Source organism: Haematobia irritans, chromosome 4, assembly GCF_050003625.1.
Source record: "Haematobia irritans isolate KBUSLIRL chromosome 4, ASM5000362v1, whole genome shotgun sequence".
NCBI classification, from domain to species: Eukaryota; Metazoa; Arthropoda; class Insecta; order Diptera; family Muscidae; genus Haematobia; species Haematobia irritans.
The window spans coordinates 182,713,571-182,785,659 of NC_134400.1; positions in this window are offsets into that span (position 1 = coordinate 182,713,571).

Genomic DNA, 72,089 nt, shown 5'->3' on the forward strand with positions numbered 1-72,089 from the left:
AAGTTTGCAAGTTTGTCGGTCCCTAGTGGATCCACGGGCTGACCTGTAGGCGTTGAAAGTTGGTCACCTCAGGGGTATGCAATTTTTGTTTAGCTGTGAAATCCGCAATAATGAATTCCGATTTCCGATGATTTTTTCTTTGCTGGATAGAACTTATAAATCCCTCAAAAAATTTTAATATTTTAACACAGTGGGTCTGCATATTGAACCTACAAGGTTCGCTTTTGGAGGATCGTTGTTTTGTTTTCTTAACAGCATACCCTACTACTACGTATCTTAGAAGAAACAATTGTGTCCCTATGTGCTTTAGGTTAAAAGTTGTAGACTCCACAATTTGGAATTTCGAAAAAAATACAGAATTTTGACCATTTTTTTCTGTCGTAACATTTTTAAACCCTCCACCATAGGATGGGGGTATATTAACTTTGTCATTCCGTTTGTAACACATCGAAATATTGGTCTAAGACCCCATAAAGTATATATATTCTCGGTCGTGGTGAAATTCTGAGTCGATCTGAGCATGTCCGTCCGTCCGTCTTTTGAAATCACGCTAACTTCCGAACGAAACAAGCTATCGACTTGAAACTTGGCACAAATAGTTGTTATCGATGTAGGTCGGATGGTATTGCAAATGGGCCATATCGGTTCACTTTTATGTATAGCCCCCATATAAATGGACCCCCAAATTTGGATTGCAGACCCTCTAAGAGCAGCAAATTTCATCCGATCTTGCTGAAATTTGGTACATGCTGTTAGTATAAGGTCTCTAACAACCATGCAAAAATTGGTCCTCATCGGTCCATAAGTCTATATAGCCCCCATATAAACCGATCCCCCGATTTGGCTTCCGGAGCCTCTAAGAGAAGCAAATTTCATCCGATCCCGCTGAAATTTGGTACATGGTGTTAGTATATGGTCTCTAACAACCATACCAAAATTAGTCCACATCGGAACATAATTATACATAGCCCCCATATAAACCGATCCCCCGTTTTGGCTTGTGGGGCCTCTAAGAGAAGCAAATTTCATCCCATCCGGCTGAAATTTGGTACATGGTGTTAGTATATGGTCTCTAACAACCATGCAAAAATTGGTCCACATCGGTCCATAATTATATACAGCCCCCATATAAACCGATCCACCGATTTGGCTTGCGGAGCCTCTAAGAGAAGCAAATTTCATCCGATCCGGCTGAAATTTGGTACATGGTGTTAGTATATGGTCTCTAATGGTCACGCAAAAATTGGTCCACATCGGTCCATAATTATATATAGCCCCGATACAAATCGATCACCAGATTTGACCTCCGGAGCCTTTTGGAAGACCAAAATTCATCTGATTGAGTTGAAATTTGGTACGTGGTGTAAGTAACTAACAACCATGCACGAATTGGTCCATATCGGTCCATAATTATATACAGCACCCATATAAATCGATCCCCAGATTTGACCTCCGGAACCTCTTGGAGGATCAAAATTCATCCGATCCCGTTGAAATTTGGTACGTGGTGTAAGTATATGGTCTCTAATAACCATGCCCGAATTTGTCCATATCGGTCCATAATTATATAGCCCCTATATAAACCGATCCCCAGATTTGACCTCCGGTGCCTTTTGGAGAAGCAAAATTCATCCAATCCGTTTGAAATTTAGTACGTGGTGTTATTATATGGTCCCTAACGACCATGCCAAAATTGGTCCATATCGGTCTATAGTTATATATAGCCGATCCCCAATCACACAAAAATTGGTCCATATCGATCCATAATCATGGTTGCCACTCGAGCCAAAAATAATCTATCAAAATTTTATTTCTATAGAAAATTTTGTTCTATTGAAAATTTTGTCAACATTTTATTCCTATAGAAAATTAGAAGACGGTGTTAGGAAGTTTTAAGATACATTGCCATCGGCAAGTGTTACCGCAACCCAAGTAAATTAATTGTGGATGACCGTCTTTAGTAGAAGTTTCTACGCAATCCATGGTGGAGGGTACATAGGCTTCGGCCTGGCCGTAAAAATTTTCTATAGAAAAGAAATTTTGACAAAATTTTCTATAGAAATAATATTTTAACAAAATTTTCTATAGAAATAAAATTTTGACAAAATTTTCTATAGAAATAAAATTTTGACAAAATTTTCTATAGAAATAAAATTTTGACAAAATTTTCTATAGAAATAAAATTTTGACAAAATTAACAAAGAATTAAAATATTGACAACATACTCTATAGAACTAAAATTTTGACAACATTTTCTGTAGAAATAAAATTTTGACAAAATTATCTATAGAAATAAAATTTTGACAAAATTTTCTACAGAAATAAAATTTTGACAAAATTTTCTAAAGAAATAAATTGTTTGCATAAATTTTCTATGGAAAAAATTTTGATAAAATTTTCTATTTATGGAAAAAATTTTGATAAAATGTTCTATTGAAATACATTTCTACAAAGAAATAAAATTTTGACAAAATTTTCTATAGAAATACAATTTTGTAAAAATGTTCTATAGAAATAAAATTTTGCAAAAATTTTCTATAGAAATAAAATTTTGCAAAAATTTTCTATAGAAATAAAATATTGCAAAAATTTTCTATAGAAATAAAATTTTGCAAAAAATTTCTATAGAATAGAATTTAGCAAAAATTATACTTGTTTCAATTAATATTTTACTCAAATTTAAAAAAAAAAATATTCATATAAAAATTTAATAGATTCAATTACTCATTACATAAATTAATTGTATCAATTAAAATTAAATTTAATGACAGGGAAACTCAGGGTAGATCTGTCCGTCTCTAAAAATCCCGTTAACTTTATACTTCAATTTTTTACTTTTTTGTATCATGAATGGAGGAAAAATTCCCATAGCCCCAAGAAAAATGGACCATATCAGATAGATTTTTTATAGTCGATACTTTGTCTTACCCCCAATAGCGTCCATATAGCGTCTTTGGCTTTTATCTTCTTGTAAAAAAGAAATTTTTCAGACCATATCTACATACGAGTATAGTATGCGAAAGCAGTCACCATTGTGTCATTGTTAAATGCTCTACCACAGTAAAAGCCACTTGCCATTGTATAGGTCGGTCATATGAAAAAATCTCCCCAACCACGGACAAACAAACAGCAAAAAGAAGATGATAATTCGCCAAAGACTGGTGTGATGCTGGTACCTTGGAATGGCGGTAATAAATGCGTTCACTTTATATGGCTATGGCGCACTTGTGCCGCTAAAATATGTAGAGCAACTTTGCATGGGTGCTATGTTCGTTTTACGCTATCCTTTTGTGGCTTCAGTAAAAATTAAATTTTAAATGCTTCCCATAGTTGGTCAGAAGTTTTTCACATTACTCAAATTGTAGCTGGCCCACAAGACTTTCGAGCTCCAAATCCAAGAGGATGATTTCTTTGTGGCCCAAGTGTTCCAGCAGTAGTTTCGGTTTCTTTGTCTCTCTCTCTCTCTCGCATCATCATTGCCCCTCGAGACATTTGTGGTGGGTGCATATTTGTCGAAAACAAAGACTTGGAAATATTTTTACATACAATGAGCATTGATGGTGGTGGTGAGCATGCGCAGCAGTCTTTTTTTTTTTTGTATTTTATTACGAATGTCGTGTGCAAATGTATTCAACAGGTGTTTAAGGCAGATTTGAAACTAAGATTTTTCAAATGCAACCTAACTGCAACGAATTGTATCTCAGTCAAGCTAAGAAAGAGGGAAGACAGACCAGACCGACTTAATGGTGATTAACACCAGCGATAAATACTCTTCAAGAATGTCTTTGAATGTTTACTCAAGCAGTTAGATGGAGCAGGAAAAAGCTACATCGCAAGCGAAGGATGCTGTTGATGATATACAAAGCGGGTGTATCGGGGGAGAGAAGGCCACAGACATGTAGGCAGGTGGTCACATCTTAGACCATGTTAGATAGCAGTGGTTCATTTATTTCCCCTCCCCCTTTCCATAACCAAGCTTAGTGATACGGAAGACTTACCGTTTGTCGTTTATTTGGCGGCAGTTTTGTCATGCCAAGCAAGAGCCAAGAGCCTGCTTTGTTTCTTGGAGCCACAGCAAGATTATAGCTGAATGTTAATCTGGTTGATCGGTCCAACTCCAACGGTCGGTGTTTGTTTCTTCTATGGTGGCTGTGATTCTTTTGCAGCATGGAGGCGTCTCAATGATGTGTCAGCATTTTGTCAAAGTGGGAGTTTGATGTGGATGTTTTTCCAACCCAGCATTTAAGGTGAAATAAATCACTGGCTTTTAACATTTCCAAAAAGAGATTGTCACCCCAAACAGATGTACATCCATTTGCCGGCAACCGGTAAGGTTCATGTGGGTTGGTGACCAGACAGCTATAGGCTTATTAACAACAAGAATCATTTACATGTTGTAGCTCTGTTAATATTGTGGAGATATTTGACGCCATATGGCAGCTTGAAGGGGAAAAAATTAAAATAAAATTGATAGAGTTATTAATGAAATCTTGGGGCAATTAGTAACAACCCAGCAAAAAAAAGCGTCGCCACAAAAAAGTGGCGCAGAAGCGATGAACATGGGCTTGTCATAGGAACATATACCAAATTTGACATTGATCTTTATGACCTTGAAGTACTTCCATATTTTAAAATTCAAGTCACTCGGATGAAAATTGCGGTTTCCATGCCCGCAAAAACTCAAACCGTGTAACTGCTCTACATGGGGATCATACCAAAACATGGTCCTAAACTAGCACAGCCTTTTACGAACTCAAGCTATCTATAGATTTCAAATTTAAGGAAATTTGGATAAAAGTATTAGTGTCAAACCGGAGGATTGATTTGAATCGAAACATGGACCAATAAAGCCCAGCCTGCAGACAAAATATGAGTCGGTTCAAAATTTCAGTGTGGTGGCTTAATTATTGAAGAATGTAGAGTGATTAGCAAAGAAAGACGGACATCGTTTAAACATCAAATTCACGACAAAATCCACGTTCACGAAAATATCAAGTTCATGGCAAAATTCACGTTCACAATAAAATTCTCCTTCAGGATAAAAATCACACTCAATGTAAAATACAGCACACAAAAAATAATCACACTCACGAAAAAATTCACGTTCTCGATTAAATTCATTTTCACCGAATCCAATTACCTTCATGGTTTTGACCACGCTTAGAGTTCAATAGCCTTCATTAGAGTTCGATGGTTCATTGGTGAACAATATTTAAATTTTGATATTTTGTTAATGGTCCCATCATGAGTCATGAGATTGGTAGTAAAGGGTGATACAGTCAAAATTTGGTCAATATAAACTTGACGTATTTCTTTCAATTTTGCATTTAAAAAACCTGAACACCCCTCATTTTGAAGGTGTGTGTGTGTGTAGAATGTTGCTCCTATTTTGATTTTGGAATTCACTCTTCAGTTGTCAAAATGCCGTCCAAGCAAGAAGAGCAGCGTATCAAAATTTTGCTCGCGCATCGCGAAAATCCGAGCTACTCGCACGCAAAGCTGGCAAAATCGCTAAATGTTGCCAAATCAAGCGTTAGAAATGTAATTAAAGTGTTTGGGGAACGTTTGTCGACAGCCAGGAAGTCTGGATCGGGGTGAAATCGAAAACCGGAAGCCGCTGAGACGACAAAGAGAGTTGCCGGTAGTTTCAAGCGAAACCCTAACCTCTCTCTCCGAGATGCCGCAAATAGGCTGGGTGTATCGTCTACAACCGTGCATCGAGCCAAAAAACGAACCGGACTATCGACTTACAAGAAGGTAGTGACTCCAAATCGCGATGATAAACAAAATACGACGGCCAAAGCGCGATCCCGGAGGCTGTACACGACGATGCTGACGAAGTTTGACTGCGTGGTAATGGACGACGAAACTTTCGTCAAAGCCAACTACAAGCAGCTTCTGGGACAGGAGTTTTATACGGCAAAAGGAAGGGGAAAGGTAGCAGATATTTTCAAGCACATAAAACTGTCAAAGTTCGCAAACAAATATCTGGTTTGGCAAGCCATCTGTACCTGTGGCTTGAAAAGCAGCATTTTCATAGCTTCCGGAACTGTCAACCAAGAAATTTACGTGAAAGAGTGTTTGAATAAACGTCTGCTGCCTTTCCTGAAGAAACACGGTTGTTCCGTACTGTTTTGGCCGGATTTGGCATCTTCCCATTACGGTAAAAAGGTCATGGAGTGGTACGCCGTCAAGAACGTGCAGTTGGTTCCCAAGGACAAGAACCCACCCAACACGCCAGAGCTCCGCCCAATTGAGAAATACTGGGCTATTGTCAAGCGGAACCTAAAGAAGACCAAAAAACTGCTAAGGACGAGCAGCAGTTCAAGGCAAACTGGCTTTCTACGGCGAAGAAGGTGGACAAGGTGGCTGTACAAAATCTGATGGCAGGTGTCAAGCGTGAGGCCCGGCAATTCGGATTTGGAAAAGCGAAAGCCTAACTGAATATTTTTCCTGAATTTTTTACTAATTGAACTTGAAAAAGAAATTTAATTTGATTTTTTAAATAAACGATTTCACCGATTTACACGCGTTTTCCCTTGACCAAATTTTGACCGTATCACCCTTTAGTTCAAAGACATGCGACTTTAACGGAAGGACACAAATTTACAAAGTTTGTATCCTAAATTTAATGAAAACAAGTAAGGAAAGTCTTAAGTCGGGCGGGGCCGACTATATTATACCCTGCACCACTTTGTAGATCTCAATTTTCGATACCATATCACATCCGTCAAATGTGTTGAGGGCTATATATAAAGGTTTGTCCCAAATACATACATTTAAATATCACTCGATCTGGACAGAATTTGATAGACTTCTACAAAATCCCAAGCAATTTTAAGGAAACTTCGCAAAAGTTTATTTATGATTTATCGCTCGATATATATGTTATGTATTAGAAGTTTAGGAAAACTAGAGTCATTTTTACAACATTTTTACAACAAGGAAAATGTTGGTATTTTGACCATTTTTGTCAAAATCAGAAAAACATATATGTGGGAGCTATATCTAAATCTGAACCGATTTCAACCAAATTTGGCACGCATAGCTGCAATGCTAATTCTACTCCTTGTGCAAAATTTCAACTAAATCGGAATTAAAAATTGGCCTCTATGTTCATATGAGTGTAAATTGGGCGAAAGCTATATATGGGAGCTATATCTAAATCTGAACCGATTTCAATAAAATTTGACACACACGACTATAGTACTAATTGATCTTCTTGCGCAAAATTTCAACCAAATTGGGGTAAAACTCTGGTTTCTGGGACCGTATTAGACCATATCGGGGGAAAGATATATATGGGAGCTATATCTAAATCTGAACCGTTTTCTTCCAAAATCAATAGGGTTCTATTCTGACCCAAAACACCTACTTGTGCCAAATTTGAAGTCGATTGGACTAAAACTGCGACCTAGACTTTGATTACAAAAATGTGTTCACGGACAGACGGACATCGCTATATCGACTCAGGAGCCCACCCTGAGCATTTTTGCCAAAGACACCATGTGTCTATCTCGTCTACTTCTGGGTGTTGCAAACATATGCACTAACTTATAATACCCTGTTCCACAGTGTGGCGCATGGTATAGAAATTTTTGAAACAAAGATTATAAATTTTATTAATTAGAAGCTCATTATTTTAAGGAAATTTGTCCTTAATATTCTATAAATTGCGCATCCTTACATTTAGGTTGCATACTCGTTATTATCACGTAATTATTTCTTTCAGTGAACCTTGGCTCAAAAAGTTTTATCATCAAATGTTGAACGCTCACTTTTGAAAAATAGAACCATTCTCGTATATAGACAGATATATTGTGACATTTTTAAAATGCAACATTTAATCATGACACAATTTTTTTGCTTTTAGCGAATTTTTGTGGACAATAATAAAAACCATATGGTCACCCTCTGATAAACAATCCCCCAACATATCTTCATTTCATTTCCCATAATCTGGCCAAATGGAGGCACACCATATAACCACCAAAATGCCTTAAATGAAATTGCGTGCAAATGTTGCTCCTATTGTTGGTGTCACAAATGTTACATGGCTGACTGTTTGCTGTTAATGTCCAATGTTGTAAAATTATCTGTTTTTCGCCACTCAGATTAATGTCTGATGTTGCAGTCCCATGGGAGCAATGAAAAGGTGTTCTTAACGAACAAAACAAAACAAAAACACACAAAATAATCGACAATCATTTAAATAAAATTGATTTCCTATTAAATTGTCAAACGCACCTATTTAACGCTCTTTCAAAACTGAAATCAAATCAGAAAAACACCACACACCGGCTGCAATAAATGCTGCCAATGTTCCCGGGAATCAGAGAAACATTCGGACAAAAACAAAACCGACCCAACCAACCCACTCACTTATATTTCCAGGGAACAACGAATACCAGAAAATGTAAAATGTCTTAGGCCAAGCAACACCAGCTCCTAAACGGGGCCCACCGTCATCATCAACATGATCGAATCTGTGAAATATTTGGCGCGTGGGTTGGTCAACTGGCAGACAGAGCCCAAAAACCGATCACCCCATACAGATTGCAAAGGACACCACTCACCAACTCTCTCACTCCTTGGAATGCTTAAGCTTATTTGGGAAAAGAAAAACGAGGCAAGATAAGACAAACAAACCATTGCACAGACTTTTTATTATGAAGTTGCTAAATGTTGATGGCAGGAGGCTTAGGAGGTAATCCCGACACATTTGGCCTGAGGCAACCCCCACGGTGCGTGATATTCAAAGCGAAATTTAAGGGAATGAATGAAATAAAATCCAAATCTCTAAAGACAACCGCACTTAATACCAAATGTTTCGTTGAACTCGAATTACATATGGATTTTGAGCAAATACGTTCGATTTCTTGGACTCCTGATAGCACAAAACTCGCATTTTTTTAACATAAGACTATAATGACAGGGTTGCAATTATTTATTAAAGTTTTTTGTTAAATATTTCACTACAAAAAATGTCAAAATTTCCTACAGAAGTGAAATTTTGACAAAATGTCCTACAGCAATGAAATTTTTTCAAAATTTCCTATTGAAATGCAATTTTGTCACAATTTCCTATAGAAATGAAATTTTGACAAAATTTCATATAGAAATGAAATTTTGGCAAAACTTCCTATAGAAATGAAATTTTGACAAAATTTCCTATAGAAATGAGTTTTTGAAAAAAAATCCTATAGAAATGAAATTTTGACAAAATTTCCATTAGAAATGAAATTTTGACAAAATTTCCTATAAAAATCAAATTTTGTCAAAATTTACTATAAAAATTAAATTTTGAAAAAATTTACAATAAAAATTAAATTTTGTCAAAATTTCCTATAGAAATGAAATTTTGACAAAATTTTCTATGAAAATGAAATTTTGACAAAATTTCCTATAAAAATGAAATTTTGACAAAATATACTATAGAAATGAAATTTTGACAAATTTTCCTATAAAAATAAAATTTTGAGAAAATTTCCGATAGAAATGAAATTTTGACAAAATTTCCTATAGAAATGAAATTTTGACAAAATTTCCTATAGAAATGAAATTTTGACAAAATTTGCTATAAAATCAAATTTTGAAACAATTTACTATAAAAATTAAATTTTGAAAAATTTACTATAAAAATGAAATTTTGTCAAAATTTCCTATAGAAATGAACTTTTGACAAAATTTCCTCCAAAAATTAAATTTTAGCAAAATTACCTATAAAATTAAAATTTGACAAAATTTCCTATAAAATGAAATTTTGAGAAAATTTCATATAGAGATAAAATTGTGACAAGATTTCTTATAGGGATGAAATTTTGACAAAATGTCCTATAGAGATGAAATTTTGACAAAGTTTCCTAAAGAAATGAAATTTTGGCAAAATTTCCTATAGAAATTAAATTTTGAGAAATTTTTCTATAAAAATAAAATGTTGTCAAACTTTCCTATAGAAACTAAATTTTAATAAAATTTCTTATAGAAATGAAATTTTGACAAAATTTCTTATAGAAATGAAATTTTGACAAAATTTACTATAGAAATTAAATTTTGACAAAATTTACTATAGAAACGAAATTTTGACAAAATTTACTATAGAAATGAAATCTTGACAAAATTCCCTATAAAAATTAAATTTTGACAAAGTTTCCTATAAAAATTAATTTTTGAAAAAATTTACTATTGAAATGAAATTTTGACAAAATTTCCTATAAAAATCAAATTTTGAAAAAAATTCCTATAGAAATGAAATTTTGACAAAATTTCCTATAAAAATGAAATTTTGACAAAATTTACTATAGAAATTAAATTTTCACAAAGTTCCTATAAAAATGAAATTTTGACAAAATTTCCTATAAAAATTAATTTTTGACAAAATTTACTATAGAAATGAAATTTTGACAAAATTTACTATAGAAATGAAATTTTGACAAAATTTACTATAGAAATGAAATTTTGACAAAATTTCCTATAAAAATGAAATTTTGAGAAAATTTCCGATAACAATAAAATTTTGACAAAATTTCCCATAGAAATGAAATTTTGCTAAAATTTCCTACAGAAATGAAATTTTGACAAAATTGCCTATAAAAATGAAATTTTGACAAAATTTCTTATAAAAATGAAATTTTGACAAAATTTACTATAGAAATTAAATTTTGACAAAATTTCCTATAAAAATGAAATTTTGACAAAATTTCCTATTAAAATTGATTTTTGGCAAAATTTACTATAGAAATGAAATTTTGACAAAATTTGCTATAGAAATGAAATTTTGACAAAATTTACTATAGAAATGAAATTTTGACAAAATTTCCTATAAAAATGAAATTTTGAGAAAATTTCCGATAACAATAAAATTTTCCCATAGAAATGAAATCTTGCTAAAATTTCCTACAGAAATGAAATTTTGACAAAATTGCCTATAAAAATGAAATTTTGACAAAATTTCTTATAAAAATGAAATTTTGACAAAATTTACTATAGAAATTAAATTTTGACAAAATTTCCTATAAAAATGAAATTTTAACAAAATTTCCTATTAAAATTGATTTTTGGCAAAATTTACTATAGAAATGAAATTTTGACAAAATTTGCTATAGAAATGAAATGTTGACAAAATTTACTATAGAAATGAAATTTTGACAAAGTTTACTACAGAAATGAAATTTTGACAAAATTCCCTATAAAAATGAAATTTTGACAAAATTTCCTATAAAAATTAATTTTTGACAAAATTTACTATAGACATGAAATTTTGACAAAATTTACTATAGAAATGAAATTTGGACAAAATTTCCCATAAAAATCAAATTTTGAAAAAATTTCCTATAAAAATTAAATTTTGACAAAATTTCCTATAAAAATGAAATTTTGGCAAAATTTCCTATAAAAATTAAATTTTGACAAAATTTCCTATAAAAATTAAATTTTGACAAAATTTCATATAGAGATAAAATGTTGACAAGATTTCTTAAAGAGATGAAATTTTGACAAAATTTATTATAGAAATGAATTTTGACAAAATTTCTTACAGAAATGAATTTTGACAAAATTTCTTACAGAGTTGAAATTATGACAAAATTTTGACAATGTTTCCTATAAAAATGAAATTTTGAGAAAATTTCCTATAGAAATGAAATTTTGAGAAAATTTCCTATAGAAATGAAATTTTGAGAAAATTTCCTATAGAAATGAAATTTTGAGAAAATTTCCTATAGAAATGAAATTTTGACAAAATTTCCTTAGAAATGAAAATTTCCTATAGAAATGAAATTTTGACAAAATTTTCTATAGAAATGAAATTTTGACAAAATTTTCTATAGAAATGAAATTTTGACAAAATTTCCTATAGAAATGAAATTTTGACAAAATTTCCTTAGAAATGAAAAAATTCCTACAGAAATTAAATTTTGACAAAATTTTCTATAGAAATGAAATTTTGACCTTAGGGCATACACTGGTAGTAAAAAAAATTTTAATGAAATTTTCTTTGTGTGGATATATTTTTAAGGTGCCAATTGGTTACTTCCATTATTTTACTTGCAGCATAATCTCTAGGTCTCTCTTTCTAAACACATATATGTTTATAGGCTAGTTCCAAATTAATATATGTTTGCATCTGAGCATATTATATTTACAAACATTTTATGTCCCAAACATAATATGTTCTAACATATTAACATATATGTCCCAAACATGTTATGCTAGTTTATGAACATTATATGCTTGCACTTAAAAATATTGTGTTAAAAAATTTGAGTTCCAAACATATATTTTTCACACCCAAACATATGCAAAACAGTATTTTTCGTCCGTGTGTAGAAATGAAATTTCCCCTAAATTTCTTATAGAAATGAAATTTTTAAAAAAATTTCCTGTAGGAATGAAATTTTGAAAAAATTTCCTGTAGGAATGAAATTTTGAAAAAATTTCCTGTAGGAATGAAATTTTTAAAACATTTTCTGTAGTCATGAAATTTTGACAAAATTTCCTATAGAAATGAAATTTTGACAAAATTTAAAAAAAAAATTCCTATAGAAATGAAATTTCCCCAAAATTTTCTATAGAAATGAAATTTCCCCAAAATTTCCTATAGAAATGAAATTTCCCCAAAATTTTCTATAGAAATGAAATTTCCCCAAAATTTCCTATAGAAATGAAATTTCCCCAAAATTTCCTATAAAAATGAAATTTCCCCAAAATTTCCTATAGAAATAAAATTTCCTATAGAAATGAAATTTTGACAAAATTTCCTATAGAAATGAGATTGTGACAAAATTTCCTATAGAAGTGAAATTGTGACAAAATTTCCAAAAAAATAAAATTTTGTCAAAAAAGCATTTTTCCAATTTAGATTTTTAAACATTTCGCTGTATTCTGATACCATCTATATTAATATCATAAAAAGCATTTAATGGCAACTCTTATTCCAACACAAATCTCTCAACATCTTTCATAACATCTGCAGTATTTAGGTGTTTTTTTACGCTCGTTTGCATGGACTTTTCTTCTGTTTGATTGTTAGCTTACAGCAAATGTTCGATTACTGAGAGTGTTTAAGCACAGCAGGAGTTTTCATACTTTTAACGCCAAATCAGAACTAAGCTCCATGGAAAATCTGCGGATAGCTGAAAAAGCCGGGTGCGCCTTAGACACAGACGGAGACCATAAGACCCACAAACACAATAGAGGTCGAAGAAAAAATTGCTATAAGCTCATGTTTAGCATCGAAAACAACTAGGAAGCAAATCTTTCTCTGTCCTGAATATATCCAGTGGTCTCTAATCCAATCTAATGGTATCAAAAACTGTGATCATTCAATAACATGGTAAAATAAGAAAAGTTGAGACACTGGAAGAAAAATTTGCCAAATTATTAGCATGCTTTGAATGTGAAGACATAGGTGATCTTTCATGGTAACCTTCCATCAACTCACACCTACAGCCAATATCGATTTTCTCGTTAAAAGTCGAATATTCGAAATGCTGATTTTCGAACTTTGTAACCCTAGCTCACACCTACAGGGCTGACCATGGCAAATAGGACCACCAATCTACTTCTTGAGACAGTTTTTAATAATCCATGGGCTGTAGTGGTAAGGAGAAGTTAGTCAACGATTATTCGAATTTTTTAACAGCCCACATTTCAAATTTCATCAAATTTTGAAAAAATCGACTACAGACTTTAGCTTTTATTGAAAAATATTTGGTGCGACTTTAGTCTTTTTGAGAAATTGTCTGCTCAACAAGATCAACATATGTGATTCCATTTTGATCGCTTTCAGGAGTCGAGGAGCCGATTTTGTTAGATTAGTCGATTTGACTCGAGTAAAAAGCCGACTAGTCGATTTGACTCATGTCAAAAGTTGACTAGCCGAATTTGAAGCGACTTATAAGAAAAAAACACATTTTCGACAATTTCGATAAAACGGCGATTAGAGGAAAATTCGATTTTCGACTTTCTTATCCCTAACGTGGGCCAAGTGTTGCGACTCAAACGGCAAAATTTGGTTTTTCGCCACTTTCGATAAAAAGGCAAATTGGTCGAAAATTCGATTCCTGACTTTCTTGTCCCTACCGTGGGCAAAGTGTTGCGACAAAAGATGTAAAATTTTAGATTTTTCGATTTTTTCAATAAAAAAACTATCATATCAAAAACTATCAATTTTCGACTTTCTTATCCCTACCGTGTGCCAAGTGCAGCCAACAAAAGCTAACAAGTAAAATTTTTGACATTTTGGATAATAAGTCCATTAGTCGAAAATTTGATTTTCTACTTTGTTATCCCCACCGTTAGCCAAATGTAGCGATTCAATAGGAAATATTTTTCAACTTTTCGATAAAAAATCAATTAGTCTATATTTCGATTTTCGATTATCTTATCCCGAATTTTAATCAAAAAGGTCTATAAGTTTTTTTCTAGTTGGTTGCTACATGCGGAAAAAACTTGTATTTGTCGACTTCTTCGATTTTTGACTATAACTATATATTGAACTATATTGAATAGCCAATTTTCAAAATATTTTTATACCCTCCACCATAGGATGGGGGTATATTAACTTTGTCATTCCGTTTGTAACACATCGAAATATTGCTCTAAGACCCCATAAAGTATATATATTCTGGGTCGTGGTGAAATTCTGAGTCGATCTGAGCATGTCCGTCCGTCCGTCCGTCTGTTGAAATCACGCTAACTTCCGAACGAAACAAGCAATCGACTTGAAACTTGGCACAAGTAGTTGTTATTGATGTAGGTCGGATGGTATTGCCAATGGGCCATATCGGTCCACTTTTACGTATAGCCCCCATATAAACGGACCCCCAAATTTGGCTTACGATTGCTCTAAGAGAAGCAAATTTCATCCGATCCGGCTGAAATTTGGTGCATGGTGTTAGTATATGGTCTCTAACAACCATGCAAAAATTGGTCCATATCGGTCTATAATTACATATAGCCCCCATATAAACCGATCCCCCGATTTGGCTTGCGAAGCCTCTAAGAGAACCAAATTTCATCCGATCCGGCTGAAATTTTGTACATGGTGTTAGTATATGGTCTTTAACAACCATGCAAAAATTGGTCCATATCGGTCCATAATTACATATAGCCCCCATATAAACCGATCCCCCCATTTGGCTTGCGGAGCCTCTAAGAGAACCAAATTTCATCCGATCCGGCTGAAATTTGGTACATGGTGTTGGTATATGTTCTCTAATGACCATGCAAAAATTGGTCCACATCGGTCCATAATTATATATAGCCCCCATATAAACCGATCCCCAGATTTGACCTCCGGAGCCTCTTAAAGGAGCAAAAGTCATCCGATCCGATTGAGATTTGGTACGTGGTGTTAGTATATGGTCTCTAATAACCATGTAAGAATTGGTCCATATCGGTCCATAATTATATATAGCCCCCATATAAACCGATCCCCAGATTTGACCTCCGGAGCCTCTTAGAGGAGCAAAAGTCATCCGATCCGATTGAAATTTGGTACGTGGTGTTGGTATATTGTCTCTAGCAACCATGCCAAAAGTGGTCCATATCGGTCCATAATTATATATAGCTCCCATATGAGCCGATCCCCAGATTTGACCTCCGGAGCCTCTTAGAGGAGCAAAAGTCATCCGATCCGATTGAAATTTGGTACGTGGTGTTAGTATATTGTCTCTAGCAACCATGCAAAAATTGGTCCACATCGGCCCATAATTATATATAGCCCCCATATGAGCCGATCCCCAGATTTGTCCTCCGGAGCCTCTTGGAGGAGCTAAATTCATCCGATCCGGTTGAAATTTGGAACATGGTGTTAGAATGTGGTCTCTAACAAACACGCAAGAATTGGTCCATATCGGTCCATAATTATATATAGCCTCCATATAAACCGTTCCCCAGATTTATTCTCCGGAGCCTCTTGGAGGAGCAAAATTCATCCGATCCGGTTGAAATTTGCAACGTGGTGTTAGTATAAGGCCGCTTATAACCATGCCATAATTGGTCCATACCGGTCTATAGTTATATATAGCCGATCCCCAACCCAAGTAATTCGATTGTGGGTGACAGTCTTCATTAGAAGTTTCTACGCAATCCATGGTGGAGGGTACATAGCTTCGGCCTGGCCGAACTTACGGCCGTATATAAAGGGTGATTCTTTTGAGGTTAGGATTTTCATGCATTAGTATTTGACAGATCACGTGGGATTTCAGACATGGTGTCAAAGAGAAAGATGCTCAGTATGCTTTGACATTTCATCATGAATAGACTTACTAACGAGCAACGCTTGCAAATCATTGAATTTTATTACCAAAATCAGTGTTCGGTTCGAAATGTGTTTCGCGCTTTACGTCCGATTTATGGTCTACATAATCGACCAAGTGAGCAAACAATTAATGCGATTGTGACCAAGTTTCGCAGTTTACTTTATTCGCAGTTTACTTTATTGGACATTAAACCAACCACACGAATGCGTACAGTGCGTACAGAAGAGAATATTGCGTCTGTTTCTGAGAGTGTTGCTGAAGACCGTGAAATGTCGATTCGTCGCCGTTCGCAGCAATTGGGTTTGTGTTATTGGACCACATGGAAGATTTTACGCAAAGATCTTGGTGTAAAACCGTATAAAATACAGCTCGTGCAAGAACTGAAGCCGAACGATCTGCCACAACGTCGAATTTTCAGTGAATGGGCCCTAGAAAAGTTGGCAGAAAATCCGCTTTTTTATCGACAAATTTTGTTCAGCGATGAGGCTCATTTCTGGTTGAATGGCTACGTAAATAAGCAAAATTGCCGCATTTGGAGTGAAGAGCAACCAGAAGCCGTTCAAGAACTGCCCATGCATCCCGAAAAATGCACTGTTTGGTGTGGTTTGTACGCTGGTGGAATCATTGGACCGTATTTTTTCAAAGATGCTGTTGGACGCAACGTTACGGTGAATGGCGATCGCTATCGTTCGATGCTAACAAACTTTTTGTTGCCAAAAATGGAAGAACTGAACTTGGTTGACATGTGGTTTCAACAAGATGGCGCTACATGCCACACAGCTCGCGATTCTATGGCCATTTTGAGGGAAAACTTCGGAGAACAATTCATCTCAAGAAATGGACCGGTAAGTTGGCCACGAAGATCATGCGATTTGACGCCTTTAGACTATTTTTTGTGGGGCTACGTCAAGTCTAAAGTCTACAGAAATAAGCCAGCAACTATTCCAGCTTTGGAAGACAACATTTCCGAAGAAATTCGGGCTATTCCGGCCGAAATGCTCGAAAAAGTTGCCCAAAATTGGACTTTCCGAATGGACCACCTAAGACGCAGCCGCGGTCAACATTTAAATGAAATTATCTTCAAAAAGTAAATGTCATGGACCAATCTAACGTTTCAAATAAAGAACCGATGAGATTTTGCAAATTTTATGCGTTTTTTTTTTTAAAAAAGTTATCAAGCTCTTAACAAATCACCCTTTACTTGTTTTATTTAATATATACCACGTATGGACTTACATACAATTTAGAAGACAGTGTTAGGAGGTTTAAGATACCTTGTCATCGGCAAGCGTTAGTGTGTAAATATAACCATAGCGATAGGCGGTAGGCGAAACATTTATGCCGCAACGTCAAATACAATAAGCTTGACGGCGAATAATTCCCTTTTTCACGTTTCCTAGCGTTTTTGTTGTCAGTACAGCTCGCTTTGACAATATTAAACAATGAAGTTGTATAAAAACATACAATGGCTTCTTATTTGTTGAGTTATTTCAAGAAAAAACAATCTGCACGTGTCCAGGCAACAGCAATTCCTAGTGGTGAGTTAAAAAAAATTGATAAGCGATGGCAACACTATACCAGTTTTCGCCAAGGAGTTAGAATAAGTTTTAATTTAGCGACACGCCGCTAGCCGTCACGGTATTCCTTCGCGGATTTTGGGCTTCCCATAAGAAATACACGTAGATAAGTGTTCGCCTACCGCCTATCGCTATGGTTATATTTACACACTTACCGCACCTTAAGTAATTCGATTGTGGATGGCTATGTTTAGAAGAAGTTTCTACGCAATCCATGGTGGAGGGTACATAAGCTTCGGCCTGGCCGTATGTACTTGTTTTTTATTCGGTAGGCTAAGTGTTTGCCCTCGTAAAAAGATTTTAAAGGATTTTTGTCAATTACCAAACAAATTCTATACTATATTTTCTCACTATGTAATGCTCAATGTGGCGAAAACAATTCCAGTCAGATTGCTATTTTCTGGTGATTAGTTTTTCTCTTTGGGGCCATAACAACCAAAAATCTCGACAAATTGGAGCAATCAATGGCTAAATGTTTTCTACTATTAGTCGTCTGTTAAGGAATTGAGATTGTCTTAGACCAAATGGATGTGGCAAAAACAACAAAAAAATGAACGAGGTTTGAGGAAAAACTCAGACTCCTTTAATAGCTGTTAAATTTAGCAGCTTCTTGTCGTTATCTCTATGGGACGGGACCAAATGTCTGGCTGATTTTTTGGTTGGCATAAAACAGTCTTTCTTTTTTTGTTAATTCCTTACAGGCCATAGGCGGATTGGAAAAATCATTCCTTGTTTTATTAGCGGCATATTTTCAAATTACATTTTCAAGCCTTAAATGGCTTGTAAAGTTGAGATGTCGGGCAACAACCGAATGCATGGAAAAACAGCTTTATGTTTTGTCTCAAACACCAGATATCCATTTATTGCAGTTTAGAGTATTTTGGATCCCGTGGTCGATAGACAGTGGGTTTTTTGGCCAAAAAAAATATTGACTGTATTGAGACTTGGTGTTAGTTTGAGCTATAACCAAATCACTGTTTAAGGAAAACTCCACATCGATTTTCACTTTTGTGTGTTTTTTTATTTATTATTTGCTACAGTGTGTAATAATTTTTTTTAACCAATTAATGGCAAATTACCTTTAAGCGTTTTCATATCTACTCCCAAAAATGGTATTAGAGTATATTGCGTTACATATTGGTATCGACTTGCTGTCGTAATATGCAAGCACATTGAATTAAAAAAGTGGAAATTTGAGTCAATTTCTAATTTTTTAGTGAAATTTCGGAAATTTTTGTTTGTATAAAAGGCTTTCGAACAAGATGTGTTATTTTTAATTGCCCGATATTTTGGTAGTTATAACTCTTTAAAACATATAGGAATGAAATACAAAAGGAACAGAAAAATTGAAAATCGACTAATCTACTTTATGCCCAAAAAAGCCGACTTTTAAGAAAATCATATCAAGTCGACTGGACGAACTTCTATGTTACACAAAATCAAATAAGCGGCTTTTACGCTATAATCAAAAAGTAGATTTTGCATTGAAAATGGAAAGACGAAACTCAACTATTCCAAATTAGTTAAACTTTTGAAAAAGGCAAAAAGTCATACTACTCCCTAGGATACACGCTTCAACAATACAGAAATTTCGAAAATTTCACTCCAAAAATGTTCGCATCTGAAGTTCGAACGAAACTCCGAGAAAGAATTTTTTAGAAGCATCTCCATCCCCAACATGTGACTGCAGGCAAAAAAATTATTTTTTTTCTCGAAATTCTCGAAATTTTAGACCGACGCAATTTCGTTATAAAAGTCGCAAACTATGTTCCTTGGGGGGACAAACGTGTGCAGAGAATGAAGCCGACACATTTTTGTCGGCGGCGGCTGGCACTAGATTTTTGCCTCCCGCGGCGGCGGCTTTACGGCTAAGCCGATATAAATTTGTCCATTCTGCGGCCGACAATTATCCATTATAAAATCAATTTTAAGTTATTCGAATGGGTTTGAGATTAGTTGTACAACCAATCTTACAATCAAATTTACAATACATTTAAATTTTCTGAGCTAATTTTTGCAAATTTATTACAGCAGCGTGAAATTGATTAATTGTGGGTGGAAGGTTCAAAATTTTGGATAAAATACGACAATTAGAAATATATTTTTCTGATTTAAATCGATATGTTTAATTAATTGGCGGCTAAATTTGAGTCACGGTGAGTCGACATATTCGGCGGCGGCGTCGACTGGCCACAAATGAGCGGCGGCGACTGAAATCGGCGGTGCGACTTGGCGGCTTCACTCTCTGAACGTGTGTATGGCGCTGTTTATTGTCTGATGTGGTATTGGACTAACTGACATTCTTTTTAACTACCCAGTAAAAAATTTGGAAATTGTTCCAAAGGCACAACTTTAAAAGTACTTCTAAAATTGTCCTCCCACAGATATTCACAGGAAATTCTTCTAATTCAATTTTTTTAACTAGCCCTTTTCACATTTTTATACCCTGCTCCACACTGTGGAACAGGGTATTATAAGCAAGTGCATATGTTTGCAACACCCAGAAGGAGACGAGATAGACACATGGTGTCTTTGGCAAAAATGCTAAGGGTGGGCTCCTGAGTCGATATAGCGATGTCCGTCTGTCCGTGAACACATTTTTGTAATCAAAGTCTAGGTCACAGTTTTGGTCCAATCGACTTCAAATTTGGCACAAGTACGTGTTTTGGCTCAGAATAGATCCCCATTGATTTTGGAAGACATCGGTTCAGATTTAGATATAGCTCCCATATATATTTCGCCCGATATGGACTTATATGGCCCCAGAAGCCAGAGTTTTACCCTAATTTATTTAAAATTTTGCACAAGAAGAACAATTAGTACTATAGTCAAGCGTGCCAAATTTTATTGAAATCGGTTCAGATTTAAATATAGCTCCCATATATATCTTTCGCCCGATATGGACTAATACGGTCCCAGAAGCCAGAGTTTTACCCCAATTTGGTTGAAATTTTGCACAGGGAGTAGAATTAGCATTGTAGCTATGCGTGCGAAATTTGGTTGAAATCGGTTCAGATTTAGATATAGCTCCCTATATAGCTTTCGCCCGATTTAAACTCATATGACCACAGAGGCTAATTTTTTGCTCCGATTTAGTTGAAATTTTGCACAGGGAGTAGAATTAGCATGGTAGCTATGCGTGCAAAATTTGGTTGAAATCGGTTCAGATTTAGATATAGCTCCAATATATAGCTTTCGGCCGATTTACACTCATATGATCACAGAAGCCAATTGTTTGCTCCGATTTAGTTGAAATTTTGAAACTTTTTGAAACCCTCAGAAATGACACCAGCATTACTGAGGTGGGATAATCCACCGCTGAAAAACGTTTTGGTGTTCGGTCGAACCAGGAATCGAACCCACAACCTTGTATATGCAAGGAGGGCATGCTAACCATACACCGAAAGAATTTTCTTCGTAAAAAGAACGAAAAATTTCGTTAAAAGTACGAAATTTGTCATTGTTTTACAACCAAAGAAACTTTTCATTAAAAGTACGAAATATTTCGTACTTTTTACGAAGAAAAGTTCTTCCAAAATTTTCGTAGTTTGTAAGAAAAAAATTCGTACTTTTTATGAAGAATCTTCGTACTTTTTATGAAAAATATTCGTACTTTTTATGAAACAATTTCGTTCTTTTTATGAAAATGTTTCGTACTTTTTATGAAAAATTTTCGTAGTTTTTATGAAAAATGTTCGTACTTTTTATGAAAAACTTTCGTACTTTTTTCTGAAAAATGTTCGAACTTTTAGAAAAAAATTTATAGTCGAAAGTGCATTTGGTTGTAGTTGCAAGTGTGAAAAATGACATCACTTCTTTACATCTTAAGTTTTTGAATAATTTTTAGTTTTATTGCTTCACTTTTATTCATAGCGCGCTATCACCCAAATGAGAAGTAGCATAGACTTGCATAAAAAAATAGAATAAAGGAATGCACTCAAGCACATTATAAAAGACAATTTAATGCCGCGAACGGAAATTTTACAACTTCAATGAAACTTCTTCGTTATTTCAAAGAAAATGTTTCGTACTTTTTATGAAGAAATTTTAACGCAGAATGTTTCGTAAAATATTCGTAAAAACTTCTTCACAAAATTCATGAAATGTGAAGAAAGTTTCGTTAAAAGTACGAACTTTTTACGAAGAAAAGTTAATGTAGAATGTTTCGTAGAAGTTTCGTATATTCGTAAAATTTTCTTCGTAAAATTTACGAAAATGAATGAAAATTTCGTTATTTTAATGAAGAATTCAGGAAGAATAGTTAATGAAGAATTCTTCTTAAAATTAACGAAGAGAATTCTTTCGGTGTAGCACAGCGGTGGCTCCCTAATCTAATCTAGCAAAATTGCGAATTTTTGAAAATATTTGAGGTCAAACGTTTTAGACAAGCGTTAGGATGCATTAAATGTCATTAAAATTATAAAAAATATTTTTTTGCAAAATATCATAAAATTTTGTTATTCACACCCAAAACACTGAATTCGAATCACACCATAAGAAGTGATGCAAATTCAGTGTAACGGCTGTTGAGATGGTGAACATCCGTCTTATAACAACCACACACTAAAAAAAAGTTTACTTGGATTCAAAGATTTTGACCTTCTCTTAAGGATTTTGGTATTGATTCCGAGCCAAAGATGCGGCTTCTTTAAAATAAAACAAGTATATACGGCCGTAAGTTCGGCCAAGCCGAATCTTATGTACCCTCCACCATGGATTGCGTAGAAACTTCAACGAAAGAATGTCATCCACAATCGAATTACTTGGGTTGTGGTATCTTAAAACTTCTTAACATCGTTTTCTAAATTGTGATTTAGTCTATACGTGCACTGAAAAAAATATTGTCGTGATGTCAAAGATTTCGTGTCTTTAAAATACGAATGCAAATTTTGCTTAGCATAGAAGACGCATTTCTCTAATATAAAGTTTTTTCCCTTGTCCAAAAGTCGACAAACTTTTCAATGAAGTCGTATTGTCCTTATAATTAAGCGATTTGAATTAAAAGTGGGTATCATAACATGAAAGAAAAAATGTTTGGGCTAAGGTCAACTTGACTTTAATAATTCAGAAAAATTCTTTAAATTTGATGAAATTGTCTTTAAATTAGTTGTCTTTTTGTATCTTGACTGCAAAGCAAAAAATCGTTCAAATATAGGACATGTTTTTCAAAACTTTATTTTAAAGAAGTTTTTACTTGAAACATAGCATAATTTCTACTGAAAGTCAAGTCTTAATTTGGAAAATAAAGTTGTCGTTAACTCGTTTTTAAAGGACTTTGATAGCATAAAAAAAAAGATGAGAAAACGAAAAATTAAAATTTGCTTCCTAGAAGCAAGTACACAAAACCAAAATTTAAAAGAGAATTGTGTCTTAAAAGTATCCTTACTTGTATTCTCCGCTTCTTTGGCTCGGAATCAATACCAAATTTTTAAAAGTAAAGACAAAATCTTTGGAACCGGGCATGCTTTTTTTTCAGTGTGGTAGAGAGCCAGAAATATGGGGGGTCGCTTATATGGGGGCTATATACAGTTATGAACTTGATTTGGACAAATTTTTGTGTGATTGGGGATCGATTTATCTGAGGGCTATATATAACTATAGACCGATATGGAGCTAGTTAGGCATGGTTGTTATCGGCCATATACTAGCACAATGTACCAAATTTCAACTCACTCGGATGAGTGTCCAAAACCAAATCTCGGGATGGGTTTATATGGGGGCTATATATGATTATGGACTGATATGGACAACTTTTGGCATGGCTGTTAAATATCATATACTACCACAACGTACCAAATTTCAACCAGATCGGATGAATTTTGTTTCTCCAAAAGGCACCGGAGGTCAAATCTGGGGATCGGCTTATATGGGAGCTATATATAATTATGGACTGATATGAACCAATTCCTGCATGTTTATTGGATACCATAAACTGACATCACGTACCAAATTTCAACCGAATCGGATGAATTTTGCTCTTCCAAGGAGCTCCGGAGGTCAAATCTGGGGATCGGTTTATATGGGGGCTTAATATAATTATGAACTGATTTCGACCAATTTTTGCATGGGTGTTTGAGGCCATATATTAACACCACGTACCAAATTTCAACTGAATCAGATACATTTTGGTCTTCCAAGAGGCTCCGGAGGTCAAATCTGGTGATCGGTTTATATGGGGGCTATATATAATTATGGACCGATGTTGACTATTTTTTGCATGGTCATTAGAGACCATATACTAACACCATGTACCAAATTTCAGCCGGATCGGATGAAATTTGCTTCTCTTAGAGGCTCCGCAAGCCAAATCGGGGGATCGGTTTATATGGGGGCTATATATAATTATTGACCGATGTGGACCAATTTTTGCATAGTCGTTAGAGATCATATGCTGACACCACGTATAAAATTTCAGCTGGATCGGATGAAATTTGCTTCTCTTAGAGGCTCCGCAAGCCAAATCGGGGGATCGGTTTATATGGGGGCTATATATAATTATTGACCGATGTGGACCAATTTTTGCATAGTCGTTAGAGATCATATGCTGACACCACGTACAAAATTTCAGCTGGATGGGATGAGATTTGCTTCTCTTAGGGGCCTCGCAAGCCAAATCGGGGGATCGTTTTATATGGGGGCTATATATAATTATGGACCGATGTGGACCAATTTGTGCATGGTTGTTAGAGATCATATGCTGACACCATGTACCAAATTTCAGCTGGATCGGATGAAATGTGCTTCTCTTAGAGTCCTCACAAACCCAATTTTGGGATCCGTTTATATGGGGGCTATACGTAAAAGTGGACCGATAGGCCCATTTGCAACACCATACGACCAACATCAATAACAACTAAGTTTGAAGTCGATAGCTTGTTTCGTTCGGAAGTTAGCGCGATTTCAACAGACGGACGGACGGGCATACTTAGATCGACTCAGAATTTCACCACGACCCACAATATAAAAGGTGGTTAAAATTTCAAGGGCCGATGTTGATTTTGAATAAAACACAAACTATTTAGGAAATTATTGTAATTTTATTTTATTATGATACATCGGTATTACTCAATTATGTATGGAACAAAATATCGGCCAAATGGGAGCCGCGACCTCGGTGGCACACCTTCATCCGATGGTCCAAATTTTCGATGACGCTGAGGCATAATTGAGGTTCTATGCCGTTAATGTGCCGAATTATCTCCTCCTTTAGCTCTTGAATTGTTGCTGGCTTATCGGCGTACACCTTTTCTTTCGAATAACCCCAAAGAAAAAAGTCCAACGGTGTCAAATCACATGATCTTGGCGGCCAATTGACATCGCCATTACGTGAGACAACACGGCCATTGAATTTGTTGCGCAAAAGAGCCATTGTTTCGTTAGCTGTGTGGCAAGTGGCACCGTCCTGCTGAAACCACATATCGTCCACATCCATATCTTCCAATTCGGGCCATAAAAGGTTCGTTATCATCTCACAATAACGAACACCATTCACAGTAACTGCCTGACCGGCCTCATTTTGGAAAAATACGACCCGATGATGCCGCCAGCCCATAAACCGCACCAAAAAGTCACTCTTTGTGGGTGCATTGGTTTTTCGACAATCACTCTTGGATTCTCATTCGCCCAAATGCGGCAATTCTGTTTATTGACGAATCCACTGAGGTGAAAATGTGCCTCATCACTGAAGATGGGTTTCTTCGAAAATTGATCATCCACTGTTGCCATTTCTTGGAACCATTTAACACGTTGTTGGATTGTGTATCTCTCTATGGTTCAAATTGAGTAAGTCTGAAATAGAGAAATGTCAAATAAAATTCGGAAAAAACGACAAGGGTTTAGGTGTGGTTCACATTCAACATCGGCCCTTACAATTTAACCACCCTTTATATACTTTATGGCCACTATGAGAAGCATATTTTTATCCGATCTGGCTGAAATTTGGTACATGATGTTGGATGTTGGTTGGTCTCTAACAACTATGCAAATATTGGTCCATATCGGTTCATAATTATATATAGCCCCCATATAAACCGATCCACAGATTCGAACTCCGGAGCATCTTGGAAGAGCAAATTTCATCCGATCCGGTTCGAATTCGTTACATGGTGTTAGTATATGGTATCTAACAACCATGCAAAAATTGTTCCATATCGGTCCATCATTACATATAGCTCTCATATAAATCGATCCGTAGATTTGACCTCCGGAACCTCTTGGAGGAGCAAAATTCATCCCATTCGGTTGAAATTTGGTACATTGCGCTAGTATATGGCCGCTAGCAGCCATGCAAAAATTGGTCCATATCGGTCTATAGTTATATATAGCCGACCGCAAATCGCACAAAAATTGGTCTATATCACCAAAAATAATCTACCAAAATTTTATTGCTATAGAACATTTTGTCAAAATTTTATTTCTGTAGAAAAATTTTGTCAAACTGAATTATACTCGTATATGTATTTTTTTTTTTTAATATTCCGTATGGACTAACTTACAGTTTAGAAGACGGTGTTAAGAAGTTCTAAGATACCTTGCCATCGGCAAGTGTTACCGCAACCCAAATAATTCGACTGTGGATGACAGTCTTTAGTAGAACTTTCTACGCAATCCATGGTGGAGGGAACATACGATTCGGCCTGGCCGAACTTACGGCCGTATATACTCGTTGAAAATATTTTTTATAACTTTTTTTTTGTATACTTAATTTTTTTAGGTATACTTTAATGTTACTACAGCTTTCAAAATTATAATAAATAATTAACTAAGTTTTGTTAGATTTTTTTTGTCTGACCCTTTTTTGCACGAGTAACAGGTTGGCTGATATTTAAGTCCCCGGTCTAACAAAGAAAAACACATTTTTTTTGTCAAAAGTCGTTTTTATTATTCAACATAGTTCCCTTCAAGAGCGATACAACGATTGTAACGACCTTTCAATTTTTTTGATACCATTTTGGTAGTACTCCTTCGCTTTTGCCTCAAAATAAGCCACAGTTTCGGCGATCACCTCTTCATTGCAGGCAAATTTTTTCCCTGCGAGCATCCTTTTGAGGTCTGAGAACAAGAAAAAGTCGATTGGGGGCCAGATCTGGAGAATACGGTGGGTGGTGAAGCAATTCGAAGCCCAATTCATGAATTTTTTGCTATCGTTCTCAATGACTTGCGGTACGGTGCGTTGTCTTGGTGGAACAACACTTTTTTCTTCTTCATATGGGGCCGTTTTGCCGCGATTTCGACCTTCATACGCTCCAATAACACCATATAATATTCACTGTTGATGATTTTTCCCTTCTCAAGATAATCGATAAAAACTATTCCATGCGCATCCCAAAAAACAGAGGCCATTATTTTGCCAGCGGACTTTTGAGTCGGAGACGCTTCACCGGTCGCTGTCCACTCAGCCGACTGTCGATTGGATTCAGGAGTGTAGTGATGAAGCCATGTTTCATCCATTGTCACATATGGACGGAAAAACTCGGGTGTATTACGAGTTAACAGCTGCAAACACCGCTCAGAATCATCAACACGTTGTTATTTTTGGTCAAATGTGAGCTCGCGCGGCACCCATTTTGCACAGAGCTTCCGCATATCCCAATATTGATGAATGATATAACCAACACATTCCTTTGATATCTTTAAGGCCTCTGCTATCTCGATCAACTTCATTTTACGGCCATTCAAAATCATTTTGTGGATTTTTTTGATGTTTTCGTCGGTAACCACCTCTTTCGGACGTCCACTGCGTTCACCGTCCTCCGCCCTCCGTGCTCATTTCACCACGCTTGAATTTTGCATACCAATCAATTATTGTTGATTTCCCTGAGGCAGAGTCCGGAAACTCATTATCAAGCCAAGTTTTTGCTTCCACCGTATTTTTGCCCTTCAGAAAACAGTTTTTTTATCAAAACACGAAATTCCTTTTTTTCCATTTTTTCACAATAACAAAAGTTGTTTCACAAAAGACGCTCTATCTCACAAACTAATTGACTTACAGACGTCAAATTTTGACACGAATCATTTGAAGGTTGGTACTATATGAAAATTATATGCATTTAATACTAGCGACGACATCTATGTGTCAGACCGGGGACTTATCAGCCAACCTGTTACATGGCCACTGTGTCTTTCCCCTAGCTTTGTTCAATATTAAAAATAAGTTTCCTGTCTACTACAATTTTGAGGTATTTTCTCATAAATGGAAATGTTGAAGTAAATGGAATTAGCTTCGGGAATCCTACGCCCCTTGCATCACTATTTAGTTTAGTATTTAACTGGTTTACTTTTGTACCCTTCTGCAAATATTTCATAAAAATGAGCGTCAAAGTTTTTCTAAGAAAATTTCCGAAATTCTATGGTCCGTTGTTGGAAAATACTCCGTTTATGTTATACTCTGGTCAACACGAATTCCTTTTTCCTTTCTTTCAAATATTTTCCCAGTGCTACCGTACCGTAAGTTTTCATGCCACTGTATGTCTATCGATTTTTCAATATTTTTATTTATCTTTAATGGTCGTTTTACGAAATCGCTGGCAATTTTGTCTGATCTGTTCAACGTTTTGTTGCTGTGGTAAAATTAATATTAATGCTAATGTTTGTTAAATGCATTTTTTTGTTTATTGAAAATATGTTTTTTTTTTTCAGTTGAAAAGCAGTTACTGTAGCGATACGATTGAGAAAGGAATTTTTCCCACATATAAGGAATTTTAATTTTTGCTTTAATATGAGGCTATTACATAGTTAATCGATCGCATAAAGTAACATATTAGATAATTGGCAACCAAATCATCAGTAATAGGATCTGATATAGCCACGACAAAAATTTTCACATTTTTTTTGGAAGAATGTGAGAAAAAGATCTATGGCTGAGTGTGTTTCGAAAATTGAAAAAAATTGCATTTGGGTTCATTTGGTTTTGAGAAGAATACATTTAATTTGAAAAAACTAAAGGAACCAAAATTGAAGTCACTGGAATTATAAAAGTTCCATCGAACTAAAACAGCCCAGCAAAACAAGGGCTTCCAAAAAAGTAGTTTGGATCCCCAATTTGTGAACCGGATCATCCTCAATGGATCATCTTCAATGAATTTTACATGGGCTTGTCATACACGGACGATAAAGAATTAGCATTGTAGCTATGCGTGCCAAATTTGGTTGAAATCGGTTCAGATTTAGATATAGCTCCCATATATATGTTTTTCTGATTTCGACAAAAATTGTCAAAATACCAACATTTTCCTTGTAAAATCGCCACTGCTTAGTCGAAAAGTTGTAAAAATGACTCTAATTTTCCTAAACTTCTAATACATATATATCGAGCGATAAATCATAAATAAACTTTTGCGAAGTTTCCTTAAAATTGCTTCAGATTTAAATGTTTCACATATTTATACCCTGCGCCACACTGTGGAACAGGTATTATAAGTTAGTGCATATGTTTGAAACACCCAGAAGGAGACGAGATAGACACATGGTGTCTTTGGCAAAAATGCTCAGGGTGGGCTCCTGAGTCGATATAGCCATGTCCGTCTGTCCGTGAACACATTTTTGTAATCAAAGTCTAGGTCGCAGTTTTAGTTCAATCGACTTGGCAAATTTGGCACAAATAGTGTTTTGGCTCAGAATAGATCCCTATTGATTTTGGAAGAAATCGGTTCAGATTTAGATATAGCTTCCATATATATCTTTCTCCCGATATGGACTAATACGGTCCCAGAAGCCAGAGTTTTATCCCAATTTGGTTGAAATTTTACATAGGGAGTAGAAGTAGCATTGTAGTAACGCGTGCCAAATTTGGTTGAAATCGGTTCAGATTTAGATATAGCTCCAATATATAGCTTTCGGCCGATTTACACTCATATGACCACAGAGGCCAATTTTTTCCTCCGATTTAGTTGAAATGTTGCACAGGGAGTAGAATTAGCATTGTAGCTATGCGTGCCAAATTTGGTTGAAATCGGTTGAGATTTAGATATAGCTCCAATATATAGCTTTCGGGTGATTTACACTCATATAACCACAGAAGCCAATTTTTAACTCCGATTTAGTTGAAATTTTGCACAGGGAGTAGAATTAGTATTGTAGCTATGCGTGCCAAATTTGTCATTCCGTTTGTAACACATCGAAATATCGATTTCCGACTATATAAAGTATATATATTCTTGATCAGGGAGAAATTCTAAGACGATATAACGATGTCCGTCTGTCTGTCTGTCTGTCTGTCTGTCTGTCTGTCTGTTGTAATCACGCTACAGTCTTCAATAATGAAGCAATAGTGCTGAAATTTTGCACAAACTCGTCTTTTGTCTGCAGGCAGGTCAAGTTCGAAGATGGGCTATATCGGTCCAGGCTTTTATATAGTCCCCATATAAACCGACCTCCCGATTTGGGGTCTTGGGCTTATAGAAATCGTATTTTTTATCCAATTTGCCTGAAATTTGAAATCCAGAGGTATTTTATGACCATAAAGAGGTGTGCCAAAAATGGTGAGTATCGGTCCATGTTTTGGTATAGCCCCCATATAGACCGATCTCCCGATTTTACTTCTTGGGCTTATAGAAACCGCAGTTTTTATTCCATTTACTTGAAATTGGAAATCTAGAGGTATTGTAGGACCACAAATACGTGTGCCAAAAATTGTGAGTATCGGTCCATGTTTTGGTATGGTCCCCATATAAAACGACCTCCCGATTTGGGGTCTTGGGCTTATAGAAATCGTAGTTTTTATCCAATTTGCCTGAAATTTGAAATCTAGAGGTATTTTATGACCATAAAGAGGTGTGCCAAAAATTGTGAGTATCGGTCCATATTTTGGTATAGCCCCCATATAGACCTATCTCCCGATTTTACTTCTTTGGCTTATAGAAACCGCAGTTTTTATTCAATTTACCTGAAATTGGAAATCTAGAGGTATTGTAGGACCACAAATACGTGTGCCAAAAATTGTGAGTATCGGTCCATGTTTTGGTATAGCCCCCATATAAAACGACCTCCCGATTTTGGGTCTTGGGCTTATAGAAACCGTAGTTTCTATCCAATTTGTCTGAAATTGGATATCTAGAGGTATTTTAGGACCATAAGAGGTGTGCCAAAAATGGTGAGTATCGGTCCATGTTTTGGTATAGCCCCCATATAAAACGACCTCCCGATTTTACTTCTTGGGCTTCTAGAATCCGAAGTTTTTATCCTATTTGCCTGAAATTGGAAATCTAGAGGTATTTTCGGGTCATAAAGAGGTGTGCCGAAAACGGTGAGTATCGGTCCATATTTTAGTATAGCCCCCATAAGAACGATCTCCCGATTTAACTCCTTGGGTTTCTAGAAACCGTAGTTTTTATCTGATTTGCCTGAATTTGTAAATATTCTGATATTTTAGGCTCACAAAAACGTGTATCGGATTAAGTTTTTATCGGTCCATTTGATAATGCCTTCCACAGATTTAAGATTTCAAATTAAGACGTTATTTTATAATTTTCTTGCACACTTACAAGAGATGTTAATGATTCCTCTAAAACTCAAACAAAAATGGTTCTTATAAATCCAGAATCTGATATAGTCCTCATTGGTGAAATCTTTAAATTTATCTTCGGGAAGTGTCCTCAAGTCCTCAAGCCCTCCTGAAATTTCAAAGGAAACCCTAATATTTGGTTCATGGTGGTGGGTATTTAAGATTCGGCCCGGCCGAACTTAGTGCTGTATATACTTGTTTTTTACTAACATTGTGTTCCACCCTAGTGCGGACTTAAATTTTGAGTCTATAGATTTTTTAAAAGTCTATCAAATTCTGTCCACATCGAGTGATATTTAAATGTATGTATTTGGGACAAACCTTTATATATAGCACCCAACACATTTGACGGATGTGATATGGTATCGAAAATTTAGATCTACAAAGTGGTGCAGGGTATAATATAGTCGGCCCCGGCCGACTTTAGACTTTCCTTACTTGTTAACTCTGATTTAGTTGAAACTTTCACAGGGAGTAGAATTAACATTGTTGCTATGCGTGCCAAATTTGGTTGAAATCGGTTCAGATTTAGATATAGCTCCCATATATATGTTTTTCTCTAAAGCTAGAAATACAAAAGCTTAAACAGTCCAAAGAAGAAGATAACAAAAGACTTCACAGACTGGAGGATGAAGCTGGAAGAAGAAAGTTAATTGTAAGGGGTCTTCCCAAACAGAAATCAACGTACGGGGCGGTGAAACATTTCTTCCGAGACAACTTAAAGATGAGATCTGTACCAGAAATTGAAACGGTTAAAAAAGTCCAGGAAAGCAATGGAAAGATGACTGTCATAGTTGAACTTAAATCTGCAAAAATGGTTGCGGATGCCCTTAAGTGTACTAAATGCTTGGCAGGTTCAGCAATATATTTAGAGAGAGACTTAAGCGGGGTTCGATTGCAGAAAAAGAAAATTATGCTTATACTTAAAAGAGAACTGCAGAAGATCAACAAAGAAAGAAAAATCGGAGTACGTGGCGAACAACTGCTAGTCGAAGGAAAAATTCTTTACTGGAACAATGAAAAGGAATTGAAATGTGGTCAAGACTCTGGGATGGATGTACTGAGTAACATTTTTGGTGACGACATCCAAAACGTGAACCTAAATTACGACTATCTTACTGGAATCATCTCGTCAAAAAACTAATAAGATTAAATAGAAAAACTAATACTAATAATAATAATCACGAACAAGTATATTCAAATGTAGTTACTGATGAGAAAAATTATTTAACACTCAAAATAGTAGCGTATAATATTCATGGCTTATGTAGCAAAAATCTTCATCACAGTTTTTTTCAATATTTAGAAAATTTTGATATAATCTTACTATCAGAAACACATGTGGAGTTAAGAGATCAGGAAAAGTATTCGAAAAAGTTTAAGGATTTCAAAATTTATTGGAAATCTGCCACCAGGCACAACAATAGAGGTAGAGGTATAGGTGGCCAGTTGTATGGGGTAAAAAGAGACCTAGAAAGGAAAGGTTTCAAACATACCCTTACCCAAATAGAAAACCAAGATATACTTCGTTGTGAGTTTGCAGCAATAAAATTTGACCTTGTGCCAGTATATTTAAGAGGTGCAAATTGGAGTGGTGATTTTGGTTGTTTACATACGGCAGTAGAGAGCTGTGAAAGTGCAAAAATTGTTATTGGCGATCATAATATCCGAATTGGAGAAGAGCAAGTATTGAATGAAGATATAATCGAGGTCTATAAAGGAAATAGAAAGTCAGAGGACAAAACGGTGAGCGCAAACGGGAAAAAGTACTTAGATTTTTGTAATAACAATGGGTTAGTAATTGTAAATGGAAGAATGATGGGAGATGAAAATGGCAAATTCACTTTTACAAATAAAAACGGAAGCTCGGTGATTGATTTATGTAGCGCATCATTAGATATAATTAACTTTGTTCATTCTTTTGAAGTTGAAGATAAAATATGGTCGGATCATTTCCCGATTGCTCTGACCTTGAATTTCCCAAGTAAAACACGAAATGTATCGAGGACATCAAACCTTTTGCCTAAATTAATGTGGAAAAATGCCAATAAAAATTTGTATCAAAGTTCTCTAAATCGAGAATTATGCTTTTTGACAGAAAACCCCAAGCTTAAAGATATGATACAATTAATATACAATGCCTACCAAAACTTCCCTCCCGCTAAAGAACACGCATTTAAAAACAAATGGTTTGATAAAGAATGCTCAAAAGTCAGAGCTAAGACAATGAAGCGACTAAAAACATTCAGAAGGACCGGTATAATGGCTGATAGGAATTCGTATATCGAACAAAAGAAAACATACGAAAAATTATGCCGGCAGAAGAAACAAAAATATTATAAATCACTTGAACTCAGATTAGACACTATATCCGATAGTAAAGCATGGTGGAAAATAGCAAAGGAAATAAGGCTTACTGGATATGAAAAAGGATGCTGTGTGCCAACAGATACCTTAAAAGTGTATTTTGAAACTCTCCTGAACCCTGTATGCAATTACGACCCCATTTTCTATGCTGCAAACATACGTGCTGATGAGTTCTTAGATAGAAGTTTCACAATAGAAGAAATCACAGTCCTTCTACGAAAACTTAAGGCAAACAAAGCACCAGGTGAGGATCGGATCCCGTACGAATTCATTATACATGCTCCGAATGCGTTTTTAGAATCCTTATGCACATGTTTCACGAGGATTTTTGATGGTTTCGACGACTATGATGTATTCAGAAACGGTGTCATATTTCCAGTTCACAAAAAAGGAAATGTAAATGATGTGCAAAACTACAGAGGAATCACATTTATGAACTGCGTTGGGAAAGTGATGATAGGAATGATTAATAGTAGAATTACGGAATGGACGGTCCAACATCAAATATTAAATGAGTTCCAAGCAGGTTTTAGAAATGGGTATTCAACTACTGATAATATTTTCAATCTGGTGGCAATAATTAATCTAAAGTTAAACGAGAATAAAAAAGTCTATGCCTTCTTCGTGGACTTTAAAGCGGCTTTTGATAGAGTACCTCGAGACCTATTAATATACAAAATGTATGAGATTGGACTCTCAACCAAAATAGTCCGATTCGTCGAAAATATATATAAAGGTACACAATCGGCGGTGTGGACTGGAAGTGAACTCTCCGATTACTTCAACACAACAAATGGAGTAAAACAAGGCTGTCTACTTTCACCAATTTTGTTCTCATTATATTTAAATGACTTGCACGACAATCTCGGAGGCGGTCTTTTCATAGATGAGCTCAATGTACGCATACTAATGTATGCAGATGATATAGTTATAATAGCGGATGAACCAGGTATTCTACAACAAATGATACAAAATCTAGAAGCTTATTGTGCAAAGTGGGGAATGCAAGTGAACCAAGCGAAATCAGAAATAATGGTGTTCAGAAAGGGAGGTCGTCTTGCGGCAAATGAGGAGTGGTCATATAGAGGTGAAAAGTTGAGAATAGTGTCTGAATATAAATATTTAGGAATGACATTGACTCCTAAATTGTCATTTTCAAAGCATTTGCTAAGAAAAGAAATAGAGGCGAAAATGGCCATTAACTCAACGTGGAAAAATTTTGTTTCAAGGCCAACTGTTTCTCTAAAAGCCAAATGGAAAATGTTTCTCTCTGTATGTCGATCAATTCATAGTTATGGTGCACAGATTTGGGGTAATTCATACTTCGAAGAAGTGGACAAACTGTACCTCTATTTTATTAAACGGATATTAAAACTTCCAGAACATACGCCGAATTATATTGTAGCTTTGGAGACTGCCTATGAACCGGGGTACATCTATACGTACAAGCTGCATTTATCGTACTTAGCCAAGTTACTGTTTACCCTTGATGAGCAAAGACTGCCCCATATCCTAGCAAACAAACTTGCTGGGAAAAATTTGGCTTGTTTTAAAGACTACAGACAAAAGCTGTCTAACCATAACATTGATAATAACAATTTTATGATAAATAAAAAATGTTGGTTTGAGGCAAGCCAGGAATTATTAAGTAAAATTACAGAGAGTTCCCTCATCACTTACATGCAAAAGGCACGTGCAAGTGAACAACGCTTTTATAAACATCTTGATTTTGGTATGGGAATCTACTATTGCAATGAAAATTTTACCCCTCATCAAATTACAATGATTTTAAAAGCCAGAGCAGATTTATTTTGGCTAAATGGAAATGGTTTCGGCGATGTTGCTGATCGGCGCTGTTCTCTGTGTAATTGGGGAGAAGTAGAATCTCTAGACCACATGATTGGCAGATGCCCAATACTTAGTGAAATACGCTATAAAAATTTCAACGCTAGATGTTTAACTCAAAACGAGATTATATACATATTAAATGGCGGTGAAGATTTTTGCTGGCTACCTTTATACAAATTTCTGGTAGAAGCTCTTAATTACAGGAAAACATTAATTGAAGAGTATAATTATTAAATTTACATATAAAACTCGATTTCCGGCAGACGGTTTATAAAAACCATGCTGTACATTTCTTTGTTTTATTTTCAAGAAAAGTAATATTGTAAATATATTATTTAATGCATTTTTTATAACGAAATGTGAAAATAAAGAAATATTGAATTGATTGAAATATATGTTTTTCTGATTTCGACAAAAATGGTCAAAATACCAACATGTTCCTTGTAAAATCGCCACTGCTTAGTCGAAAAGTTGTAAAAATGACTCTAATTTTCCTAAACTTCTAATACATATATATCGAGCGATAAATCATAAATAAACTTTTGCGAAGTTTCCTTAAAATTACTTACTTGTTATTTTTATACCCTTCATGATAGGATGGGGGTATAATAACTTTGTCATTCCGTTTGTAACACATCGAAATATTGCTCTAAGACCCCATAAAGTATATATATATTCTGGGTCGTGGTGAAATTCTGAGTCGATCTAAGCACGTCCGTCTGTTGAAATCACGCTAACTTCCGAACGAAACACGCTATCGATTTGAAACTTGACACAAGTAGTTGTTATTGATGTAAGTCGGATGGTATTGCAAATGGGCCATATCGATACACTTTTACGTATAGCCCCCATATAAACGGACCCCCAAATTTGGCTTGCAAGGCCTCTAAAAGAAGCAAATTTCATCCGATCCGGCTGAAATTTGGTACATGGTGTTAGTATATGGTCTCTAACAACCATGCAGTAGTTGGTCCACATCGGTCCATAATTATATATAGCCCCAATAAAAACCAATCCGCCGATTTGGCTTGCGGAGCCTCTAAGAGAAGCAAATTTCATTCGATCCGGCTGAAATTCGGTACATGGTGTTAGTATATGGTCTCTAACATATACTAACATCGGTCCATAATTATATATAGCCCCCTTATAAACCGATCCCCAGATTTGAGGCTCCGGATCCTCGCGGAAGAGCAAAATTCATCCGATTCGGTTGAAATTTGGTACGAGGTGTTAGTATATGGTCTCTAACAACCATGCAGGAATTGGTCCATATGGGTCCAAAATTATATGTAGCCCCCATATAAACCGATCCCCAGATTTGACATCCGGAACCGCTTGGAAGAGCAATATTCATCTGATCTGGTTGAAATTTGGTACGTGGTGTTAGTATATGATATTCAACAACCATGCCAAATGTGGCCCATAACAACCAAGTCAAAAATGGTCCATAGGAAGTGGAAAAATTCGATAGAGGATCCCGGGATGCGCTTTAAAAAAATGTATATGTAATTATGGAACGAAATAAGCCAATCTTGCCGGGTGAGAAAATTTCAACCTAATCTGATGAAATTTGCTTTTCCAAGATGCTCAGGATATAAATCTGGGTATCGGGTTATATGTTCAAAATTATATCGTTCAGAAATTAGATTGATTTCAACATACCACGGTCAGTTACCACGATACAAAATATATATTCTTTATGGAGTCTGCCAATTCGAAGAAATCTAAAGTGATTTTAAAATTTGATGTTATTTCCGACGTTTTTAAATCTTTTGAATAATAAGATTTAAAAAAATAGCGCTTTATTTTTTACATTAAATATCAGCTACCCTTACATCCTTCGGGCAGCACTCAGTGATAAGAAAGAAGTTCATCAATGTGGTATCGTAATGGGCTGAATAGTCTAAGTGAGCCTGATATCGGGCTCACTTAGACTAACCTAACCTAACCTACATCCACCTAACCTAACCTAACCTACATCCTTTATTGGATCTCAGATTAATATCTCAAAGTTTCCTTTGGAATGACAAAGTTAAAACATTTTCAAAAAATATATAATTGTTTTTTCCTCATCTATTAAAATATAAGATAACAATAATCTCAGAATATTATCCAAACCACTCCAAGCCCACCCCATTTTTGTTTGTTGCAATCAACCCTTAACTCCTTCTTAGAATTACTTTGAATCTGCATTGAGAAAAAATTACAATTTCAACAAGATGCGCATTATATTCTTATATGCCTTCAAACAAACAAAAGATCTTGAAAATGTTGCGTAAATAATTTCCCATACTTCTTGTTTTATGGGAAAATTCTATATTTATCTTGGTGACAAAGAAAGTGGCTATGAATCATAAAGTTGTTGCCTCTATGGTAGCTTCGGAGGAAAACAACAATTAGAATATTTTAAGATCACTTAACTGATATTTAAATGTCAAAAATGTGGTGTTCAAAAGAAACACGAATTTTCTGCTTCCAACTAAAGCCATTGCAGACCTTATTATTATGAATAGAATAGGGTGTAACGTTTTTCATGATAGAAAACATGAATTAATTGTCGGCTATATAATGGATTCTCTCATTTACTACTTACGAAGTACACCATAGAATAACGCATGTCCTTCAAAATTAATCACACCAATTTATCACCCCTTTAATGCTCGCTTTGAATAGTGATCTTACTCTTCCAATATAACCCCCCTAGTGTGATAATGATGACATAATTTTCTAAGAATTTTCATGTAACTGCTTCTAATCTAGGATCCTGCATATTCTGGCTTTTTTTTTTCCTTTGTAGTTTAAGATATGACTTTTGAGGGTTGTTGCTACAAAATATCAATAGGCTACCAGTTTTCACAGAATAACAGCCGGGTGTTGCCATCGTCATTCCCATTCGCACTTATTGAAATGATTTGCCCAATATGACTTTCTTGTTAAAGAGACGATCATCTTAAATATTTGCATTGATTTGAATATGTTACGTACACTCCACTACTGGAAATATTGTTCTAAGACCTAATAAGGTATTTAAACTTTATTCCTACAAGAAACTTTGTCAAAATTTCATTTCTTTAGGAAATTTTGTTAGAATTTATTTATTTATTTATTTATTATACCCTCCATCATAGGATGGGGGTATATTAACTTTGTCATTCCGTTTGTAACACATCGAAATATTGCTCTAAGACCCCATAAAGTATATATATTCTGGGTCGTGGTGAAATTCTGAGTCGATCTAAGCATGTCCGTCCGTCCGTCCGTCCGTCTGTTGAAATCACGCTAACTTCCGAACGAAACAAGCTATCGACTTGAAACTTGGCACAAGTAGTTATTATCGATGTAGGTCGGATGGTATTGAAAATGGGCCATATCGGTCCACTTTTACGTATAGCCCCCATATAAAGGGACCCTCAGATTTGGCTTGTGGAGCCTCTAACAGAAGCATATTTCATCCGATCCGGCTGAAATTTGGTATATAGTGTTGGTATATGGTCTCTAACAATCATGCAAAAATTGGTCCACATCGGTTCATAATTATATATAGCCCCCATATAAACCGTTCCCCCGATTTGGCTTTCGGAGCCTCTAGGAGCAGCAAATTTCATCCGATCTGGCTGAAATTTGGTACATTGTATTAGTATATGGTCTCTAACAACTATACAAAAATTGGTCTACATCGGTCAATAATTATATATAGCCCCCATATAAACCGATCCCCAGATTTGGCTTGTGGAGCCTCTAAGAAAAGCATATTTCATCCGATCCGGCTGAAATTTGGTATATGGTGTTGGCAGATGGTCTCTAACAATCATGCAAAAATTGGTCCACATCGGTCCATAATTATATATAGCCCCCATATAAACCGATCCCCAGATTTGGCTTGTGGAGCCTCTAAGAGAAGCATATTTCATCCGATCCGGCTAAAATTTGGTACATGGTGTTGGTAGATGGTCTCTAACAATCGTGCAAAAATTGGTCCATATCGGTCCATAATTATATATAGCCCCCATATAAACCGATCCCCAGATTTGGCTTGCGGAGCCTCAAAGAGAAGCAAATTTCATCCGATCCGGCTGAAATTTGGTACATGATGTTGGTATATGGTCTCTAATAACCATGCAAAAATTGGTCCACATCGGTCCATAATTATATATGGACCCCATATAAACCGATCTCCAGATTTGGCTTGCTAAGCCCCACAGAGAAGCAAATTGCATCCGATCCGGCTGAAATTTGGTACTTGGTATTGTTATATGGTCTCTAATTACCAAGCAAAAATTGGTCCACATCGGTTCATAATTATATATAGCCCCCATATAAGCCGATCCCCAGATTTGGCTTGCGAAGTCTCCAAGAGAAGCAAATTTCATCCATGGTGTTAATATATGATCTTTAACAACCGTGCCAGAATTGGTCCATATCGGTCCATAATTATATATAGCCCCCATATAAAACGTTCTCCAGATTTGACCTCCGGAGCCTCTTGGAGGAGCAAAATTCATCCGATCCGGTTCAAATTAGGAACGTGGTGTTAGTATATGGTCGCTAACAACCATACAACAATTGGTCCAATCACTCAAAAATTGGTCCATATCGGTTCATAACCATGGTTGCCACTAGAGCCAAAATTAATCTACCAACATTTTATTTATATAGAAAATTTTGTCAAAATTTTATTTCTATAGAAAATTTTGTCAAAATTTTATTTCTAGAGAAAATTTTGTTAAAATTTTATTCGGTTCACAATAAAATTTTCATCATTGTCAAAATTTTATTTCTATAGAAAATTTTGTTCAAATTTTATTCGGTTCATAATCATGGTTGTCACTCGAGCCAAAAATAATCTACCAAGATTTTATTTCTATAGAATATTTTGTCAAAAGTCTATTTCTATAGAAAATTTTGTTAAAATTTTATTTCTGTAGAAATTTTTATCAAAATTTTTTTCTATAGAAAATTTTGTCAAAATTTTTATTTCTATAGAAAATTTCTATAGAAAATTTTGTTAAAATTTTATTTCTGTAGAAAATTTTGTCAAAATTTTATGTCTACTTTGTCAAACTGAATTATATACGTATTGGATCGATCTTTTTTGATTTAATATATACCACGTATGGACTTACATACAATTTAGAAGATGGTGTTAGGAGGTTTTAAGATACCTTGCCATCGGCAAGCGTTACCGCAACTTAACTAATTCGATTGTGGATGGCAGTGTTTAGAAAAAGTTTCTACGCAATCCATGATGGAGGGTACATAAGCTTCGGCCTGGCCGAACTTACGGCCGTATATACTTGTTTATTTATTTATTTTATATTGTGAATTATCCAAAGACTGAATAAATAAATAAATAAATTTTGTTAGAATTTAACTCTTATAGAAAATTTTTGCCAATATTTCATTTCCATAGGATATTTTATCAAAATTTCATTTCTATAGGAAATTTTGTGAAAATTTCATTTTTATAGGAAAATTTTGTCAAAATTTTATTTCTAAAGCAAATTTTTATCAAACTTTCATTTATATAGGAATTTTTGTCAAAATTTAATTTTTATAGGAAACATTTTTGAAAATTTCATTTCTATAGGTAATTTTGCCAAAATTTAATTTCTACACTCAAAAACAAGTAAAGAAAGTCTACAGTCGGCCGGGACCGACAATATTATACCCTGCACCACTTTGTAAATCCACACATGTATTATAAATAAAGGAAAATTTGACTCACTTTAACAAGTTTTCGACTTAGCAGTGGCGATTTCATAAGGAAAATGTGGGTATTTTGGTCATTTTTTGCCCAAATCAGAAAATCATATATATGGAAGCTATATAGAAATCTGAACCGATTTCAACCAAATTTGACATGCATACATATTATTTTAAATCTACTCCCTGTGCAAAATGTTACGTAAATCGGACTACAAAAATTTCAACCAAAATTTCAACCAGTCTATATCTCAATCTGAACCGATTTCAATCAACCTGACTATAGTACTTATTGTTCTCCTGGTGCAAAATTTCAAGCAAATTAGGGTAAAACTCTGGCTTCTGGGGCCATAAAAGTGCATATCGGGCGAAAGATATATATGGGAGCTATATCTAAATCTGAACCGATTTCAATCAAATCAATTTGCACACTTGACTATACCACCAATTGTACTCCTTGTGCAAAACTTCAAGCTAATCGGGATAAAACTCTGGCTTCTGGGTCCATATAAGTGCATATCGGGCGAAAGATATATATGGGAGCTATATCTAAATCTGAACCGATTTCTTCCAAAATCAAATAGGGTTATATTCTGAGCCAAAACACATACTTGCGCCAAATTTGAAGTCGATTGGACTAAAACTGCGACCTAGACTTTGATCACAAAAAGTGTTCACAGACAGACGGACGGACGGACATGGCTAAATCGACTCAGGGACCCACCCTGAGCTTATTGCCAAAGACACCATGTGTCTATTTCGTCTCCTTCTGGGTGTTGCAAACATATGCACTAACTTATAATACCCTGTTTCACAGTGTGGCGTAGGGTATAAAAATTTAACTCTCTATTTCACTAAAGCCAATTTAACTTTATTTTAGTTCATGGTAATTTTATGTTTGGAGAAAGATTCCTTTACTCTAATAGTTTTTTGCCTACGTTAGTTAAATAAGCTAAAAAACGGGAAAAACTTATTCAATCCTTGCAAACAATTTTGAAACATATTGTAAACTCAGTAGAGCTTATCTAAATCTGAACCGATTTCTTCCAAAATCAAATAGGGTTATATTCTGAGCCAAAACACATACTTGCGCCAAATTTGAAGTCGATTGGACTAAAACTGCGACCTAGACTTTGATCACAAAAATGTTTTCACAGACAGACGGACGGACGGACATGGCTAAATCGACTCAGGGACCCACCCTGAGCTTATTGCCAAAGACACCATGTGTCTATTTCGTCTCCTTCTGGGTGTTGCAAACATATGCACTAACTTATAATACCCTGTTCCACAGTGTGGCGCAGGGTATAAAAATTGAACTCTCTATTTCACTAAAGCCAATTTAACTTTATTTTAGTTCACGGAAATTTTATGTTTGGAGAAAGATTCCTTTACTCTAATAGTTTTTTGCCTACGTTAGTTAAATAAGCTAAAAAACGGGAAAAACTTATTCAATCCTTGCAAACAATTTTGAAACATATTGTAAACTCAGTAGAGCTTAAAATTCCAAAGCCAAGGAACATTGTCAATTAACTGTTCAGAATAAATAATGAAGAAGCCTCCAGCCTGGTAAAACAAACATTTACAATCATCAATACCATGAGGCTTGCCATTGTCTCTTGCAGTTACCTTCAAGCCAACCATTCATCCCGATCTTGGAAGCTACGTGCAAATGATGAATGATCTTCAATTTGGAACAACCAATTTGTGTATAATGTCACCTCATACATAAGACACCAAAACCTCATCATTTGCGGATCCTTCGAATAAAGAAGCTTCTTCACGTTCAGCACGCAAAAGAAACAAAACACGTTGTAAAGATGCCAATGACTTCAGAATTTCACAATGGAAATCAGGACAATACAGAACTCTTGGTGATCAGTGAATGACACAGACGCCCGAACAACCGATGACTATTGTTTGAATATCACCATACATCCAACCATCCATCCATCCATTCAATGGCATTCAGTGATCTACAGCATCGTGAAAAGAACGTAAATCTTGTAAACAAAAACACTTCTCCATTGGAATTCTGGCAAAGAGCTTAAGGAGTTTGAGCGTGTTTATCCTCAGCTGCGGTGACAATCAAATGCATTGTGCCAGCTTTTTTCGTCTTTAATTGGATCGATCCATTGTGATGACTCGCTCCTGCCATCATCAAACAATCAACCAAAAGTCGTCATATTTTACGCACAAGAAATTGTCAACTAGCACCACAATTTCAGCAGGCGGCAAACACCAGTGCATTTTGTCTGCAGTGCAGATTTTGTACAAAAACAAGGTGCAAAACTAACATGACAAACTGATGTTATTCATAAATCAATCGATTTTTACGAAGGCTATTTTAAAGTTATTGATTATGTGTCTGCAGAGGCTAAGAGGAAGCAATCAGCTATTCCTCCATTTGATTTCAGATTTATTAGCGCGTTTCTGAAAGAGTGTTGTTGACAACACGTGTTCAATACTCGCGAAGAATAGCATAATTTATTGGTGTGTTTAAAAAAAACATATTTTATGTTCTGGTTTATTTATGATGGAATTTTATAATCCTAACGGACCTAAACCAATAAAAATGTCACTGAGTTCAATTTTGTGAAGACGAGTTACCCACACGGTTGCCACTCGAACGAAAAAATTATCTAACACAATTGGGAGAAAATTAAAAAAAAACAAGTATACACGGCCGTAAGTTCGGCCAGGCCGAAGCTTATGTACCCTCCATCATGGATTGCGTAGAAACTTCTCCTAAACATTGCCATCCACAATCGAATTACTTAAGTTGCGGTAACGCTTGCCGATGGCAAGGTATCTTAAAACCTCCTAACACCATCTTCTAAGTTGTATGTAAGTCCATACGTGTTATATATTAAATCAAAAAAGATCGATCCAATACGTATATAATTCAGTTTGACAAAGTAGACATAAAATTTTGACAACATTTTCTACAGAAATAAAATTTTAACAAAATTTTCTATAGAAATAAAATTTTCACAAAATTTTCTATAGAAATAAAAATTTTGACAAAATTTTCTATAGAAAGAAAATTTTGACAAAAATTTCTACAGAAATAAAATTTTAACAAAATTTTCTATAGAAATAAACTTTTGACAAAATTTCCTATAGAAATAAAATCTTGGTAGATTATTTTTGGCTCGAGTGGCAACCATGATTATAAACCGAATAAAATTTGAACAAAATTTTCTATAGAAATAAAATTTTGACAAAATTTTCTATAGAAATGAAATTTTGATAAAATTTTCTATAGAAATAAAATTTTGACAATGATGAAAATTTTATTATGAACCGAATAAAATTTTAACAAAATTTTCTCTAGAAATAAAATTTTGACAAAATTTTCTATAGAAATAAAATTTTGGTAGATTATTTTTGGCTCTAGTGGCAACCATGATTATGAACCGATATGGACCAATTTTTGTGTGATTGGACCAATTTTGGTATGGTTGTCAGCGACCATATACTAACACCATGTTCCTAATTTTAACCGGATCGGATGAATTTTGCTCCTCCAAGAGGCTCCGGAGGTCAAATCTGGAGAACGTTTTATATGGGGGCTATATATAATTATGGGCCGATATGGACCAATTGTGGCACGGTTGTTAAAGATCATATACTAACACCATGTTCCAAATTACAACCAGATTGGATGAAATTTTCTTCTCTTGGAGACTTCGCAAGCCAAATCTGGGGATCGGTTTATATGGGGGCTATATATAATTATGAACCGATGTGGACCAATTTTTGTATGGTTGTTAGAGACCATATACAAACATCATGTACCAAATTTCAGCCGGATCGGATGAAATTTGTTTCTCTTTGACGCACCGCAAGCCAAATCTGGGGATCGGTTTATATGGGTGCTATATATAATTATGGACCGATGTGAACCAATTTTTGTATGATTGTGAGAGACCATATATCAACATTATGTACCAAATTTCAGTTGGATCGGATGCAATTTGCTTTTCTTTGAGGCTTCGCAAGCCAAATCTGGAGATCGGTTTATATGGGATCTATATATAATTATGGACCGATGTGGACCAATTTTTGCATGGTTGTTAGAGACCATATACCAACATCACGTACCAAATTTCAGCCGGATCGGAAGAAATTTGCTTCTCTTTTAGGCTCCGCAAGCCAAATCTGGCGATCGGTTTATATGGGGGCTATATATAATTATGGACCGATGTGGACCAATTTTTGCATGATTGTTAGAGACCATATACAAACACCATGTACCAAATTTCAGCCGGATCGGATGAAATATGCTTCTGTTAGAGGCTCCACAAGCCAAATCTGAGGGTCCCTTTATATGGGGGCTATACGTAAAAGTGGACCGATATGGCCTATTTTCAATACCATCCGACCTACATCGATAACAACTACTTGTGCCAAGTTTCAAGTCGATAGCTTGTTTCGTTCGGAAGTTAGCGTGATTTCAACAGACGGACGGACGGACGGACGGACGGACATGCTTAGATCGACTCAGAATTTCACCACGACCCAGAATATATATACTTTATGGGGTCTTAGAGCAATATTTCGATGTGTTACAAACGGAATGACAAAGTTAATATACCCCCATCCTATGATGGAGGGTATAACAAGTATATACGGCCGTAAGTTCGGCCAGGCCGAAGATTATGTACCCTCCATCATGGATTGCGTAGAAACTTCTTCTAAACACTGCCACCCACAATCGAATTACTTAAGTTGCGGTAACGCTTGCCGATGGCAAAGTATCTTAAAACCTCCTAACACCATCTTCTGAATTGTATGTAAGTCCATACGTGGTATATATTAAATCAAAAAAGATCGATCCAATACGTATATAATTCAGTTTGACAAAGTAGACATAAAATTTTGACAAAATTTTCTACAGAAATAAAATTTTAACAAAATTTTCTATAGAAATAAAAATTTCACAAAATTTTCTATAGAAAGAAAATTTTGACAAAAATGTTTACAGAAAAAAAATTTTAACAAAATTTTCTATAGAAATAAACTTTTGACAAAATTTTCTATAGAAATAAAATCTTGGTAGATTATTTTTGGCTCGAGTGGCAACCATGATTATGAACCGAATAAAATTTGAACAAAATTTTCTATAGAAACAAAATTTTGACAATGATGAAAATTTTATTATGAACCGAATAAAATTTTAACAAAATATTTTCTAGAAATAAAATTTTGACAAAATTTTCTATAGAAATAAAATTTTTATAGATTATTTTTGGCTCTAGTGGCAACCACGATTATGAACCGATATGGACCAATTTTTGTGTGACTGGACCAATTTTGGTATGGTTGTTAGCGACCATATACTAACAACACGTTCCTAATTTGAACCGGATCGGATGAATTTTGCTCCTCCAAAAGGCTCCGGAGGTCAAATCTGGAGAACGTTTTATATGGGGGCTATATATAATTATGGACCGATATGGACCAATTTTTGCACGGTTGCTAGAGACCATATACCAATACCATGTACCAAATTTCAGCCGGATCGGATGAAATTTGCTTCTCTTAGAGGCTCCGCAACCCAAATCTGGGGATCGGTTTATATGTGCGCTATATATAATTATGGACCGATGTGGACCAATTTCTGCACGGTTGCTAGAGACCATATACCAATACCATGTACCAAATGTCAGCCGGATCGGATGCAATTTGCTTCTCTTTGAGGCTTCGCGAGCCAAATCTGGAGATCGGTTTGTATGGGGGCTATATATAATTATGGACCGATGTGGACCAATTTTTGCACGATTGTTAGAGACCATATACCAACACCATGTATCAAATTTCAGCCGGATCGGATGAAATATGCTTCTCTTAGAGGCTCCACAAGCCAAATCTGGGGATCGGTTTATATGGGGGCTATATATAATTATGGACCGATATGGACCAATTTTTGCATGGTTGCTAGAGACCATATACCAACACCCTGTACCAAATTTCAGCCCGATCGGATGAAATATGCTTCTCTTAGAGGCTCCACAAACCAAATCTGGGGATCGGTTTATATGGGGGCTATATATAATTATGGACCGATGTGGACCAATTTTTGCATGGTTGTTAGAGACCATATACCAACATCATGTATCAAATTTCAGCCGGATCGCATGAAATTTGCTTCTCTTTGAGGCTCCGCAAGCCAAATCTGGCGATCGGTTTATATGGGGGCTATATATAATTATGAACCGATATGGACCAATTTTTGCATAGTTGTTAAAGACCATATACCAACACCATGTACCAAATTTCAGCCGGATCGGATGAAATATGCTTCTGTTAGAGGCTCCACAAGCCAAATCTGAGGGTCCCTTTATATGGGGGCTATACGTAAAAGTGGACCGATATGGCCCATTTTCAATACCATCCGACCTACATCGATAACAACTACTTGTGCCAAGTTTCAAGTCGATAGCTTGTTTCGTTCGGAAGTTAGTGTGATTTCAACAGACGGACGGACGGACGGACGGACATGCTTAGATCGACTCAGAATTTCACCACGACCCAGAATATATATACTTTATGGGGTCTTAGAGCAATATTTCGATGTGTTACAAACGGAATGACAAAGTTAATATACCCCCATCCTATGATGGAGGGTATAACAAACCCACGCTCAGATATAGACAACATCCCCAGCACTCGCTACCATTTCTCATTATTGCATTGCTCTCACACTCAAACAAAGTTCAAGTAACATCATCTTTTCATTAATCACATTCCACTTTGCCGAAAAAAAATCTCTGTACTATGCATTAGTACAACGCATCTGTCCACAATTTACTCTAAAAACAATACTCGTAAATGCATATCAGTCTAAAAACGAAGAAACGTTTAACTTAAAATTAGCAAAAACTTCATGAAATGTTATCTACCCATTTTGACGAATATGTCTATAAATTTAATTACATGTGAACTAAAAATATTTCATTGAGAAATATTTTACCAACTACTATTAACTATAGGAATTGCCAGTAAGAAATTGCTATCCGCTTTTAAGTTCAATTTTCGCAAAAAAATATTTTCTCATACAAAAAAATCTTATAGTAAATTGTACCTATTTTTTAGAAAGTACTTTACATTTCACAAGTAGTTTTATAGTATGACGAAAGAATTTTTAACTACCAGTTAAGAAAATTTTTAAGGAAATTTCCATCGTATTTTGTAGGCCATGAACTAAACGATTGCTACTCAAAATTTGTAAAATTTCCTCTCGAGTAGTTAATTTTCGTTGAAGACACGAAAAATGATTTAAAATTCTGGAAAATTCTTGTAATAAATTATTGTAAAATCTGCTTAAATTTACGAGACACTTTTTTGTGTGTGGCGATATAATCGGGATCTTATTTCAATTTTTCAAATCGATTATTGCAATGTTTCTAGGCAATTTATTTAAACCCAACAAGCAAATGCAATAAACAATGAATTGAAGTGTTTAATTTCCTGGTTGTAATTTAACGCCCAAAAGGTTGCATGCACAAAACAATTAATCGAATTCAGCAAACATAAAAAAACAACTTAAACATAAGCAAATCCATTGAGGGGCAAGCACATACGAGTCCGTTGCTAACAGAAATATTCCTTTAAAATCTAAATTATCGTTGATTGAAAATCTTTGAAAAATTAAGCCTGGCTTCTTTGTATGTTATACCCCCAAAAAGATAATGAAAAACTACAATTCACTTTATACTCACCTTTGTAGGACATTAACACGCAATTATGTTTTTTTTTCTTGACAAAAAATCGCTAGTAACAAAATGTGGCAAATAAATCGCTTGTAAGCAAGTAAAGACTGCTGCTGCTGCTGCCAATAGTAGTGATTAACACGACATCAACGTTTCTTTCTTCGCTCCTTCCAAATGTTGTAAAATTTAAATCAATTGTCCACTTCGGGGGACCGTTACCGTTATGGACATGAAACTACACGTGATACTCCTACGGTGGCGGAAAAGTTTCTCCTCTCTCTCTCTTCTTTTTCCAAGTCTATCCACTTCTTCGAGAATTGTAAAACCAATTGACAGACTTACCTCACTCTGGCCATACGATTTCCACTGTGATTATTTACAATCTTAATGATCTAAGAAATTTACACTACATTTTGTCACTATGTGGACTTAGTCAATGTCCACCAACTATGAGATCATTTGGCCGGAGTGTTGAAGACCTTAAGCTATAGCATTGTCCTGCTCCGCAGTAAACTTCTTTATGAACACACATAACAGGATTGAAGTAATAGTAACGGTCATACGATCGATACACGAATGTGAGAAAGAACAGTGATTTAACAGTTTACGTTGCTGCGAATACAAAGTAAAATTAACAAGTATATACGGCCAGGCCGAATCTTATGTACCCTCCACCATAGATTGCGTAGAAACTTCTACGAAAGACTGTCATCCACAAATTTCAACTCACTCGAATGAAATTTGCTCCTCCAAGAGGCTCCAAAACCAAATCTCGGGATCGGTTTATATGGGGGCTATAAATGATTATGGACTGATATGGACCACTTTTGGCATGGTTGTTAAATATCATATATTACTACCACGTACCAAATTTCAACCAGATCGGATGAATTTTGCTTCTCCAAACGGCACCGGAGGTCAAATCTTGCGATCGGTTTATATGGGAGCTATATATAATTATGGACTGATATGAACCAATTCCTGCATGGATACCATATACTAACGTCACGTACCAAATTTCAACCGAATGGGAAGAATTTGGCTCTTCCAAGGTTAGGTTAGGTTATGTGGCCACCCGATGTATCAGGCTCACTTAGACTATTCAGTCCATTGTGATACCACAGTGGTGAACTTCTCTCTTATCACTGAGTGCTGCCCGATTCCATGTTAATCTCAATGACAAGGGACCTCCTTTTTATAGCCGAGTCCGAACGGCGTTCCACATTCCAGTGAAACCACTTAGAGAAGCTTTGAAACCCTCAGAAATGTCACCAGCATTACTGAGGTGGGATAATCCACCGCTGAAAAACTTTTTGGTGTTCGGTCGTAGCAGGAATCGAACCCACGACCTTGTGTATGCAAGGCGGGCATGCTAACCATTGCACCACGGTGGCTCTTCCAAGATGCTCCGGAGGTCAAATCTGGGGATCGGTTTATATGGGGCCTATATATAATTATGAACCGATATCGACCAATTTTTGCATGGGTATTTGAGGCCATATATTAACATCACGTACCAAATTTCAACTGAATCAAATGAATTATGGTCTTCCAAGAGGCTCCGGAGGTCAAATCTGGTGATCGGTTTTTATGGGGACTATATATAATTATTGACCGATGTGGACCAATTTTTGCATAGTTGTTAGAGACCGTATACTTACACCATGTACCAAATTTCAGCCGGATCGGATGAAATTTGCTTCTCCTGGAGGCTCCGCAAGCCAAATCGGGGGATCGGTTTATATGAGGGCTATATATATTTATGGATCGATGTAAACCAATTTTTGCGTGGTTGTTAGAGACCCTATACCAACACCATGTACCAAAGTTCAGCCGGATCGGATGAAATTTGCTTCTCTTTGAGGCTCCGAAAGACAAATCTGGGAACGGTTTATATGGGGGCTATATATATTTATGGATCGATGTAAACCAATTTTTGCATGGTTGTTAGAGACCATATACTATCACCATGTACCAAATTTCAGCCAAATCGGATGAAATTTGCTTCTCTTAGAGGCTCCGCAATCCAAATCGGGGGATCGGTTTATATGGGGGCTATATATAATTATGGACCGATGTGGACCAATTTTTGCATGGTTGTTAGATACCAAATACTAACACAATGTTCCAAATTTCAGACGGATCGGATGAAATTTGCTTCTTTTAGAGGCCTCGCAAGCCAAATTTGGGGGTCCGTTTATATGGGGGCTATACGTAAAAGTGGACCAATATGGCCCATTTGTCATACCATCTGACCTACATCAATAACAACTGCTTGTGCCAAGTTTCAAGTCGATAGCTTGTTTCGTTCGGAAGTTAGCGTGATTTCAACAGACGGACGGACGGACGGACATGCTCAGATCGACTCAGAATTTCACCACGACCCAGAATATATATACTTTAATATACCCCCCATCCTATGGTGGATGGTAAAAAGGGTGAATAAATACCTCATCTATAATTCTTACAAAATCCTTGACATTCTTACCCACTGGACCTTCTATTTAACAGGATTTGTCAGATCATTCGTACTAGAAGGTTTAGAAGAAATATTCCCCAAAATTAGTGTGTGACTTCTTAAGAAAGCACCTTATATAGACTGCTCCTACAATAAACGTACAGATCTTACAAAACTCATTCTCAGATCATAAGTGTTAAAAGGCCGCGGCCATCCAAGAGACGAAGCTAAATGCCACTTTCATTTCAATACTCACCACGAACTTTAGCATTCTCTCCTGGGTAATGATCAGAGAGTCATAGGTTTTGCAGAACAGTTCGATGAATCGAAATGACATATCTTTAGCATCAGACATATCTTTAGCATCGCCTGGTCTGATAAATGACTGGGATCTTGCCACCTTCCAACAATTCTCCATATCCTCTAAATGATGGTTGTTTATCAACGAAAGAAAGCCATCTGTGACGGCTTCAGAAACTACATCGATCGCCGCTTCAGTGAGCTCCTGTCCCACTCACAGGGTCAAGTTGTCCAGAGGGTGTTCGGGGATATGATCAATGCATCTCGTTTCATAACCCGATATTCAAATTACCCAAGTGAGGCTAGACATCCCAGCAGAAGCGGCGAGTAACGCGGACAAGCGTAATGAACGCCATAGTACTAACACTTCTGATATTGAAATCAGGGAGCTGAATGTAGAGATTAGTATTATAGTCGACGAGCAAAAACAGAACGCATTGTTAGAGTACCTGAAGCAATGTAAACTAGGCAGAGATAAGTGATGGCCTACAACCCCCTCGAACACCGTTAGAAATGATGCAATTTCAGTTACCTTTGGCAATGTGAAGATAACTGATACGAAGAGAGGTTCGAAGTTTTTAATACGACAGTGTATTAAGACGAAGACATTTGAGGTAATACGTTTGCCTAGGGTTGTGGAAAAACTCATCCAACCCAAGACGTGTCACAGAACGGTCCTTGTGGCCCAGATCTATCGAAGGCATTCGATTGGACAAACATGCAACACTGTTCCAGGACATCACAGTCGAAGCTACCGATGTCATCATCAGCGCAAAGCCAAACCAAGGCGGTGAGTCCCGACCAAATTTTGAATGCTAATATTAAATCATCTGTCATTAGTGGAAGCTTATGATGACATCAACGTAAAACCAAACCAAGACTGGGTCCTGACAGAATTTCAATGCGAATGGGAAAACTTGACCAGTCTGTCCTTGGAATGACTCATTATAGCTGATATCTTGGGAGCCACCGTGGTGCAATGGTTAGCATGCCCGCCTTGCATACACAAGGTCGTGGGTTCGATTCCTGCTTCGACCGAACACCAAAAACTTTTTCAGCGGTGGATTATCCCACCTCAGTAATGCTGGTGACATTTCTGAGGGTTTCAAAGCTTCTCTAAGTGGTTTCACTGCCATGTGGAACGCCGTTCGGACTCGGCTATAAAAAGGAGGTCCCTTGTCATTGAGCTTAACATGGAATTGGGCAGCACTCAGTGATAAGAGAGAAGTTCACCAATGTGGTATTACAATGGACTGAATAGTCTAAGTGAGCCTGATACATCGGGCTGCCACCTAACCTAACCTAGCTGATATCTGGAAAAACCTCACGAAGACTCGAGCAAGGGTGAATCGTACAGATACCTCCCTCCCTTCCCACATCAATAGCCAAGACACTTGAAGCACTACTCCTCCCCAGCCTAGTGGCGAATATTCCATCCTCTAATCACAAACAAGAATTCCGGAAATATAATAGCACGAAAATGGCTTTACATGTCATAACAGCACCCGCAAACAGAGGACTTAGCCAACGCAAGCCGTGTCACAAATCGGGCCACATGGCATTCGATATGGTCAACCATGCCTCAAGAATACGTGACATCAAGAATATGTCTTTACCGACAGGAACGAAACGTTGGGATCTACAATTTGTGCCTCATCTGTACATACCACTGCAATTTGTTCCATCGTATAAACAAGGTCCTCAAGTTTCTTACCAGGAGTACGGACAAAAATTCTGTTTTGCCTGCCTATAGAGTAATATGGCAGAAGGTGGTCGATTATGCAGCGCCAGACAAGTGGCGAACAGAACGCTGCACTTAGTGACAGGGAGTCTCCGCAGTACTCCCATGGATCATCTTTATGTAGAGACCCGTGCGTAGACATTTTTTTTGCACTAGTTGGATGGCTATTTTCACTAGTCTGTCGATAAAAGATTACGTCCCACACACGCAAAAAAATAATTCTTTCCTCCCAAACGAAATTTTAGACAAACAAAGTTCGTTTCTCATTTGATTTTCCTTGAAAGGAAGTGTATTTGGAAGAAACGTATATACTTTTTGTGATAAACGTTTATTCTTTTCCAGGATGTAAAAACAATTTCATAAAGACTAACTCAAAAAATTTTTTTTCGGGCTAATTGCATTTTCCCACACATCTTTCTCACTTCCACGAAGTTTTTTAGTTCTTAGCACCTTTTTCTGTAACACAAACAATGTAGAAGAAATTATACGATTTTATAAATTTTTAAAATTTTTGTTTTACCTTTCGCCTGGACGGAGAATCGAACCGCGGACCATGCAAATTGTAAGCCAACACACTATCCACTGAGCCATGTAGCCGTTATTGTCATCAATAGACAATTACCCATATAAGTTATATTTTTATAGCATAGCTTGCGGCGACCACGAGCCGATTAAACAAAGTTTATTTAACAGAAAAATACATTTAGTTGGGCACCGTGGAGCAGTGGTTGCTACGTCCGACTTGCATGCCAAGGGTCGTGGGTTCGATCCCTGCTTCGACCAAAGTTTTTTTTTTTACATATATTCCAGATATGGTCGGAAGATTCCGAAAAAAAGTTCAACTATATTAAATTTTTACTACGAACTGTAAAATGTGTCTTATTAAAGACCTAAAGTCAGAAACGAACAGTGTTTGATATAAACGAAATGGACTGTGTTGTTGGTTCAATAATAACTTTTTTTATTGAAAAAATAAAAATTTTGTAACAAACGAATTTTTTTGGTGATAAAAGTGTATACTTTTCGAAGCAATTCAAAAAACTCTAACAAAAGAAAAACGTTTTCGGTACACGTTTTCCAAACGTTTTTTTTCTTTGCGTGCATATTTAAGTGCTGCTCTTCACTTTATATAGGTCGAGATCCTGCTTTACAAAAGAGAGCTTCTAGATCAGCCAACATTCTAGGCAAATTTGAACTGGATTTTCGAGGATACTGTATATGAAGCGTTGTGAAGCTGTGAAATGTAATCCTACTCTCAAAATCCTACCACCGCCCATTGCACCAAAGGAAAGAGACTTTCCACGGCAGACAAGGGTATGTTAGTTTTGGTCCAACCAAGATGTGGCAAGTACAGCCGCCTCAATTTCTATTTATCAGCAATTTCATAGTAGCGTAGCTGTCACGTCTTCCATCTGTAATCAAGGACCATATGAAATGCGTCATCTTTTCACTTGCTTGGCTAAACCTATCTGACTTATCAACAGATCACTCTGATGTCATACTATCTTAGTCGCCGAGTTTCTAGATCTGAACACAAGCTAATGTTCCAAAAGGGCACCACAACAACAACAACACTTCTCCACAGTTGTTTTTTGTCTCAGATGATCGAGTTAGAATGACGACAATTCAGTCAATAAGTAAACTTCAGAGACTACATCGTCAGCGGCATTAACGATCACCACCCTTTAAATTTTTATGTTACGTAGGGAAATCTCCTGAATATTTGCAGCTGATGGAATGTAATAAGATTCCTCGGACGTATGGATGATATGAAAAATTGCCAATCAGAGGCCAATGTACGATGCACCAGTGGTATGAGTCTTTTCCCTCTGTTAGAACGAGCAAATCTAAGTCTATCGAATAAATATGCCGGGACCTGCGAGTGTACTATCTTGTGTACATAAAAGGCTTCTAATTGACATTAGTTCCTCAAGCGAAACTCCATATACCGTGCGAGAGAATTGTGTGATAGAGTCGCGTCGTCTCAATCAATAAACATAACGCGTAACGTTATTAAAAAGACATTCAATCTGCGCCTACTAACCGAATCGCAGCTTGCAAAAAGTTCATCGTCATATAAAATTCCCGGTATTACATAACATTTAGCCAAGAGACACCTTACGCTAAGAAGAGTGTAACAATGAGTCGACCAAAGTGTCCTCAGCTTCGAATAACCCTGTCCGATTGCAGCACTTATGTGATTGGACCACGTGAGGGTGTTGTTAAACACAATGCCAAGATTCTTAGCAGTCGTAACGTTTAAAATGCGTTCATTATTTATCCTAACATCCAAGGAAGGTATTGAACTAGAGAGCCTCCTACCAATCGCGATGTATTTCGATTTCGAAGGGTTGAGGCAAAGTCCGTTCGCCGTCGCCCAGGTTTATATTTGAGTTAAAACAAAGTTCAGTTTTCAAATACAATCATCTAGTTCTAGGAGCTATCGTGGTGCAATGGTTAGCATGCCCGCCTTGCATACACAATGCCGTGGGTTCGATTCCTGCTTCGACCGAACACCAAAAAGTTTTTCAGCAGTGGATTATCCCACCTCAGTAATGCTGGTGACATTTCTGAGGGTTTCAAAGCTTCTCTAAGTGGTTTCACTGCAATGTGGAACGCCGTTCGGACTCAGCTATAAAAACGAGGTCCCTTGTCATTGAGCTTAACATGGAAACGGGCAGCACTCAGTGATAAGAGAGAAGTTCACCAATGTGGTATCACAATGGACTGAATAGTCTAAGTGAGCCTGATACATCGGGCTGCCACATAACCTAACCTAACGTAGTTGCAGAACTGCTTTGACTGATGTCTCAGAGGACATAAGATGTAACATGGAGAAAATTGCGGTGACGATCCTGGTATTGCTTGATCACTTATGCAACTATGATTGGGTCGGAAACCAGATTGCTTCTCAAAAAGCAATGAATTGTCAGAGAGATAATCGGATCTTTTCAAGTGCTTTGGAAAGAAAACATAAAATAGATATCGGCCTGTATTCGTTGCAATTCTTCGGTTATGGGATGATCTTGCTATGTTTCCATGCTGTGGGAAATGAACCCGTATATATAATCCTGTTAAACAAATTTGTAATATATGTAATAACATTTTCAGAAACCAGGGGTCAATGCCATCGTAACCCACAGCATTCGATTTCACGAGAGTGAAACTATGCACAATATCACCTGAATCAATACAAGAAAATTCAAATCCTTTATCATTCGCACCAAAATCCAATGTGTCAATATCAAAATCATAAAAATCGCGACCGATTGGAACTTTCGGAATGTCAAGAAATTTACGATTAAGTTCATCGACGTCAACAACGTCATCGCTACCTGAGTTCTTGCCTATTCCAATCTCCCGTATTATCCTTCATGTATTTTTCGAGGATAAACGGGGTGAATCTGTCATCAAAATAACGTGTCTTAGCGAGTTTTATCACTACATTCGCTCGTTTCCTAAGCACACGAAATTCCTCCCGCAAAGAAGACGTTCTAAATCGCGTCCATCTTGAAAAGGCTATGTCTCGTTCCCTTATAGCCATCCGGGCCTCAACGTTGAACCATGGCTTTGAATTCGTCTACAAAGGCAATAACGTGTCCTGAAGACATTTGACATTATGTTAGTCTGCAGAAAAACGAGTTGGTCATCCACGGATACCATACCGTTCATTAAATCCCACTTTCCGACGAAGACAAAGCATCCAAATGGACATAATCAACATGGTGGGCTCACTAACAAAAAAATATCTGTGAGTGAGCTATTAGTATTGGTATAGTGAGTAGGATTAGATGAGTTCGTTGGTAATAAAGGGTGATACGCTCAAAATTTGGTCAATATAAACTTGACGTATTTCTTTCAATTTTGCATTTAAAAAACCTGAACACCCCTCATTTTGAAGGTATGTGTGTGAAGAATGTTGCTCCTATTTTGATTTTGGTATTCCCTCTTCAGTTGTCAAAATGCCGTCCAAGCAAGAAGAGCAGCGTATCAAAATTTTGCTCGCGCATCGCGAAAATCCGAGCTACTCGCACGCAAAGCTGTCAAAATCGCTAAAAGTTGCCAAATCAACCGTGACAAATGTAATTAAAGTGTTTGGGGAACGTTTGTCGACAGCCAGGAAGTCTGGATCGGCGGGAAATCGAAAACCGGAAGACGCTGAGACGACAAAGAGAGTTGCCGCTAGTTTCAAGCGAAACCCTAATCTATCTCTCCGAGATGCAGCAAATAAGCTGGATGTATTGTCTACAACCGTGCATCGAGCCAAAAATCGAGCCGGACTATCGACTTACAAGAAGGTAGTGACTCCAAATCGCGATGATAAACAAAATACGACGACCAAAGCGCGATCCCGGAGGCTGTACACGACGATGCTGACGAAGTTTGACTGCGTGGTAATGGACGACGAAACTTACGCCAAAGCCGACTACAAGCAGCTTCCGGGACAGGAGTTTTATACGGCAAAAGGAAGGGGAAAGATAGCAGATATTTTCAAGTACATAAAACTGTCAAAGTTCGCAAAGAAATATCTGGTTTGGCAAGCCATCTGTACCTGTGGCTTGAAAAGCTACATTTTCATAGCTTCCGGGGCTGTCAACCAAGAAATTTATGTGAAAGAGTGTTTGAATAAACGTCTGCTGCCTCTCCTGAAGAAACACGGTTGTTCCGTACTGTTTTATCCGGATTTGGCATCTTGCCATTACGGTAAAAAGGCCATGGAGTGGTACGCCGCCAACAACGTGCAGGTGGTTCCCAAGGACAAGAACCCTCCCAACACGCCAGAGCTCCGCTCAATTGAGAAATACTGGGCTATTGTCAAGCGGAACCTAAAGAAAACAAAAAAACTGCTAAGGACGAGCAGCAGTTCAAGGCAAACTGGCTTTCTGCGGCGAAGAAGGTGGACAAGGTGGCTGTACAAAATCTGATGGCAGGTGTCAAGCGTGAGGCCCGGCAATTCGGATTTGGAAAAGCGAAAGCCTAACTGAATATTTTTCCTGAATTTTATACTAATTGAACTTGAAAAAGAAATTTAATTTGATTTTTTAAATAAACGATTTCACCGATTTACACGCGTTTTCCCTTGACCAAATTTTGACCGTATCACCCTTTAGTCCCAAAGTCAACATAGGTGCCGTGACGTTACTATCGACTATAATATTAGAGTTAAAATCGCCAGAGATTACAACATCACTATAAGGAATAACTATACTATCCAGCATATCAAAGAAAAGCGTCATATCTGTGGAGTTGTTAGGTCTATAAACACAACCAATCAGAACCCTGCTCAAGGAGGAAATAATTTCCACAAAAACATATTCAATTGGGTGCCCATCGCCAGATTTCATACATAAATTGCATCGTAGGTAATCCCTGACATATATTGCGGTTCCCCCTCCACGACTAGATCATGATTTTTCGTGAACGTTTCCGTTTCATTTTGTTACCGTCCGTTCACGATTTTTGAACGTAATTTTTTCTATATGTGTAAAGAGTACATAAATTCTACACATTGTAACCACTGTATTAACTCGTTGACTGCATTGAAAATTGTGGGTGTTTAGTAAATCCATATCTAAGGTCCATGCTCATGTATCACACACACTCTTTGATGTCAGAGGAAAACCTCTGAGTTTCACTTTCAACGCAATAGCAGAAACACATTCAACATCCACATTTACTATGTGATCAATCTATTGCCAGGGTATCAAATCCTACCGCCAGTATAAATTATTTTTGTGTATGTGTGTGTTTTAACCACTTTGTTGGACTTTTACCCAAACAACTAAAAAAACAAAGCATCGATAACCCGGATTATTGTAAATCCTCAAAATCAAGACCCATATAATCGCATGCATTTTAATGGTAAAATTTTATGGACTGTTAATGGTCAACTACCGTCCATAGCAAGATCAGTTTGGGCTTGGCTAATTCCAAACAAACAGCCACTGTGCCATTCATTGATATGAACGAATTTTCTTTAATGCTTTGTTGACCAAAGTGACTGAAAACAAACGACATGATCACGTTAAAAGGTGAATTTATGACACTGGTGTTGGGTATATGTGGCAAACATGCAATTCCCATGTTGTTTAACACTTGGTCGATTGTGATAATGTGCGTTTTCTTGGTATGCCACAGGAAAACCAGGAGTGCTTTAGGCTTAGTGATCATTTTGAAGGAAAACACAATTTTTTCATAATTTATGGCAAATCGATTGAGGCAAAATATTTCGTCATAATAACATTTTGAATATTGATATCAAAAAATTCTATAGAAAAAAAAATTTAAACAGATTTCCTACATCATAATAAAAGGGAAACAAAGTTTTTTTTTTGTCTTTTCATTTGACTTCATAAAAGGGTTTCCAACAAGAGCTATTATTTTGAATTACCGGTTATTTCGGCAGATGAAGCTTTTAGTTTTTGAAATTAAGATGAGTATTAAGTTCGGGTTTAGCCGCTAATTTGTAAAAACTAAATGAGTAAAAAATTTCATAAAATTATACATATTCGTCGCAGATTTCATTATAACTTGATGAGGAATATCCCAAAGCAAATTTTCACAAAGTTTGTATTCCTTAAAATGGATTATTAAAGAAAAGTAATCGTGAAAAAACTACAATTTTAGCGGCTAAACTCGAAGTTAATACCCACACCGAAAGAATTGTCTTGGTTAATTTTGCGAAACATTCTTGATAAACTATTATTCGTGAACTCTTCATTGAAACAACGAAATTTTCATTCATTTTCGTAAATTTATGAAGAACATTTTACGAATATGCGAAAAGAAACTTTCTTCTTCAAATTCAATGATTTTTGTGAAGAAGTTTTTGCGAGTTTATGAATATTTTACGAAACTTTCTGCGTTAAAATTTCTTCATGACAAGTAAGGAAAGTCTAAAGTCGGGCGGGGCCGACTATGTTATACCCTGCACCACTTTGTAGATCTAAATTTTCGATACCATATCACATCCGTCAAATGTGTTGGGGGCTATATATAAAGGTTTGTCCTAAATACATACATTTAAATATTACTCGATCTGGACAGAATTTGATAGACTTCTACAAAATCTATAGACTCAAAAATTACGTCGGCTAATGCACTAGGGTGGAACACAATGTTAGTAAAAAAATATGGGAAACATTTAAATCTGAAGCAATCTTAAGGAAACTTCGCAAAAGTTTATTTATGATTTATCGCTCGATATATATGTATTAGAAGTTTAGGAAAATTAGAGTCATTTTTACAACTTTTCGACTAAGCAGTGGTGATTTAACAAGGAAAATGTTGGTATTTTGACCATTTTTGTCGAAATCAGAAAAACATATATATGGGAGCTATATCTAAAACTGAACCGATGTCAACCAAATTTGGCACGCATAGCTACAATGCTAATTCTACTCCCTGTGATTGGCCACTGTGGTCATATGAGTGTAATTGGCCACTGTGGTCATATGAGTGTAAATCGGGCGAACGATATATATGGGAGATATATCTAAATCTGAATCGATTTCAATAAAATTTGGCACACTTGACTACACTACTAATTGTACTCCTAGTGCAAAATTTCTACCAAATTGGGGTAAAACTCTGGCTTCTGCGGCCATATAAGTCCATATCAGGCGAAATATATATATGGGAGCTATATCTAAATCTGAACCGATTTCTTCCAAAATCAATAGGGCTCTATTCTGAGCCAAAACACATACTTGTGCCAAATTTGAAGTCGATTGGACTAAAACTGCGACCTAGACTTTGATTACAAAAATGTGTTCACGGACAGACGGACGGACATGGCTATATCGACTCACGAGACCACCCTGAGCTTTTTGGCCAAAGACACCATGTGTCTTTCTCGTCTCCTTCTGGGTGTTGCAAACATATGCACTAACTTATAATACCCTGTTCCACAGTGTGGCGCAGGGTATAAAAATATGTAAAGTACACAGAAAAAACTGAAGCAAAATAAAAATCAATTATTGGCATAATTGAATGAAAAAATTATATCAAATACGATTTTTATTAAGTCAAACATGAAAATAATTGGTTGAATGAAAAACTGGCAAAAATATCAAAATTCACTGGTAATTGAATTCACAACACATCAATTACTATGTTCAATTGGACCAAGTATAAAAGTTATTGATTTAAGTATAATGCGTAATTGCCTGATAAAACTGTTTATGGCGTTGCTACGTAACGAAAAATAAATTAATACAAACAATAAAATGTCATTTATTGTTATTATTAAGAATCTTCTTAAGAACATGGTCGAATTTACCCGCAAATAAACCGTGGTATCGGTACCGCGATTCGAAATGTTAACATTTACAACATTTTTGGCGCACACAGAAAAAAAAGTGTCTCGTAAATTTAAGAAGATTTTTACAAGAATTTTCCAGAATTTTAGTTCATTTTTCGTATCTTCAACGAAAATTAACTACTCGAAAGGAAATTTTACAAATTCTAAGTAGCAATCGCGTAGTTCATGGCCTACAAAATACGATGGAAATTTCCTTAAAAAATTTCTTAACTGGTAGTTAAAAATTCGTTTGTCATGCTATAAAACTACTTGTAAAATGTAAAGTATTTTGTAAATAATAAGTGCAATTTACTATAAAATTTTTTTGTATGAGAAAATATTTTTTTACGAAAAATGAACTTGAAAGTGGATAGCAATTTCTTACTGACAATTCCTATAGTTACTAATTGTTGGTAGAAAATTACCCAATGAAATATTTTTAGTTCACATGTAATTAAATTTATAGACATTTTCGTTAAAAAATGGTAGATAACATTTCATGAAAATTTTGCAAATTTTAAGTTAAACGTTTCATCGTTCATAAACTGGTGTGCCTTTACGAATATTATTCTTAGAGTAAATTGTCAGCAGATGCGATGAACTAGTGCATAGTACAGAGATCTTTATCGGCATAGTGGAATGTGATTAATGTAAAGATGATGTTACTTGAGTTTTGTTGTGTATACATGAGCGTGGGGTTGTTTTTATTTTTGTTCATTTAGTGGTTTGCGTGTGTGTTTGTTATTCGCGGATGGTTTATTTGGCTAGATGAGGTGTTGTTTTCAATAAAGGCACATGTGTTTTTGTTGTTGTAGGAATGTTTTGGCTTTGCTTGGTTTTGTTTGGCATGCTTCAGTTGTATAGTTGGTGTTGGCGTGGGCTGTTGCATCTTTTAAGAAGATATGCAACAAGGGAAAAGGGAATATAAAGGCATGGAATATTTTGGATTTTTGAGACATATATTGTTGTTTGTTTATTAAACCTTTTAAATGAAAGTTATTAATATTTTATCGGTAGTTTAGAAAAAGGTTATTAAGAATATTTAGTAAAATATATTGAAATTGAAAGTGTATTGAAATTTTTATTATTCAAGTAAAAAATTAATATTCAATTCCAGATGAATTTGGAAAATTTTTGTTATATCTCAGCGTATAGTTTATTTATAAATTGGTAAGTATTTTTTAATATGACTTTCTTTTAAAAATAATATTTTGTATGTATATTATTATTTGTTAATTAATTATTTTTAATGTTTTATGTTTTTCTTTGTTGTAAAAGCAATATTTAATTTCAGAGCAACTCCAGATGGATTCGAACAAATTTAAAAAACAGAGAATTGGTAAGTTTTCTTTTAAAACTTAGCTTTATTTCAACTAGAACATTTACGTTTTTGTGGCTTTTTTATCATCAAAATTACAGGTGTTTAATACCTTATTTTAGTATTTCTTTAATCAAATTTTTTGGAAACCAATGTAATAATTTTAATGTAAAAACTAATATGTAATTTCAGAATAACCCCTTAAAAATTTTGACAAATTTTTAGTACACCTTTGTCTGTAATTTAATAGTGAATTGGTAAGGATTTTTTAACTTTCTTTTAACCCTGGACAGTCATCCTTATTTTTTGTACATTAACGTCATCTTTCGTCATTTTGACTACGGCTGATTTCATCATGAGCGAAAAATGAACCAAACTTGAATTTATTTTCTTATTCAATTTGGTTTTAAGTAGTATAAAACAACAATTCATAAAACGGTCGAATTAGTATAACTTAAATTTACCATTTCACAATAGACTAAAATGCATTTTAAATCGAAAATGAAATTACGTGTCGTCATTTTGACGAATGATGACTGTCTAGGGTTATCAAGAATATTTGGTTTTTTATGCATATTATTATTTTTTTCATTAGATTTTTTGAAAACCTATTTAATAATTTTATTTAATGTAAAAAATAAATATTTAATTTCAGAGTAACTCAAATAAATTTGGACAACTTTTTATATTCCCCTCAGCGTACAATTAAATAGAGAATTGGTAAGTTTTATATTAAAACTTTGGTTTTCTTTAACTAGAATATGTATTTTATTATATCCTTCACATCGATAACAACACAGTTTTATGAGTTTATATAGAATACTTCATTATTTCTCTAATTGTTTCAGGTGCAAATTTTATGAGATACGTTTTCCAAAGAAAAGTTGAATTCCTTACACCATTTGATAAAATGCCCCCAAATATGGTAAGTTACAAGCTAAAATGAAGAATTCAAAATTATTCATTACATGGTGTTAATTTTTAACAATTTTCATTATTGTTTCCATTTTTTTCCAGCAAGATATGTGAAAAAAATACCTACGATGAATAAAAAAGGATAAGTCAAAACGTCCAAACAGCGAGTTCAAATGAACTACTCTCTGTTCCACGTGGCCATAATTTTTATTCACAAAAAAACATTGTATTAAGAACTTTCATCATAAGTTTTTATAATAAAGTACTTTTGCTTAAAGAAAGTTTAATTTTAATGTATGAACATTTTCATAATAGTAAAACGGTTTGTTGTTCCTTTAATTATTTAATTTCTCTGTACTGCGGAATGATTGATTTAAAAATAGTTTAGTCGTCGACATTTTAAAGAGACTGTTAACCAATTTTTATTATCGGGTTTCCCACAAAATAAGCACGTAAACCAAAATAATACTGACTTTTTAACTTGGTAGGGGTATATAAATCTTATGGTGTTGTAAAAATGAACTAAAATACAGTGTTATAGATGAACTAAAATTTAAGAGAATTATAAACTAGACAAGTTGAAAAAAATCTTAAGGGCTAAATCATGGTCAATATTACTACAGTTTAGTTCATTTTGCAATGGAAATGGGTTCACTGTTTTTTCAGTGCACCATATTGTATTTTTATCGCAGGTAAGTACCTTTATCTAAATACCAGTTTTTTTTTGATCAAGCGCGTTTTTTGGAAACTACACTGAAAGAATTATCTTCTTAAAAATGAACATATTCATTGTGAGTCTAACCTGTGACGTGTTGGTAGAATTCTTTCTCTCTCTCTCTCTCTCTCTCTCTCAAGCACATTCACGAAATGCACATGTACGTTCACGCAAACAGAACTTTTAAAGACGACTAACGGTTCACAACAATTTTTTGACTCACGAGAATTCTCGTGACTTCGATTATTAGTCGGGATCACGACGAAAGTATCACAGCACAAACTTTTGACTATGGAAAGTTAATTTAACATATTTAGTACATATTTCTATGTTCGTAAAATTTTTAAAATTCGCCGAAAACTTTAATAAAATATGTAAATAATTTTTTTCGTTGTATAAACTTACACACATCCTGAATTGGGTCGTTTAAAAACTTGCGAATAAGCTTTGGAATATATATACAATTACATTCTTTCTATTTTGTTTTTACAATTAGGTCGTGTACATGTCAATTTGCCCTATTAATGTGGCCTAGAGGAAAATGTGTTTACTTCGAAAACGGGGATTTCGAGGATTTCTTCCCAGCAACAGAAGGTAAAATCATGTAAAACTTTGAAATATTTTCGAAACTTTGAAATGAATAGATGTTTGTATTACAGAAGAGCAGGATGCCTAAACAAATCGCATATAAATGAGGAAGATTTGGGAAATTCCAGCAGGTGGTACAGATAATTCAAAAACTTTGTGAGTTAGCCTGTTAAATACGTCATTTATAATGAATATTCGGTATTTTTCTACCAAACATGTACTTCGCTGTATTTTCAATTATACATATTTTCAGAATTTCTTTTTTATAATAAAAAGCATAAAATTTTTTTCAGAGTGTATTTGTATAATTTTCTTAAATTAATATAGATTATATAGTACAAAGATTGTATTGATTAACATCGTAATAAACACAATTACGATAGTAATTATATAGGTTACAAAATTCTATAAACATTGTACTCAGTTCAATTACGACTGTAATTGAAAACACTATATACTTCAAATACTAATGTATTTGGATTGAGTACTATGTCATTTGAATATTTTGACAAATTCCAATTACATTTATACTCAACGCAAATATTACTTCATTTGAAAATAGTTTTATGACAACTTTACAATTTGGGTAATTGGATTTACAATTTTCGTCATAAGCTGAAAATCAAATACAAAAATAATTGAATTCACAATTTTTGTATTTGATTCAATTATTCACTTTTTTCTGTGTAGTGATGGCATTTTTAAACTTGGTACTACAACCAAACGCACCTTGGACTATAAATGTTTTTTCTAAAAGTTCGATAGTTTTTCACAAAAAAGTACGAAAATTTTTCATAAAAAGTACGAAAATGTTTCATGAAAAGTACGAAAGTTTTCCATAGAAAAGACGAAAGTTTTTCATAGAAAGTATGAAACTGCATCATAAAAAGTACGAATGTTTTACATAAAACTATGAAAAACAAATTTCGTCAAAAGAACGAAACATTTCGTTCTTTGAACGAAAACTTTCTTTGGTTGTAAAACAATAACACATATCGTACTTTTAACGAAATTGTTCGTTCTTTTTACGAAGACAATTCTTTCGTTGCACGTCCCCGGATTGCCAGTATTGGAGATTTTCCCTCATCTGTCGTAAATTTTGATTCATAAATATATTTTGACCGAACTCCCATTCGCATCCTGGTTTCATGTTTTGAAATCTTGATCTCATTGTACCTCGAAATTTACCATATTCCATATTCCTCTAATATCAATTTTTATATCCTCAACCATCGGATGGGGGGTATATTAACTTTGTCATTCCGTTTGTAACACATCGAAATATTGCTCTAAGACCCCATAAAGTATATATATTCTGGGTCGTGGTGAAATTCTGAGTCGATCTAAGCATGTCCGTCCGTCCGTCTGTTGAAATCACGCTAACTTCCGAACGAAACAAGCTATCGACTTGAAACTTGGCACAAATAGTTGTTATTGATGTAGGTCGGATGGCATTGCAATTGGGCTACATCGGACCACTTTTACGTATAGCCCCCAGGGAGCCACCGTGGTGCAAAGGTTAGCATGCCCGCCTTGCATACACAAGGTCGTGGGTTCGATTCCTGCTTCGACCGAACACCAAAAAGTTTTTCAGCGGTGGATTATCCCACCTCAGTAATGCTGGTGACATTTATGAGGGTTTCAAAGATTCTCTAAGTGGTTTCACTGCTATGTGGAACGTCGTTCGGACTCGGCTATAAAAAGGAGGTCCCTTGTCATTGAACTTAACATGGAATCGGGCAGCACTCAGTGATAAGAGAGAAGTTCACCAATGTGGTATCACAATGGACTGAATAGTCTAAGTGAGCCTGATACATCTCTTGCGGAGCCTCTTAGAGAAGCAAATTTCATCCGATCCGGTTGAAATTCTGTACTTGGTGTGAGTTTATGACCACTAACACCCATTCCAAAATTGGTCCATATCGGCCCTTAATTATATATAGCCCCTATATAAACCGATCCCCAGATTTGACCTCCGGAGGCTATTGGAGGAGCAAAATTCATCCGATCTGGTTGAAATTTTGTACGTGGTGTTAGTATATGTATATACATCGGTCCATAATTATATATAGTCCCCATAAAAAGCGATTCCCAGATTTGACTTGGAGGAGCAAAATTCATCCGATTCCCATAAATAAATAAATTTGGTTCGCGGTATTAGTTCATGATGTCTAACAACCATGCAAAAAGGGGTCCATATCGATCCATAATTATATATATAGCCTCCATATAAACCTATCCCCATATTTGGATTTGGAGCCTCTTGGAGGAGCGAATTGCATCCGATTCAGTTGAAATTTTGTATTTTGTGTTAGTATATGGACGCTAACAACCATGCAAAAATTAGTCCATATGACCGATATAATAATTATATAGCCCCCATATAAACTGATCTCCAGATTTGACCTCCGGAGCCTCTTGGAGGAGCAAAATTCATCCGATTCGGTTGGAACTCGGTACATTGTGCTAGTGTATGGCCGCTAACAGCCATGCCTAACTTGGTCCATATCGGTCTATAGTTATATATAGCCTCCAGATAAACCGATCCCCAATCACACAAAACATGTTCCATACCGGTTCATAACACTAGGTCACAAATAAAAAAAATTTCTCTGTTATTTGTTTCTAGCATACTTTTTCCCATTGATTTTGACCTACTAAACTCGAAAATGAGTTTTAAAAATTTTTCTGTCGATTGATTTTCTAGATACAACTTTTTGAACTTTTTTTTTAATTTTTGGAGGTACACTTACAATTTTGAGCATATCTTTCGTCTTCTTTGACCTATTTGATCCTATTACTACTCAAATTAAAGAAAATTGAGCCGTCTACAACTCATTCTCAGAAAATTTTCAAATCGGGTAAGTAGTTTTGATGTTGTTAAAAAACGGCGTTTTTTTTAGTAAAAATTTGGCAGAAAAAAACCATATAAAAATTCATATAAAATATAAAACACGATGTTAACGGCAATTTTGGTTTTTTTACGTATAGCTGGAAGAAAATTTTTAAAAGAAAACGCCGTTTTTTAACTTTTTTTAACGTGAGAATGGGTTGTAGACGTCTCAATTTTCAAATAGGATCAAATAGGTCAAAGAAGACGAAAGATATGCTCAAAATTGTAAGTGTACCTCCAAAAATTTAAAAAAAAGTTCAAAAATTTGTATCTCGAAAACCAATCGACAGAAAAATTTTTAAAACTCATTTTCGTGTTTAGTAGGTCAAAATCAATGAGAAAAATTATGCTAAAACCAAATAACAAAACGACTGTTGGCTAGTGTAATTGATAAATAGCCCCCAAAAGTTCATACCGGTCAAGAACTGAATTATATTCGTAATTAATCTGCCTTTTTTGTCGAATATATACCCCTTATGGACTAAGTTACAATTTAGAAGACGATGTTAAGAAGTTTTAAGATACTTTACCATCGGTGTTACCACAACCCAAGTAATTGGATGACAATCTTTAGTAGAAGTTTCTACACAATTCATGGTGGAGGGTACATAACTAATGGCGATTTCGATTGGGAAAAAAGGTGCAACATTCTCGAAATTGATTGCCAAATATAAAAGACACTGTCATAGATTTTGGATCCTGTATCCCTCACAATATTATGAATTAACTATAACTTTGGAATAACACTATTATTTGAGCGAAAATACAATGAGGGAAAAAGTAGTGTAACACCAGGGCAACATATTTTTTGCGAAACGAAAACGCCCTAAGATTGGGGCTGGCCGTATATAACAGGTTGGCTGTAAGTCCCCGGTCTAACAAAGAAAAACACATTTTTATACCCTTCACCACTACTGTGGTACAGGGTAGAATAAGTTTGTGCATTTGTATGTAACGCCAAGAAGGAGTAATCATAGACCAACCTTTTAGTATACGGATCGGCTTAGAATTAAATTCTGAGTCGATTTAGCGATGTCCGTCTGTCTGTCTGTCCGTCTGTCTGTCTGTCTGTTGATGTATTTTTGTGTGCAACGTACAGCTCGCAGTTTTAGTCCGATTGTCCTAAAATTTGGTATAGGGATCGGCTCAAAGACGATCCCTATTGATTTTGGAAAAAATCGGTTCAGATTTAGATATTGCTGCCATATATATTTTTCACCGATCTGGTCATAATTGGCGTGTATATCAACCGATCTTCCTCAAATTCCGTACATCTGAATATTTTATGAGTCTCGAAAAACTTGCAAAATATCAGCAAAATCGGTTCAGATTTAGATATAGCTCCCATATATAGCTTTCGCCCGATTTACACTCATTTGCCCACAGAGGCCAATTTTTTGCTCCGATTTAGTTGAAATTTTGCACAGGGAGTAGAATTAGCATTGGAGCTATGCGTGCCAAATTTGGTTGAAATCGGTTCAGATTTAGATATATCTCCCATATAAAGCATTCGCCCGATTTACACTCATATGACCACAGAGGCCAATTTTTAACTCCGATTTAGTTGAAATTTTGCACAGGGAGTAGAATTAGCATTGTAGCTATGCGTGCCAAATTTGGTTGAAATCGGTTCAAATTTAGATATAGCTCACATATGTATGTTTTTCTGATTTCGACAAAAATGGTCAAAATACCAACATTTTCCTTGTAAAATCGCCACTGCTTAGTCGAAAAGTTGTAAAAATGACTCTAATTTTCCTAAACTTCTAATACATATATATCGAGCGATAAATCATAAATAAACTTTTGCGAAGTTTCCTTAAAATTGCTTCAGATTTAAATGTTTCCCATATTTTTGTTTACTAACATTGTGTTCCACCCTAGTGCATTAGCCGACTTAAATTTTGAGTCTATAGATTTTGTAGAAGTCTATCAAATTCTTCCAGATCGAGTGATATTTAAATTTATGTATTTGGGACAAACCTTTATATATAGCCCCCAACACATTTGACGGATGTGATATGGTATCGAAAATTTAGATCTACAAAGTGGTGCAGGGTATAATATAGTCGGCCCCGCCCGACTTTAGACTTTCCTTACTGGTTTTTATCAAAATTCGTTTTTATTATTGAACATAGTTCCCTTCAAGAGCGATACAACGATTATAACGACCTTCCAATTTTTGATACCATTTTGGTAGTACACCTTCGGTTTTGCCTCAAAATAGGCCTCAGTTTCGGCGATCACCTCTTCATTGCAGCCAAAATTTTCCCCTGCGAGCATCCGCGATTTTTAACCTTCAAACGCTCCAATAACGCCATATAATAGTCACTGTTGATGGTTTTTCCCTTCTCAAGATAATCGATAAAAATTATTCCATGCGCATCCCAAAAAACAGAGGCCATTACTTTGCCAGCGGACTTTTGAGTTTTTCCACGCTTCGGAGACGGTTCACCGGTCGCTGTCCACTCAGCCGACTGTCGATTGGACTCAGGAGTGTAGTGATGGAGCCATGTTTCATCCATTGTCACATATCGACGGTAAAACTCGGGTATATTACGAGTTAACAGCTGCAAACACCGCTCAGAATCATCAACACGTTGTTGTTTTTGGTCAAATGTGAGCTCGCGCGGCACCCATTTTGCACAGAGCTTCCGCATATCCAAATATTGATGAATGATATGACCAACACGTTCCTTTGATATCTTTAAGGCCTCTGCTACCTCGATCAACTTCATTTTACGGTCATTCAAAATCATTTTGTGGATTTTTTTGATGTTTTCGTCAGTAACCACCTCTTTCGGGCGTCCACTGCGTTCCCCGTCCTCCGTGCTCATTTCACCACGCTTGAATTTTGCATACCAATCAATTATTGTTGATTTCCCTGGGGCAGTGTCCGGAAACTCATTATCAAGCCAAGTTTTTGCTTTCACCGTATTTTTCCCTTCAGAAAACAGTGTTTTGTCAAAACACGAAATTCCTTTTTTTCCATTTTTTTCACAATAACAAAAGTTGCTTCATAAAAGACGCTCTATCTCACAAACTAATTGACTTCCAGACATCAAATTTTGACACAAATCATTTGAAGGTTGGTACTATACAAAAATAATATGCATTTAATACTAGCGACGCCATCTATGTGTCAGACCGGGGACTTATCAGCCAACCTGTTACTTGTTTGAAGCTTTTATTCTTTGACATTAGATATAAGAGGGACCGGACTTAACCGGTAATTCAAAATAACTCCTCTTGTCGGAAAACCCTTAATAGCTACAAACTATGGTACATTTTCTTTTAGTGTAAATTAAAATGTACTTTTACATATTTCAATACTCACTACATATATCAGAAGATTTATCGACAACCATGAGATTTATTGTTAATATAGCAATAACATGACAATCTCTAGCAAAAAGGGCGCGCACTAGTCAATGACAGGAAATTGAAATCATATCGCAAATGAGTCAATGTGAAGTGAATAAAGCTTGTGCTAGAGTTGCAGTGAATAAAATCATGGTGTTTGTTGCATTTAAACGACACCTAATGAGCTCGTGCCAAATCAAATGGTTTGTGCACAGTCGCACCACCATAGTGATTGTTGCAGGCAGGCCTGGTAGCCTGGTGACAATCATATTCCACTAGCGGATCACATATATGCGAATCTATGTAAGAAGGGTGCAGAGTGAGAAACAACGGAAAAAAGAGATCAAAATATTACACAAAACAAATCGTGTTCTTTGCCATGTTCAGTTGCATGTTTGGAATTTTGTTCGATTGTCAGGTGATCACGACCGCTGAGGAATGACACAAATATAGATGGTGACAATCACCACAAGTGCCACCACCAGCTGACACAATATTAAAAAGGGGCTGAAACCGA